Source organism: Odocoileus virginianus, chromosome 19 (genome assembly GCF_023699985.2).
Source record: "Odocoileus virginianus isolate 20LAN1187 ecotype Illinois chromosome 19, Ovbor_1.2, whole genome shotgun sequence".
NCBI lineage: Eukaryota > Metazoa > Chordata > Mammalia > Artiodactyla > Cervidae > Odocoileus > Odocoileus virginianus.
The window spans coordinates 43,962,824-44,034,912 of record NC_069692.1 but is presented as its reverse complement, the minus strand read 5'-3'; the positions used below and the strand labels follow the sequence as shown (position 1 = coordinate 44,034,912).

The 72,089-nt window shown below is 40.8% G+C and overlaps 1 protein-coding gene across 1 annotated transcript; it reads left to right on the top strand.

Annotated features, from left to right (window-relative positions):
• Positions 1-43,658: 43,658 nt before the first annotated feature.
• SPACA1 (sperm acrosome associated 1) lies at positions 43,659-66,546 on the top strand. The gene is made up of 7 exons (XM_020879148.2): positions 43,659-43,983; positions 49,032-49,088; positions 56,027-56,128; positions 56,866-56,972; positions 58,591-58,726; positions 64,451-64,571; positions 66,307-66,546. The coding sequence occupies exons 1-7, from the start codon at positions 43,764-43,766 to the stop codon at positions 66,461-66,463; spliced, it is 900 nt and encodes a 299-aa protein (XP_020734807.2). The 5' UTR covers positions 43,659-43,763; the 3' UTR covers positions 66,464-66,546.
• Positions 66,547-72,089: the final 5,543 nt, after the last annotated feature.

Below are 72,089 nucleotides of genomic sequence, written 5' to 3'. Positions count from 1 at the left end.
CACTCTGGCAGAATTGAATCTGCTAATTTGATTCTTAGATTTCTAGGTGGTAGAACAAGACCAGATGCCTCACCAAATATTAGCATCCCTGTTTCTCGGCTCCTCATCACATCCTGTTCACTCCTCTTTGGGGAGCTTCATATTAAATTAGATGCAGCTGCTGGGTGAAAGATTTCTTTCATGTTCCTATTTAGTACGAAAACAATAGCAAAAATAAACATTCGATTTCCTAACTTTTAGGAATTCTTCCTTTGGTTTTGACATTTTTTTTTTTCTGATGTTAGAGTGGCAGTTTGATCAGGGTACTGTTTTAGAGAACATTTGACTGAAGGAAGACAAAAATTCCCAGGCGACCTATTCACCGCCTCCACCCCTCTGGCAAAACTCAATGTGCCTGAGGTAGTACTTTTAGCAAATAATTTGTCTTCTTTCAAATATTACATAGAAGTACGTTGTTTTCTCCAACTCAGATAATTTTGCACCCCATGTTTAGCCATTCAGTGCATTTTAGTGAACTGGACATTAATTCTAAATTTAACTTACTTTCCATTGCTCAAGGAAGGGTTCAGTTCAGTTCAGTTCAGTCACTCAGTCATGTCTGACTCTTTGTGACCCCATGGACTGCGGCACGCCAGGCCTCCCTGTCCATCACCAACTCCTGGAGTTTGCTCAAACTCATGTTCATTGAGTTGGTGATGCCATCCAACCATCTCATCCTCTGTCGTCCCCTTCTCTTCCCACCTTCAATCTTTCCCAGCATCAGGGTCTTTGCAAATGAGTCAGTTCTTTGCATCAGGTGGCCAAAGTATTGGAGTTTCAGCTTCAACATCAGTCCTTCCAATGAATATTCAGGACTGATTTCCTTTAGGATGGACTGGTTGGATCTCCTTGCAGTTCAAGGGACTCTCAAGAGTCTTCTCCAACACCACAGTTCAAAAGCAACAATTCTTCAGCACTCAGCTTTCTTTATAGTCCAACTCTCACATCCATACATGACTACTGGAAAAACCATAGCCTTCACTAGATGGACCTTTGTTGGCAAAGTACTAGGTTTCAAAAGAGAAGACACAACACTTGAGAAAAATGGAGGTATCATCTCTGGTTTGTATTACAGTTTCTGGCATATTTTTCGATGCCAACAAGTAGTGTCAGAGTAACAGCTGTTAAAATGATCCTTATTAAACACCCATAAAAGAACCAAGCTTTCCATGGACAGCTTTGTGTGCAGATTTGTTTGATACAGAATTTGGTTCTCTTTTCTCTTTCTCCTCTTCCCCGAGTTCTGTTTTCTTTGCCATGGCTTTGCAAGTGGCAAAGAGTTGTTGTTTTTCAGTTCACTGCAGTGGGATAACAGGCAGAAGAAATGTACCCTGTCAACAAATCAACTAGATGATCATCTTTGATCCCCCCATGGTTGGGTGGAGCAGATGTTGGAAAGGATGCCCTGCTCTCTTTATGTTCTCAGACCTGTGCTCAGATGGCCCAGAGTCTGGGATAACTTAACTTAGAGTCTGTTTCCCATGTTATATTTGCCTGTGGATACAAAGTACTCTGGGCTTCCCTGGTGGCTCAGATGGTAAAGAATCTGCCTGCAACGCAGGAGACCCGGATTCAATCCCTGGGTCAGGAAGATCCCCTAGACAAGGGAATGGCAACTCACGCCTGTGTTCTTGCCTGGAGAATCCTATGCACAGAGGAACCTGGCAGGGTCCATGAGGTTGCAAAGAGTTAGACATGACTGAATGACTAAGCATGCATGCAAACCTGGAAGGCAGAGCCTGTTTGGGAACTTTTACATCTCTAGGTCATAAATACTTTATTGATGACTTGCGGCATAAGAAATGTTTGGGGAGGCTGGTTCTAGCAAAAAGTTTCTTCTCCCTTCAGATAGGTCTCTGTGGAGCTGCCATTTCCTGCTGACTCCTAGAGACAAGACAGAGTGCCAGGTTGTCATTTAGCTTAACTCCATGGAGGTGAAGCAGGGGAATCTGACCATGAGTGAACCTTCGTAACAGGCAAAAGAACACAGGCCAATCAAGGGAGCCTGCGGCTGTCCTAGGAGGACGGACTGTTGCTGGGTTTGCAAGATGTGCAAGGCAGGCAGAGAAGGAGGACAGAGGAGCACGGAAATGATAAAAACTCTTGCAATTCATTCATTCAGGCTTTTCTTTCGGCCAGCATTGAAGCAGTTCCTTGAAGGAGGCTGCCCTAAAGACTGCTGTGGCTAGCTTTCATCAGGAAAAGGTTAATAGGAAAACCAACCGGCCAGTTGCAGGAATGACTGCAACTCTCCAGAGAGGACTAGCTCAATTGACTCTTCCAGCTGCTCTCCTTTCCTGATTTCTGTGTGGGTGTTGTACGCACACATGCACACACCTCCATCCCCATCGATATTGCAATTCTCCTTCTAAGCCTCATACAGGACTTAGAGGAAAAGAACAAACTAGCATCTAAATAATCACTCTCTGTCTCTCTCTTCCTAATCCCCTTCCCTACCTCTCTCTAGTTAATTCTTAAATTGCTTAGTTTGAATGAACTTATTTAAAAAGGTAAATTTATTTTGAATAATAACAGCAGCCTTTTTTTTTCTTTGTAAAATATCTTCTCAAGTTCATTATGAAAGCACATTTTATGAGTCAGTCTTCAGAGAGATGTCAGAATTTTCCTGGGCTAACAGAACACATTTTTGTTGGTCTTCTCACGTCTCCTCTAGTATGAGTAACCTGTGTCACAGTGCAGACCGATCACCGGTGCACCAGCCCTGAAGGCACAGAATGTGGTTCTGCTTTGCTCTCGTGAGCCGTATTTTACATTTCCAGAAATCGTCTTGCTCACAGTCCAATTTCTATTAAGCACCAATTTAATTTCTTTCAGGTCTCAGGCCTGTGGCTTCATGCTAATTAGCCAGGCTGCTGGTGTTGTATTGATTAAGTAGTTATATTCTTAAGGACTTTTCAATTAATAGCAAATGTATACTTATTAGTTGGCTCAATGGGGTAGGAACACTCAGCGTGTTGCCCAGGATTCAGTTTAGCACTTCATTTTGGAAACGCTTGTGCGCTGCTGTTTTTAGAAATGATTTCTCACAACAGTCTTGGGAGATGGGTTAAGGCTGTTGGCCAGAAGCTGTCTAGGTTTTAGGAAGGGTACATGATGTGTTGCAAGACAGAGGGGTCGCCGAGATGAGAATTCACGGTTCCTGGGGCTCAGGCAGCCAAGCCTTGTCACCTGTCTGATGTGTCCACCCTCTTCCTTTAATTATGCTAAATTTTGGTGCTATTGCAGAGTCGCACATTAGGATAAAAATCACCCAATCTAAACAGAAATGGAGGCTGGTCTGAAAAGGCAGACTTCAGCTCTCAGCAGCCTGAGTGGTGCCTCGCGGGGGTGGATGCTCCTACCGCTTTACGGCTCCCCGGAGGCCACTTCCAGTCTGCTTCTGAGTCTGACTGTTCAAACTGGAAAATCATCTAGTTCCGCCCCTTGTTGTGCAGAGAAGGAAAGTCAGGTCTGCTTGTGCTGTGTGTGTGCTAAGTCGCCTCAGTCATGTCCAACTCTTTGAGACCGTATGGATTGTGGCCCGCCAGGGTCCTCTGTCCATGGGGATTCTCCAGGCAAGAATACTGGAGTGACTTGCTATGCCCTCCTCCAGGGGATCTTCCTGACCCAGGGATCAAACCTGCATCTCACTCTTACATCTCCTGCATTGGCAGGCAGGTTCCTTACTACTAGTGACACCTGGGAAGCCCAGGTCAAGTGTAAGGAGACTCTAGGACAAAATCAGACCTTAGGACAAAAATTTGCCGGGGACCTTAGAACAAAATCAGGCCAGGATCAGGAGAAGAACCCAGGTCTCTTGGTGCTGGCTTCAGGACTCCACCCCTTAGAGTCCCTTGTTTCTCAAGAATGGCTCCCAAGCCACTGTCCCTGGAGTCAGAAAGTGAGCAGAGGTACCAGTCAGTGTACTTTGGGGTGTTTTCTGGTTCAAAAGAAGCCCAGAGGTGGACATAACTTGTGGGTGAGATTAAAGTCAAAGAGCTGGGGAGTAATGTTCTCTATTTCCCCATGTAATATTCCTTGTTGCATAACTACAGCTAGGTCTACAAAACTCAGAATAAGAGGGAGACCTCAGATTGTTACCATAGAGAGCCAAGTCACACGAATTATCCTGACTTCTGATGTAATTTTGTGGTCTGAATGTGAAGGATAATAATTTTCTTTCTAAGTAAATTCTGTTTCTTCATATTGTTAATACATAAAAATGTTGAGTGAGAAGACCCAAGTTAGAAAAAATAAGCTCACAGAATATATATTTTGAAAATATATTCTGGGAGCCAGGACTTCCCACTTTCAGTTATTCACATAGAACCATCCCCATTTTTTTTTATATACCTCTGTGCTTCCATTAAACTGATCGTTTAAATATAAATGAATGAAAAGAGGAAAACTTTATAAAATTATAAAAATTGGTAAACCAGTATCATTTGCCATAAAAATAAATTTGTGATTATAAAATTGCTTGAAGTTTTCCTGTGTCATTAGAACTGTCTCATGTATGATCAACAGTGTGTCTTGGGAAAACACTGATCTAGGTCAGCAGGTATCAATTTTTGGGGGGATGGGAGGGGAGACTCAGGAGCCATTTATACTAACCACCTAAAAACTAATTTGAACACTTAAAGAGATCTTATTTATGTGGGTTACATGTATAAATATTTGGTATCTTAGAAATTGAAGCTACAAGGTGTTTTAAAATATATCTTTATTGATTCACTTAAAAATAATAATAAACCCATCATGCAGTAACATAAATATCACAGTTGTTATTAAAAACAACTATGTTTTCCAAGCAAAAAAAGTATATTAAGAATAGTGGTGATGTTTTGAATTTTTATAAATTAATATCTTGCTTAATGGAAGACAGTGGGTTCTCACACCTGTGTCTGCAATTACTGTTGTGATATGTTGTTTGGGTTGAAGTACATGAAGAATATGACTTCACACAGATATGTAGTTAGAAAAGAGAAGTGTGTTTTAATAGTCTTTTCACATAAGGGTAGATATTCTTCTTTGATACTACACCAAAGCTCAACAAGGTACAGAATCTGAAAACAAATCAAGAAATTTTTACTTTAAAATCTACTGGTTTATCTTCTACTTTGTTTTTCTTATTTTATTTTTTTAAAGTCTTTATCAGATTTATTACAATATTGTTTCTGTTTTTTATGTTTTGGTTTTTTGGCTGCAAGGCATGTGGGATCTTAGCTCCCTGACCAGGGACCAAACCTGCACCCTGCATTGATAGGTGAAGTCAATCGCTGGACCGCCAGGAAAGTCCCTACCTTCTTCTTTGAATGAATTTTTCACCCATGTTTGATTTTGAACTGGTTATTCATTGGTCATTTGGAAAATATTATTTCACTGAGTTATGCAGATCTTCCAAATTTGGGCATGTTTCCTTATATAATATTTTAAAAATCATATTTTAAAATATCACCTCCACCAGTCACATTAGGAAACTCATCACTGGAAAGCTGTTAAACTCAGGATGGCAGGTATGAATTTCCAAAATTTCAATTTTCCGCTGATAGTTCCAATTTTATTGGATAAATACTGAAAAACATAGTTTTCCCTCACCTTGAAGTGAGAGAGCCACTGTTCATTTTCAAGAAAAGTGTCATCAGATACCAATGTCCCAATATCCATTGTTTGCCTGCAAGTCAAACTTCATCAAATCAAAGTTGGCAAGTGTGTAAGCTGGTGTTCCGTGAAAATTGCCGCTAGGTCAGCTCAACATCTCACTGCACAAGACACCCATTGTACTTGAGTATGAACCATATACACTTTACGAGTGTGTATCCCATTTCATCACACAAAATATTAAAATTACATGTATGCAAGCATTAAGATTTAACAAAATTAAATATTGAACAAAAAAATAACACTTCATCAAGGACATTCTTAGGTGAGAATGACAGTTGTTTTTACCATGAACGCCTGTGCTGAAAAATACACTGACTTCCAGCGACGCTTGACGCCGCTGCCTTGACCAGTGCTAAGGGGCTGATGGTTTTCACCTACCCTTGCTTTAACACCATCAGTGCCAAAGATGAACCCTGAAGGGGCTTCCCTAGCGGCCCAGTGGCTGGCAGTCCACCTTGCAATGCAGGGGACGTGCATTTGATCCATGGTGAGGAAACTGGGACCTCATATGCCGTGGGGCAGCTAAGCCTAAGTGCAGAGACTACTGAGGCCAGGCACCACAACCAGCGAGCCCATGTGCCGCAGTGAAGCTCCCGAGGGCTGTAACCAGGCCCTGACACAGCCAAGGAAACAAATATCTCAAAAAGGCAAATCATGTCTGCCTTAGTATTACGGTGGGAGAAAAAAAAAGGTTTGAGTCTCACAAATGCCCTTGAAAGAAGCTTACTAAACTTCAGGATCTGTGGGCACATTTTGAGATCTGTTAGTCTAGAACAATCCTTAATCTGTCAAGTGTTGAGAAGGAATCTGATATTTAGTAAGTACCTTAGAGACACTTACAGACACCAGGAGCTTCCCTGATGGCTAAGCTGGTAAAGAATCCGCCCGCAATGCAGGAGACCTGGATTCGATCCCTGGGTTGGGAAGATCTCCTGGAGACGGGAATGGCTACCCACTCCAGTATTGTGGCCTGGAGAATCCCATGGACAGAGGAGCCTGGCAGGCTGCAGTCCAAGGAGTCTCAAAGGGTCAGACACACCTGAAAGACTTTTACTCACTCTTACAGACACTGTGTTATGGGCCAAACAATCCCCACCCCCTCAGTTCCTAAGGTGAAGTTCCAATTCCCAAAATGCATTTAGAGATAAGGTTTTAAAAGGTAATTAAGTTAAAATGCTTTTCAGGTGACATTAGTGGTAAAGAACCCTCCTGCCAATATAGGATACGTAAGAGATGCAAGTTCGGTCCCTGGGTTGGGAAGATCCCCTGGAGGAGGGCAAGGCACCCCACTCCAGCATTCTTGCCTGGAGAATCCCACGGACAGAGGAGCCTGGCGGGCTACAGTCTGTGGGGTTGCCAAGAGTCAGACATGAGCGACTTAGCATGCATGTGTAAGTTAAGATGAGGCCACTGAGGTGGGCGCCCTAATCCAGTATGACTTACTGCTGCTTTGTCGCTAAGTCGTGTCCGACTCTACTGTGAGCCCATGGACTGTAGTCAGCCAGGCTCCTCCGTCCATCGAATTCTCCAGGCAAGAGAATGGAGTGAGTGCCATTCCCTTCTCTAGCGGATCTTCGCAACCCAGGGATCAGACCCATGTCTCCTGATTGGGATGTGGGTTCTTTGACACTGAGCCACCAGTGACGCTCCTTAATCAATAGGGCTAGTGTCCCTATACGAGGCGGAAGAGACCGTGGTGAGCCACCTGTGCCCGGGGAGTGACCTTGCCACGGGGCAGCAAGAGGACAGCCACCTGCACACCCAAGAGGGGTCTCGGAGGAGCCCGACCCGTTAACACCTTGTCGTGGCCTCCCACCTCTGCAGCCGTGAGCACTCTACTGTCCAAGCCACGCGGCCTGCAGACTTTTGTTAGTCCTGGAAAACTGATGTGCCTCGTTATTTAGTCGCCATAGGATCTTCAGTGTGTGTGTTGTCATCCTCATTTCGCGGAGGAAGCAGCAGAGCCTCAGAGAAGACGGGTAATTCCCCGAGCGCGAGCAGCTGAGAGAGAAGTGAGCCGAAATCTGAGTGCGGGTGTGACCATGAAGTCAGCGGTTACAGAGCCAGTGCGTGAGTGAGTCTGTGAAGGACGCTGGGTCCAGGGTTCTGTCGACGACAGCGGGCGGCCCTGTAACCGTGAGGATGTTATTTCCTATTAATCCTAACAAACAGGAAACCTGAAATGTAATAAACAATTTCTATTACTAGTGCAATGTCAATATTGCCCGAATGGTGACTACAGCCATGAAGTTAAAAGATGCTTACTCCTTGGAAGAAAAGTTATGACAAACCTAGACAATGTATTCAAAAGCAGAGACATTACTTTGCCGACAAAGATCCTTATAGTCAAACCTATGGTTTTTCTGGTAGTCATGAGTGGATGTGAGAGTTGGACCATAAAGAAGGCTGAATGCCAAAGAATTGATGCTTTTGAGCTATGGTATTAGAGAAGGCTCTTGGTAGTCCCTTGGAATGCAAAGAGATCAAACCAGTCAATCCTAAAGGAAATCAATCCTGAATATTCATTAGAAGGGCTGATAGTGAAGTTGAAGCTCCAATACTTTGGTCACCTGATGCAAAGGGCCAACTCATTTGAAAAGACCCTGATGCTGGGAAAGACTGAGGGCAGGAGGAGGAGGGGACGACAGAGGATGAGATGGTTGGATGGCATCACTGACTCGACATAGATGAGTTTGAGTGAGCTCCAGGAGATGGTGAAGGACAGGGAGGCCTGGTGTGCTGCAGTCTATGGGGCCACAAAGAGTCGGACATGACTGAGTGTCTAAACAAAATGAGTTTGCAAAATTTTCTTTGCTCTATGGAAACTGTTGTTTTTATTTATTTTTATTTTTTTATTGTAAAACTTTACTCAAATTTTGAATGCGACACAGTTTTTTTTTTTTTTTAGTTATCATAAATAGATAGAGAGGAATGTGACTCAAACACAGGCTGTTACTACAACTAAGAACTGCAAAACCAACCACAACCTACTTCCTCTAAGAAACATATCTGTAGGAGCTAATACTGACAACCCAAAGAAATAAACGACCTAACACCTCCTCCTTAAAACTGTGTCCTCTTCCTGCCTTTTCCTGTGATGTACTATTGGTTGGAGATTTGGAAGGGATGCTGGTTCAGTTGCCTGGTGTCTGTGGGAGGATGACTTCTCTCCCCAGCTTGGTGTCTCTGTTGGCCCTCAGGAGGTGTGGCTGATAATTCAGCATCAAATGGCTTTTAGCATTTAGGTTTCATCCTAGTATCTCCCTCAACCCTCTCAGTAAAGGAGCAATTGCATGCCCTGCCGTAATGAATCTGAGTCAAAGTAAAGCCAATGCTCCCTACTTTCCAGTGAGCACAGAGTGCGCTGGGTTTGGATGGGTGAGGAAGCTTTTGTGCAGAGCCCTAGTCGGAGGAAGCCTGTGCTTTCCCTGTGCTGACTGTCATTTGCATTAGAATTTTGATTGCCAAGGATTTTAAGCTTTGTCTGTGAATTTCTAATCCTTCCTTTCAAAGTTGCTGCTTCAGTTAGTGTCTTATTTCTTATGCATTTTGAATTAATTCAACAACGGTTAAAGGAAAAAAAATGTGCACACCTACTAAGTACCAAGTCTAAATTAAGGTAAAATGACTGTGCACACCTACTAAGTATTGAGTCTAAATCAGGTAAGTAAATACCCTTACATTAGACTCCAGGGGTCTTAGAAAAAACAGGACATGAGCTTTTGCTCTCAAAGAACTTCTATTTTTTTTTCCCCGAGATTTTCTTTGTTGCGGGCCATTTTTAAAATCTTTATTGAATTTGTTACAGTAGTGTTTCTGCTTTATGTTCTGGTTTTTCTGGCCATGAGGCATGTGGGATCTTAGCTCCCCAACCAGGGACTGGACCTGCATTCCCTGCCTTGGAAGGTGATGCCTTAACCACCGAACATCAAGGAAGTCCCCATCTTTATTGTTATTTTTAAGGTTCTTTTAATTCAAAATACCATTGCATTTCCTTATTACTCTATTTTATACTATTTATGAGTATAAGTATGTATGTATATATATATATATGTATTTATGTATTTATATACTTATTGTCCATTTCCCCAACCAAAGTGAAGCTCCATGGAGGCATGGATCTAGTTGCATTGCTCACCACTGTGTTACCAGACTTGAAATAGTGCCTGACACCATGTAGGCATCCATAAAGAATGAGTAATCTAGAGTTAACAACCACTGGTACACTGCACTGAAAGGTCTGAGAACATTACATCTTTTCCTCTAAGGCTAGTAGTTTAATGATGGAGTTAAAAAGAATGGACACAAGCTCACCTGTATTTTTTAACTTTCTTAGAAGAGATTTTGGAATATCTGTTGAAACCCATCTGAAGCTGCAATGGTTTAATGGTTGGAGCAATTTCCACAAATTCTTAGTAGAGTAAATGCTTTCCCAAGAATACCTCTGACTTAGTTTATTTGGATTCCTCCCACAGAATACCACAGACTGGGTGGCTTAAACAACAAATGTTTATTTGTCATAGTTCTGGAGGTTTGGAGTCCAAGATTAATGTGTCTGCAGATTCTGAGTTGGCCGAGAACCCACTACCTGGTTCACAGGTTCTTTTTATTTTTCTAACAGCATCTTTTAAAAGCTTTTAATTTTGTATTGCCGTGTAGCTGATTCACAGTTTGTGACCGTTTCAGGCGAATAGTAAAGGGGTTTGGGATACAGACACGTGTGTCCATTTCCCTGAGTTCTCATGGTGGGAGGAGCAAACGAGGTCTCCGGGGCCTCTTCTATAAGGGCGCTAATCCTAATCACGAGGGCTCCACCCTCACGACCGAATCACCTCCCACAGGCCCTGCCTCACATCACCCCAAGTCACACTGGGATTTAGCTTTCAACCTGTAAACTTTTGAGAGACACAAACAGTTAGTCAATTTTACCATCTGTACCACCTCCTTGAGTTGAAAAAGTAGAAACGTTTTCCCGTGGGTTCTGTCCCAACGCTTTATAACCCGGAGTCCAGAACATCTGCTGCAACTCTCTTGCTTTGAATGGCACAGAATCTAATTTAAACGAGAGGAAAGCCTCTGTAAAGAGTTATCTTTACCACTTTGAGAAACTTTACAATCAGAATTGGCCTCCACCTTGCATATGACTTCCAAAGTAAAAAATATTGTGTCTCCTGAGGCCCTGTTTCTTCACCCTCTGAGGAGGCTTCATCTCCCCATGATTCATGGCATTGGAGTAAGAAAAACATCTGCTGTTGAGTGATATGATTACACAGTTCTGGACCTTTGATGCATAGTACTGAACTCACCCAGAACGTGCATGTGCATATCTATGTGCATGCCTGCCTTGTGTAGGTGAGTGGAGGACTGGGGGCTGACTGCAGAATTTGAAACTGCGCTGTAGTTTTCCTGTGTTTGACTGGCCCAAATGGTAAGAATACCTCGCATTCATGATAGCTTTCACTGTTGAGAATGTTATCAGTTCAATTCAGTTGCTCAGTTGTGTCTGACTCTTTGTGACCCCATGAACCTCAGCACGCCAGGCCTCCCTGTCCATCACCAACTCCCAGAGTCCACCCAAACCCATGTCCTTTAAGTCGATGATGCCATCCAACCATCTTATCCTCTGTCATCCCCTTCTCCTCCTGCCTTCAATCTTTCCCAGCATTAGGGTCTTTTCAAATGAGTCAGCTCTTCCCATCAGGTGGCCAAAGTATTGGAGTTTCAGCTCCAACATCAGTCCTTCCAAGACTGATCTCCTTTGGGATGGACTGGTTGGATCTCCTTGCAGTCCAAGGGACTCTCAAGAGTCTTCTCCAACACCACAGTTCAAAAGCATCAATTCTTCGGCACTCAGCTTTCTTCACAGTCCAACTCTCACATCCATACATGACTACTGGAAAAACCATAGCCTTGACTAGACGGACCTTTGTGGATAAAGTAATGTCTCTTCTTTTTAATATGCTGTCTAGGTTGGTCATAACTTTCCTTCCAAGGACTAAGTGTCTTTAATTTCATGGCTGCAGTCACCATCTGCAGTGATTTTGGAGCCCCAAAAAATAAAGTCAGCCACTGTTTCCACATCTATTTGCCATGAGTGATGGGACCGGATGTCATGATCTTAGTTTTCTGAATGTTGAGCTTTAAGCCAACTTTTTCACTCTCCTCTTTCACTTTCATCAAGAGGCTCTTTAGTTCCTCTTCACTTTCTGCCATAAGGGTGGTGTCATCTGCATATCTGAGGTTATTGATATTTCTCCTGACAATCTTAATTCCAGCTTGTGCTTCATCCAGCCCAGCATTTCTCATGATGTACTCTGCATAGAAGTTAAATAAGCAGGGTGACAATATACAGCCTTGACATACTCCTTTTCCTATCTGGAATCAGTCTGTTGTTCCATGTCCAGTTCTAACTGTTACTTCCTGACCTGCATACAGGTTTCTCAAAAGGCAGGTCAGGAGGTCTGATATTCCCATCTCCTTCAGAATTTTCCACAATTTATTGTGATTCACACAGTCAAAGGCTTTGGCATAGTCAATAAAGCAGAAATAGATGTTTTTCTGAAACTCTCTTGCTTTTTTGATGATCCATCAGATGTTGGCAATTTGATCTCTGGTTCCTCTGCCTTTTCTAAAACCAGCTTGAACATCTGGAAGTTCACGATTCACATATTGCTGAATGCTGGCTTGAAGAATTTTGAGCATTACTTTACTAGTGTGTGAGATGAGTTCAATTGTGTGGTAGTTTGAGTATTCTTTGGCATTGCATTGTTTGGGACTGGAATGAAAACTGACCTTTTCCAGTCCTGTGGCATTGCTGAGTTTTCCAAATTTGCTGGCATATTGAGTGCAGCACTTTCACAGCATCATCTTTCAGGATTTGAAATAGCTCAACTGGAATTCCATCACCTCCACTAACTTTGTTCATAGTGATGCTTCCTAAGGCCCACTTGACTTCACATTCCAGGATGTCTGGCTCTAGGTGAGTGTGAGTGATCACACCATCATGATTATCTGGGTCGTGAAGATCTTTTTTGTATGGTTTTTCTGTGTATTCTTGCCACTTCTTCTTAATATCTTCTGCTTCTGTTAGGTCCATACCATTTCTGTCCTTTATTGAGCTCATCTTTGCATGAAATATTCCCTTGGTAGCTCTAATTTTCTTGACGAGATCTCTAGTCTTTCTTATTCTATTGTTTTCCTCTATTTCTTTGCATTGATTGCTGAGGAAGACTTTCTTATATATAGTTGCATTTTATTAACTATGCCCTCTTCTTAGACTGTTAAATGTGTTCAATGTTGTTAAGAGGCACTCAAAGAAACTTTTTTAAGGTCTCTGAATAGAGGGTGGTTCCTTAGCATGCCATATAAAAATTTACCCAAGTTTCAAGGTTGACAGATGGTGCTGCTCTGCAATATAAACAGCAATGTCCTCATGAGACTATTGATTTTGTTTGTGAAATATAAATCCCTAAACAGTGACTGATGGGCTGGTGAGAAGTGCTTCTTTAATAATTCAATGATTTCATTAAAAGATCTGGTCCTAAGTGAAACAGGAGTGGTGGGTGACAGGCCTGACCGTGGACTGCATTTAAGCCTTGTATAAAAAACAAGACCGTGGGTTTATTCATGTTTGTCTATGTTGTTTGCTTCAAGATAAAGTCTTTCGGTGTATGAACTCTAAGAAAAGCACAAATGACATCAGTCCTTCAATGTGTCTCAGAGAAGTCATTTTAAGCTCAATCTGTCCAATTTCAAGGCAATGGCTTGGTTTACTTGCTTACTAGGTAGACTCAAACATTGATCTATTCTGCCTGCTGCAATTTAGCTTTCTTTTTTCTTGGCAGGCTCTCATTTCAATAGCGAATGGACTGCTTATTGGGAATAGAAGGAAAGATTATTCCAACACAGAACTTCATTACAGCCAAGAATGACATATTGTCTTCCTTTGATGTGGCAGAAGCAACAACCAACAGAAAGTCTAGGAAACAAGTTAAGAACTTGTAAGTAAAGAGCTTCTTGATGAGAGTGAAAGAGGAGAGTGAAAAAGCTGGTTTAAAACTCAGTACTCAAAAAACAAAATCATGGCATCCGGTCCCATCACTTCATGGCAAACATATGCAGAAACAGTGGAAACAGTGACAGATTTTATTTTCTTGGGCTCCAAAATCACTGCAGACAGTGACTGCAGCCATGAAATTAAAAGATGCTTGCTCCTTGGAAGAAAAGCTATGACAAACCTAGACAGCATATTAAAAAGCAGAGACATTACTTTGCCAACAAAGGTCCATAGTAGTCAAAGTTATGGTTTTTCGAGTAGTCATGTAAGGATGTGTGATTTGGACCATAAAGAAAGCTGAGCACTGAAGAACTGATGTTTTCAAACCGTGGTGCTGGGGAAGACTCTTGAGAATCTCTTGGACAGCAAGGAGATCCAACCAGTCAATCTTAAAGCAAATCAACCCTGAATATTCACTGGAATGACTAATGCTGAAGCTGAAGCTCCAGTCCTGTGGCCACCTGATATGCGTAGAGCTGACTCACTGGAAAAGACCCTGATGCTGAGAAAGACTGAGGGTGGGAGGAGAAGGGAGAGACAGAGGATGAGATGGTTGGATGGCATCACTTACTCAGTGGACATGAGTTTGAGCAAGCTCCGGGAGACACAACTAACACTAACCCTAGTGTACCTTCCTGCATTTTTATATTTCTTGTTCAAGCAAGACAAAGTCCTGTAGAATCAAATTGACTTATTTTACCTTGATTTACTTCAGAAGAGATTTAAACCATCAGCAAATCCATGTATTATGCTTTTTACATATATTTACAATATTTATATATTTACAGAATAGTTATATACCTATGTTTTGCACACTTTGTTGTCTTCTTAGGGACTCCTAGGTCATCAAACAGATATAACACCTCTTAAAGTAACACAATTTAGGGTCACAGAGTAAACACATGTACAATTTATTCTTTTCAGTAGATCTCAGAAAAAAATTTTTTGATATGCTAGTGAACTCTAATGGGCAAGTAGCTGTTAATTAAATAAATAACCCATGAGACTGAGTAGCAAAATGTCAACATAAGGCAGTCTACTAACACTACTGAAAAATGGTAATTAATTTATGGTCTTTAGCAGTGGCATAGATATTTGTATTTCATGTTGTAGATATTTGTGTCAGCTTATACCAAATTAATTAAATTAAACGAGAAATTATGTAGTAAATCTCTACAGTTTACACAGTGCTGGACTAAAAATTAGGAATAAAACAAAAAAGTGGAAGACATGCCTGGATTCTCAGAGAAACTATAGTGTGGTTTGGAGAAGTAAGACATAAGGAAATTTGAAATATAGCAGCTATGTGTGTCAATATATCAGGAATGTTGTAAGGTATCACATCATCTGTTATTTACCACTTTTATCAGCATCATCATGACTTACTATCGTTTGTTGAGGAATACTAGGTAAGGAAAAATAGTGCTAGAATAAGGCCTGGGGATACCAAGAAGGTGTAAATTCTGGCCTCTACACAGTCAACCAATGATTTAGCCTGGTAGATTGGTTGCTAAATGAAATCTTTGCCAAAGCAGAAAGTCCCTTGAATAGGAAAGGGAGAGAGAGAGAACTGAAGGCTAGGATGTTCTGACAAGTTTTATGGAGGAGGAGAACTCAAACTTGAAGTCCAGGTAGATTCTGGCTAAACAAAGGATGGGGAGGTGATAACTCGGGTGGGGATGAAGGCTGGAGCTAGTATCCTCACAGGGCATTGAGGGTGAGTCTGGAGAAGAGATTCATGTAACCAGGACCATACTGTATAGGTTCCGAGGGTTGGAGAGCCTGGACTCGGCTGTCCTGGGGAGAGTAACAGCTGATCAGGAAGCCAGATCAGACAGAAGAGCAACAGGTGGACTATGGTAGGGTGCAGCGGTGTGGGGAAGACAGACTGGTGGGAGGCTCTCGTGAGGGGCTCAGACACCAGCATGCCTCCCTGGACTACATCACAGACTTCATCAGGGACAGGACAGCACCTCGCTTTTTCTTTGCTTCCTTGTTGCTTTTCCTGAATCCATGCAGTCCATAACGTTTATGCTTAGTTGCTCAGGCATGTCCAACTCTGTGAGTTCATGGGCTATAGCCCTCCAGGTTCCTCTGTCCATGGAATTCTATGGACAAGAATACTGGAATGGGTAGCTATTTCCTTCTCCAGGAGATCTTTCAAATCCAGGGATCGAACCCAGGTCTCCTGCATTGCGAGTGGATTCTTTATTCTCTGAGCCACCAGGGAAGCCCCCATAATGTATAAAGCAGCATATTAATCCCTGTAGGACTTATGAGCCATCTAAAAACAGGTGCTGTCTTATTGCCACTGATAACTGTATCTGACCTCTTGGAAAAAGAGTGCCTTGTGAATAAGACAAGTTAGAGAAATCTAAGGAGGTTCATTCAGAGGTCATTTGCTGGTCAGCTGATAAACTCTGTGACTATTGAGCCTAGTCACAAGCAATCATTATTGAATTACCTGCTAACAACAACTGGTGGGGAGAACAAAATGAGCAGTCTAAGCATAATGCAAATGCAAATTACTAGCTTCCTGGAGAGCCCATCAAAGAAAACTTAGGTTTTAATTAAACTGTGACCATGTTAATTGAAAGTTACTGTATTGTGTGACAGATAATTATCTACTAGAACAGTATTTATTTTGCTGCAGTATCTTGACTTTATCTCCTTTTCCTTTTCTGAAAATGTACTAGTCCTTTTAGCCTTTTAGTTAACAGTCCTAGGCCAAAAAATTATGTTAGCCAAGTATATTAAACATTCATTTAATTCAAGCACAATCAGGGAAGCTTGAATTTTTCTTTTTTCTCTATTTTAAATTCTCGAGAGAAGTTTTACTGTGGCACATCTATTTTATTCCCATGAGTTTTCTTCTTTTTATTTTTTTTTAAATAAAATGTGGTAATAATGGTAACTAATGATAGTAACAATAATAATGAGAGCTGTCATTTCTCTCCCTCATCTCAGGATCATTTTGTGCTGAGTGTTCACAACTGAGTCATAACTGTCTAAGTTAAAGGATTGTTCCTGGGTTTTATCTTGTTCAGCAAATAAAGAAGCCTTTTAATTCAATTGGGTTCTTGGCTGATACGTCTCTCAGTGTGATTAATCAATGGGAACTAGAGGCCCAATTCACATTTTCACTTAAGTCGATAGTAATATTGAGTGCGGGTGTGGTTGTTGAGAAGGGGGCATTAAAATGGGGTCACTGACTTAAAGATCATTTCTTCCCGATTTTGTCCCTTAACTTTATTTTCCCCAGCAAGCCTTCTGGTAACTGATTCTCCTGGTTGTGAAAGCCTACAGAGACCAGAGAGGCAGGCAGCAATTTCTCTTTAGTGGACAGTTCCCACTAATTTCCTTATTTCTCATCAACTGTTGATGTACACCAGGAGGTGATCTGAGTAAAGGTAAATGATCAGCAATTTGTTTCACTTCATATCCAATACTTTTTCAAAAGCACTTGTGATCAGTATCTAACAGAATCTTAATAGACATCTCAAGTGGGAAGAACATGTGGGGACTATGCTGTCCCCCCCGGCCCCGTTTCCCCTCCCATCCCTATCTAACATTAGACACGACGGTCCCTTCTCTCCTTCAAGGTGTCGGAGCTGGAAGATCCTGCGATAGCCTCTAGGAAATCCATTCCGACACTAATATCCCTCATGGCCAAGAGAAGTCATTCGGTTCACAATATAATCTGGTTCCTCCTCCTCGTGTTGAAAGCCCTGAATGGCCCCGTGTATTCCCCGAGCAGGACTGAGGGTGTTCTGTCAAGATGCCGTGATGGATGATACACTGGGTGACCTTCCGGGACTCTTCTCAAGGCGGAGAAAGCAGAATGAGCGGATGGGAGCAGGCAGAGGCATACAAGGCTGCGCAGGGAGGAGGGTTCAGCGGGGAGATGCCGAGCGGGACCCCGCCCTCCGGCCGCCCTCCTGCTTCCCCTTCCGGTCCCCGCGGCCCGTCCCTTCCGGTCCGGTCCCCGCGGTCCGTCCCTCCCGGAAGTGGTGGCCAACCCTGTGATGGGGGCAGCGCCCTTAGCAAGGGACTGCATCCGCCTACCCTCCCCTTTGAAGTATGAACAGAAGGAGAATCCTCTAGGGAAAGAAGGAAAATCTCTCTCCTCCTCTGTGCTTAGGAGTTGCTGTTTTCAGGACTCTGACCTCATTCTTGTCCGTCGCCTGGGGTGCCTCTTCTGACGCAGACATGATACAAATTAGAGTATGCCTCGTGTTAAATAACTTGTGGGCATTTCCCCCTCATTTTAGTGTTTTCCAACAAAAGTTAAAGGGAAAAAAAGAAAGAAAGAAAAGGCACTCGCTAGATTTAAAGGAACTCGTAAGACGCTGTGACCACTGAGTCAAGTCCTGGCTCACTTGAAAAGTGCGGGGCAGATTCTGGCCACCGGAAAGGAGTCTCGCCGAAGCCACCCCACTGCGAAGGCTACTGTCCCGTTGCCCAGAAGCGACCTCAGAAGAGCCAGGGCCCAGTTTGGATTTGCAGCATATGTATTTGCAAGAAACAGCACCACTGTCCAATCACGAAACAATGTATTTTAAATTATTATAAAGTGGTTCAGCTTCCATGTCTGTGCTGTCCTATACTGGCGTTCTTGCCTGTGAGGCACCCTAACTACAATGTACTCTGGGTTCCGTCTTCCCTTCTAGGCTGAGAGCCGGTTCAGGCCAGTCCTCACCTGACAGGTTATGTGAAAATGATGAGGCACTGCTTAAACAATTGAGGAAGGGGTTAGCAGAGAAACTGCTTCTTTCTAGTAGGTTTACCTAGAAAGACTAGTTGATCTTTTGAGTTTAAAAAAATTTTTTTTCCTTTAAAGTGTCTTTATTTAGACTACATGGGGTGGCTTGTGGGAGCTAGGTCCCCCTGGGTGAGTGACTGATAGTAGTTCAGACATGTCGGAGTCTTTGCGACCCCATGGACTGTAGCCTGCCAGGCTCCTCTGTTTATAGGACTTCCCAGGCAGGAATACTGGAGTGGGTTGCCATTTCCTTCTCCAGGGCATCTTCCTGACACAGGGATAGTACACAGGTCTGGTGCATTGCAGGTGGATTCTTAACCCATGAGCCGCCAGAGAAGTCTTTGTTTCCCCTACCAGGGATCAAACCCAAGTCCACTGCAGTAGAAACGCCGAACTGAAACCACTGAACCAGCAGGGAAATGCCTAGTTGAGCCTTCTTTTAAGAGTTTTACTCTTGTAAAAAAAAAAAAAAAAAGGAAAAGGTATAGGTTTCATTGAAGACTATTTCTAATGATGGCCAGAGCAATTTCTGGACTGAGAAAGGCAAGAAGGCAGGATGAGAAATTTCCCATAAGGAAAAGAACATAATGAACCCCTCTGGGTTTTCAGGAGCTTTTTTACAGATTGGTTTCTGTTGGGCGCTTGTGAGCCAGTGTTTGGGTGTGTTGCTGAGTGGGTCTAGAAAAAAAGCTCATTTCACTGCATAGTGTGCAGGAAGCTAGGGATGTGAGGTACAAAGTCAAAATGGGGGGAAAATGCAAATGATAATCACGTTTCCTTGAATACATTCTATAAGCACTTCATTTCTCTGGCCAGCTTAGACGTATGGCAGTTTTCTCTCTGGACCAATATGTCATTTATTTTATTCTACTAAGTCACACACCACTGGAAAGTGATTGGTATTCTTACCAACCGAGAACCATCTGCTTTTTACTAGACAAGAGTGATTCTGTTCCATCTCTCTCCACCTCCTGCTTCTTTCCATTTTCTCATATATTTTCAATTGTATGCATTCTTTTCTCTGTGAATAGGAGACAGTGAACACCAGAGGAATTATCCCTTTGGATACTTTTTTTTCCTCAGGCATTGGAATTTTAAATTGTTGTTTGTTCCCTTTCAGAGTTTTGATCGTCTATATGTAAAATGACAAGCTTATCTGTAACATTGGCAGAGGCAAATGCATCTTCTGGAAGCCGCTCTATATTCCTTAGATAAACCATGAGTCACTTTTTAGCTGCTGACCATTTTATGTCGTAATATTTTCCTTATTCCTCAAAAAATCAGGTTAAAAAATGGTAAATAGTTTCCAGAGAAGGTGACCGGTAACAGATGAGGGAAACAAAACAGTTTTAATGTAAACTTACTGCCTCTCTGCTCTGAGACCCCAAAGAAAGACTTCACCAGTGAGTTCACGGCGTTTTCAGTTCCAGCTTTGGAGGCCCAAATTCATTCCTGGGCTGCTGGTGTTTCCCTGGTGCTTGTGGCTTTGACACCCATGTTCAAGTTCCATTTCTCATTTATTTGCCCATAAATGAGACATAAATGAAGTTTACAGGAAACTGTGCAGGACTTAAAGTAATGGGGTATGGGTTTGAGTGCACTCCATGGCCAGTTGCAAACATCTATGAACTTGAGTTTCCACATCCATAAGATGCAACTGATACCTGTACAACAAAAGTGTTAGGAAGATTAGCTAGGACAATGTATGGGATACCTTGAAATCAGCTGCTGTTCAATAAATGTCAGTTGAAATTTAATCTGCAGTTACCAAAGCGAAGACAATAAATGAGATCACAATCTGGGTAATTCATCCTCGTGCATCAATTTGGATTCCTTGCATAAAAAGAAAATCTCAGGATGCAATAATCTAACGATTCAATTCTGCTCTGTACCTTCTAAACAACCTTAACATTTAACAGGCAATCACATTCTTTCTGTAGTTAATTACTTGCAGAGAAAAAATGGTTAATGAATTGTCTTTCCCAGTTCCTCCAAAGATTTTTTCTTTAATGACACCATTAGAAGAGTCAGAATCTAAAGTAACATGTCAACCCCACATCAAAATAAACCTGCTATTATTATCCAAAATTCTCTGGGCTTATTAAGATGTTATGAATTTAATTAGTAGAATTTCCATCACCTCTCACTCTATTTGTAGTGACCAGAGCATAAAACCATTGTTAAAACCATCTATTAATCAATTTGCTCTTCTACTTTTTGGTAATTGAGTTTCCCAGGTAAAAGAGTATATCAACTTTAACCCTTTTCTATTCAATTAAAGCTTTACTTTTCCTAGCCAGGACCATTTATGCCATTTTGAATTAAGACTGTTCATGCTTAGAATGTTAATCATTAAAATAATTTTTAAAAATTTTGAATAGCAGCCTTTAGTTTCCACACTCTTTAAAGTCATTATGCCCTAATAATTCTTGGAATCATCTAAGACCCTCTGTAATCATATAATTGAGCATTTTAATTTTGATATATAGATTTCCTATTAACTTATTAATGACATAAGCATAAATTATAAAAATACCCTCCTCCCCTTCCAATGCCCATAATACATCACCATTATTCTTGGCCTTCAAACAAGTTCCCCTTTGGCCTAATTTCATTACTTCATCAATTTTAGCTATTGTGATCCATTGAATCAATAAAATGTCATATAGGTGCTGTCAAATTTCCTTTAAGATGGCATCTTTTATATAAAAAATTTTAAAAACTATATTTTATATCTTTGCTTTTTCCCACGCTTATTATAAGTATCTCTTGAGGTTCAATATTGTAGTCTTTTGGAGACCCAGTAGAAAAAATAAAAATGCTCAAATGAGGTAATTGGATCAGTAAATGAACTCATAAAAAAGTGTGGGCAGTCTTGAGGGAGATAAAAAGGTATGGGAATGCATTGCAGAGCCAGCCACGATGGGGAGGCAGGAAGGGGCAAGGGGAGGAGGCAGTCACGGGAGCCTGAAGACGGTAGCTGTGCCCAGGAGGTGGGACTGACTGGTCAGATCTAGGTCTTCACTGGAGTCAGTCAGCTCAAGGCGGCCCTGCAGTGAGGCGTTCGGGGAACAGATACGCTAAAGCCATTCCCTCCTGCTCACCGCTCTTCTAGCTCCTATCGGGTGTCCGCCCACCAAGCGCAGCCCAAAGCTCGATGCCAAGAGTGCCTTTCAGGGAAGCTTGGACAAGTCTGCCTTCTGTGGCACAGAGTGAAGCGTGGAGTGGCAGAGCGTGACCCTGAAGGGGCGGAAGGTCAGTACCAGGTACAGGTATGAGACACTTAGGTCTCAAACACTTTTTGCTTGTGATCCTTTAAAATCTAACCATTTTAATGGGAAATGCATTGATGGTCTACTAGATGAATGCCACTCTAGTGGGTTCTGAGGGTATAAAGATAATCAGAAGGACTTCCCTGGTGGTCCCACGGTTAAGAATCTGCCTTCCAATGTAGGGGACATGGGTGTGATCCCTGGTCAGAGAACTAAGATTCCACCTGCCTTGGGGCAACTAAGCCTCAGCACCGCAAGGAAGACCCAGAATAGCATTAAAAAAAAAAAAAGAAAAAAGATTATTAGGGCTGGATAAGGGTGAGACAAGGAAGGCACCTGGGGTCATATGCATGAACTTGAATGGGTGTCTCCTTAGATTTTGCACTGGAGGTGTTTCAATCTAGCCTAAGCCCTGAAGATAAGGCTCCATCCCTGCCTTCAGAAATCTTTCAATCTAGTCAAACAAACACATGTAAAAAGAATTACAACACAGTAGGTTTAACTCCAGGAGCCATGCTTAAAAGATAAGAAGTAATATTATGAAAGCCACGATGCCTGGGCATTAAAATCTCCATTCCAGGGGTCTGGAATGGCTCTTCTGAAGGCAGGTCGTCTACGCCGGGTCTTGAAAGACAAGTAAGATTGTGAGAGATTTAGTTGGTCAACTTGTATTTACTGAATTTCTATTATGCGCTGAGTGGTGCTAAGCGCTGTTTTGCATGGTGGGGGAAGAGCAGAAGCCAAGCAGAGACGCTTCCTGTTCCTGTGGAACTTATGTTCTGGTGGGAACAAAAAACTACGAGAAAGTAACCATGTAAGAGCTGTCGAGGAGAGGCACTGGATACTCAGAGGCAGCTCTCCACGGGGATTGCATGTTCTGCATTTCCTGTGAGCAGAGGTGTATCTGCCCTCCTGTTCTGAACCGTCTTTTCAGGTTTGTACGGCGAACCACCTCAGAGGACAGAGTGCCCTCCTGTGGGGCAGAGGAGATTTGTTTACTGTCCAGGACAAAAGCTCAGGGTTCTCGGGTCCTGCAGCACCCAGGGTGTGCCTGCGGCGTTCACGGGGCCCCTCCCAATGCTCCCACTTGGCGGGAGAGGCAGGTGAAGTGACAGAAGCGCGGAGCTCATGCCCTTTGCTGTGCTGAGAGTGCAGTATTCCCCTGCTATCTGGGGTTTCACTTTCCATGATTTCAGTTGCCTGCGTGTGTAGGTGCTGTATCCCGTCAGTCCTGTCCTATTTTTTGCCATTCTGTGGCCTGGAGCCCTCCAGGCACCTCTGTTCATGGGATTCTCTAGACAAGAATACTGGAGTGGGTTGCCACGTCCTCCTCCAGCAGACCTTCCTGACCCAGGGGGTGAACCTGGGTCTCTTGTGTCTCCTGCATTGGCAGGTGGGTCCTTTTCCACTGGTGCCACCTGGGAAGCCCAAGGTTTCAGTTCCCTGCAGCTAACTGCAGTCCGAAAATATTAGATGGAAAATTTCAGAAATAAACATTTATAAGTTCTAACTTGCATGTCATCCTGTGTAGAGTGATGAAATATTGCCGCACAGCCTGGGACATGCATCATCCCTCTGTCCAGGGCATCTTGCCCTTTAGTCACTGAGTAGCTGTCTGGGTTCTCAGACCCACTGTCAGGGTATCACAGTGCTTGTGGTCAATTGATCTTTGTTTTATTTAATAAGAGCCCAAAGCCCGAGAGTAGTGATGCTGGCAATTCAGATATGCCAAAGAGGAGCCATCAAGCGCTTCCTTGAGGGGAAAAGGTGAAAGCTGTGAAGAAGGAAAAAGCAAAGTCTTGTTAGTTTTGTTGTCGTGCATCAGACTGCAGACGTTGTGACCACAGTCCAGGAGAAGTGTTCGGATGGAAAAGGCACTGAATTGGGACTTGATATTTTGAGAGAAAGAGAGCCCATACACATTTAACTTTTACTTCAGTATATAGTTTTTCTAATAAGTTATTATTGCTAACCTCTTGCTGTGCCTAATTTATAAATTAAACCTTACCATAGGTATGTGTGTGTAAGAAAAAAAACAGTAAATGTAAACAGGGCTGGGTACTCTCTGCAGTTTCAAGTGTCCACTGGGAGGCCAGGACTGCATCCCAGTCCCCATAAAGGGAAACTCCTGTGTTAAGGAGTTCTGTCTCTGAGCCACATGTGTCAGTCCCAGGCTGTTATGAAAAAATACCATTGGCTGAGTGGCTTATAAACAGCAGGAATTTATTTCCTATAGTTCCGGGGGCTGGGGAGTCCAAGACCAAAGCTCCAGAGTATGTGCATCTGGAGAGCTCTTTTTCTTGTTCAGAGATGGTCCTGCAGATGGTTGCTGTGTCCTCCCAGGTCAGAAGGGGAGAGAACTCTGTGGGGCGTGTCTTGTGAGGGTACTAATCCTATTTCTGAGGGGCCTGCGCTCATGACCTCATCACCTCCCAAGGGCCCTTTGTTCGGGATTAGGCGTCAACATAGGAACTTGGTGGAGGGAACACAAACATTCAGTGTGTGACACCTGGAGTCTTGTGTCTTCTGCCAGCATCCCTGTGGTGCGTGTGCATGCACAGTTGTGTCCAACTCTTTGCGACCCACCATGCTCCTCTGTCCATGGAATTTTCCAGGCAGGAATACTGGAGTGGGTTCCCACTTCCTACTCTGGGGATCTGCCTGACCCAGGGATCTAACCCACATCTCTTTAGTCTTCTGCATTGACAGGCAGATTCTTCACCACTATGCCACCTGGGAAGCCTGACACTGTGGTAGGCTACCTTATTAGTTTGTGAGTAGAATAAAGTCTCAGACCTTTCATAGTTCTTGACAGTATTTGGAGAGAGTATAAGATGCTGGAGCTTCCCTGGCAGCTCAGTGGTGAAGAACTCACCAGCCAATGCAGGAGATGTGGGTTCAATCCCTGGGTGGGGAAGATCCCCTGGAAGAGGAAATGGCAACCCACTCCAAAAGTCTCATGGACAGAGGAACCTGGAGGGCTGCGGTCCAGGACAGAACTTTGCAACTGAACATCTACAACAGCATAAGGTGCTGACAGAGACATGGCTTACTGGAAAAGAAAGGAAGAGCACCACACGGGCCAGGTTCAGGAATGTGAGAGGACTCCCTGGATGCCAGTGGCAAATACTCCTATCAAGCTGGGCAGCAGGATGTGTAAGAGTCCCTCACTGCCCCCCGCTGTCCACTGTTAATACAGAGAGTTCTGGCATGGCGTTATTTTAGAGGCTGAGAGAAGAGCGGTAGGAATAAGACGGGCGCCTGTGTGCACTGACCTGACTCTGGGTGAGAAGAAGAAGAAATAGAGTAGCGGAAGGGCAGCAAGTCCTGTGGCCGGAGGCCAGACAGTGTGGCTGTAGCTACTGAGTCAGTGAATCCCTGAAGCTGCAGTGAGTGGTGTCCACAGCGAGAACAGAGTTTTCGGCAGACTAAAGCCGTTACAAGGGAGTTTGGGCAGGCTGCACAGGCGGCTGCTGGCAACCGAAAGTAAATGCAAAGCCTGACGACTGGCGCAGAGTCACTGCCTCCGTCTGCTCTCCCGGGACTCTGTCCTTGTCCCTGAACTCAGCCGCCTTAGAGTGAAAGATGTTTGGGGCTGGGCCAAGCAGCACCTGCCCCAGGGGGGCTGGAGGCCAGATATACCCGTCTGAGTATGCCTGGAAGTTTTGGGGACGGTAGGAGCTCAAAAATTGAAGCTATATTGGCTCTAGGCAACCAAGTCGTTGTCCTTGAAGTTCTAATTGATGGAGTTTGGGTCGAGTATTCAGTGCGGAATGGAAGCTAACACGACCTTGTGGACGGGGCCCTATTCCTATCTTTTGCCCATTTAAAAACTTAACATTTTGCCTTTTTTTTTTTTTAATTGAGTTCTGAGAATTCTTTGGGCTTCCCTGGTGGCTCAAGTAATAAAGAATCTGCCCACAATGCAGGAGACCCAGGTTCGATCCCTGGGCCGGGAAGATCCCCTGGAGAAGGGAAAGGCTACCCACTCCAGTATTCTTTCCTGGAGAATTCCATGGATGGACGAGCCTGGCGGGCTACAGTCCATGGAGCCGACTTCTTTAGATAATCTAGATAAAGGTTCTTTGTCGGGGATGTGCATTGTGAATATGTTCTCCCAGTCCAGCAGCATTTTTTAAATTGTTTTCATTTCAAAAGAGCTCCCCTAATAAATTATGTTTTTTTTAGTTCCAGACTACTGCTGTTTTTTCCAAGGTTATTGTCACATTCCTTTGAGTGGCTTAAAACAGCAGTGCATTTTATGTACCTTCATTTCTGTTTAATGCTCTAGTGTTTACTGATGTCCATCTGCCAAAATTCTTTGTCCAGTCACATACCTGTGGTTCTGAATATTTCTTAAATTTCCTGTGGTTTCAGATCCCTGGCTTGGGAGAAAAATATTTGCTCACCACAATGAGGTGATGGTCACATCAGCTGTTTGTGGCAAGGGCCATCTTAGCCTATCCCAACCTCAGTGTCCCGTTGCTCCTGATTAATCAGAGGAGACAAGGTACTTAGCTATTTCCTGACCTCCTTGCAGCCTGGTGTGGCCTCGTGACCAGTCCTGAAGAATACGCCGTCATCCCCTTGCGGGTCTCCCCGATGGCTCAGCTGGTAAAGAATCTGCCTGCCGTGCAGGAGACCTGGGTTCAATCCCTGGGTCGGGAAGATCCCCTGGAGAAGGAAATGGCGACCCACTCCAGTTTTCTTGCCTGGAGAATTTCATGCACAGAGAGCCTGGATCGCAAAGTGTCGGACACGGCTGAGAGGCCAACTTTCACTTTCACTTTCCTCGTGGGAAACAAGTGGAGAGAAAGAAAAACAGGCACTATTTTGTTGCTGTTGTTGCTGTCAGCATCTTCAGGGTTGAGACAAATGCCAGTGGTCATCTTTTATGTATTTAAAGGTTTACTAGATGGCATGTTTTTGTTCTTTCCCCATCTCTTCACCCTTCTCTCCTCTCATTTCCCCCCTCTCTCTTATTCTTTCTCATCTCTCTTCCCCCTTTGTCCAGAAAAAGAGCTGTATATTTTAGATATAAGTTTATAAGGGATAATTAGACTAGAGGTGGTCAGCTGGTCTTGAGACAGGGTGACGCAGCAGGTTGGTTTCATTTTCATGTCGATGCTTCCTTCAGCTTCCATTCCAGTTCTTTCATACATCCTCTCTGGCACTTAGCTTCGTTTGCTTTTAATAACCTACTCTTCTGTGGTTTTGACTTTCCATTGCCTCCTACACATCTGTTTGGACTGATATTCTGCTGTTCGTCATGCAAGCATGATTTCACTTTGAAAATGATTTCCTGTTGATGGATGTTCTGGTTATTCAGGCAAGCATGGTCTTGTGTTTTCAGCATTCTCTGTTAACTGGTCACGCCACTCCAACCGTCATTCCTCAGGGTCTCAGGCATTCACTCATGCTAGCTCTGGACTTCACTGTAATTAAATGCCCAAACTGTTGTATTCCTTGGATTAATCTTTATCGGGGCTTGGCATAGCTGGGGGGGGGGGGAGCATTTTAGGCCTATGAGCTAAGACTGATTTTTCACATCATTTTTAAGTATTGTAAATGCAAAAAAAAAAAAAAAAAACCCAAACAACAACAAAAAAACCAGCAACAACAATAATGAAGAAGATGTGAGAAATGAAGATATTTCCCATTTGACTCTTCATTAAAAAAAGCTTGCCTATGTCTGAACTATTCCAATCAAATAAGAGTTTCTTTCCGCGTGACACCCACCCTATCATGTGAGAGAAGTACTATGTCCTTTCAATGCTCTTTTGTAAATGATTCGTTTTTAAGTATAAGCTATGACTCCTTGGCAAAGACCCTGATGCTGGGAAAAACTGAGGGCAGAGGAGAAGGGGGTGACAGAGGATGACATGGTTGGATGGCATCATCAACTCAATAGACATGAGTTTGAGCAAGCTCCAGGAAATAGCAAAGGACAGAGAAGCCTGGCGTGCTGCAGTCCGTGGGGCTGCAAAGAGCTGACTTACTGACTGAACAATAGTGATAAGCTGCGGAGACTACATAAAATACACCCGAGGGAGGATCCCAGGAAAGATACCAGGAGAGAGGTAGTGATCTCCCAAGGCAGTGGAAGCTGAGATTCAGTGAGAGGTTGTGTACGCTTGAATGAGACACAGCCGACAAATGATGGCTGAAAAATTGGGAGCCCCAAACTGAAAATAACAAGAAACAATGCCCCAAATTATGTGAAGACTGAGCTGCCCCTCATTTGGCCTTCTCTACAGCAAGCTGCACGGGGAGTTGTAGCACCAAGGGCTTGTTTACCCGATAACAGGCGATAATTCGCCTCGAAACAACTCAGAGAGAGGTCAGCCAGTGTTAAATAACCCTTTCCCTCCTTCATATAAGTCATTAGTCACAATGCTCACTACATAGCAGAAAGGAACAAGACTTGGTTACTTGCCTTAAACAGGATGACAGCTGCAATCAACTTGAACACAATACTGTTATTTTTTAAAAAAACAAAAACCTTTTTATCTTGTACTGGGGTATGGCCAATTAACAATGTTGTGATAGTTTCAAGTCAATAGCGAAGGGACTCAGCCATACATATATTTTTACATTGAAAACCATGGACCCTAGAGTGTCCTAATCTACACATTCAGCAGCTTTTCTCTCTCTACCCACTTTGCCAACTCCCCACCTTATACCACGGGCTCCCTCCTATGCCTCTGCCCAGAGAGGTCTCCATGGGGACTGACCCGCCCCAATTCTGCCTATTAGAATTCTGTTTATCCTTCAAGCACTGGCTCAAACATCTTTACTAGGAAAACTTCCCAGACACCCTCAGTTGGAACTCCTTCCTCTGGGCCCTAGAATTCCAACAGCCCTGGACCAACAGTAAGCTTGTTTCTTGGCCCGAGGCTTCGCCACCATGCAGGTAGCCTAAATCCAAATTGCACACTCAAACTTGAGTTTGATTTCTAGTGACTGCTTTCCAACCCAAAGCCCCAGGAGGACAGCAACCTTCCTCAAGGCTTATTCAGACTAGTGGGGAGTTTTCCTGGCCCCTTTCCCTAAAGCAGGCAGTGCTCAGGGCTCTGACATCCATTTCCAAGTCAGTTAGGTTCCCAGCCTCAGGGGGTCCAGGTTGAACTTCTTGTCTTGGAGTGGGTGGTCCCCAAGATCTCTGTCTCATTTGACCCCTTTGGGCTACGGCTGCATCACACTGACACTGCACACTGCTCTGGCTTTGGTTTCTTTCTTTGGTTCGGTTTCTTACATTTTTACCTTTCTTTTTGTGCTGGGCTTGTACTGGGGTGTTGTCCTATGTTATCCAGCATTTGTTTGGGGAGCTGTATGTAATGACAGGAATGCAGGGAGGCCGTCTGCTCACATCAGCTCATTCTACCATGCTGCCTGACAGTCCCTGAGTAGTATACAGTTGTTTGATTATGGAAGTCGTCATGACTATTCATGCCATTTAATCTGAGCAAATAGAAACATCCTGAATATGCTTCGTATATAACATCTAAGATAATTCTCTAACATCCAGCTCTCTGAGTCCCACACGATACTATTTCTGAAGTTTTCCAACTGAAGAAATAGATCCTGGTGAGGAAAGTTTCAGTGGCCAGAGATGACTGGGAGAAAAGGAGCAGGCCAAGAAAAATTTCAAACTAATGAAAATACAGTCAGTTTTCAATTACTTGGGCAGATGGCAATTTGCCATAATGCAGATAACCAAGAATTCACTTAGTGGCACAGTCCAGTCTATGCCAAATGATGTTTAAATTATAATTTAGCATTCCAAGCCCACACTTGGAGCACTTTTCATGTAACTAAAGTGACTGTCACAACTACTCAAACAAAGAATGATTTGTATTGAAAATAGCTTGCATTTTAAAGGCTGAATCTTATTTTACAGGTCAATAAACTACATGCAATTTCAATCAAGTCCACAATGGGGGAATAATATAGGACTGATGGCTAGAAGCCATATGTAGTGGGACTTGATTTTTATTTCTACATTTAGAGCTATAGAAAATTAAAGCAAGTTGATCAATTACTTCACAATGCTCACTTGATAATGTTTTATATGACATATGTATATATACATATATGTATAAATATATTTAACATTTGAAATAATGTATGTTGTCTCTGAAGTTGGTAGCTTCCAAAGTGAATCCCTGAATTTATTCCTGTAATATGCATGACTGGGGAACGCTGAATTAAATCGTTTTGACAGACAGGTTGTGTTTACTGCCAAGTCTCTGTAAGAACAGATACTTAGTACTGCACTATGTCAGCAGGAACTACAAAAACGGAGCAGCAAACCAGAAGAGGGTAAGGGCATCCGTATCTCACTCTGCTTCATGGAGCCACAGAGTTTAAAGATTATGAAACGCAGCTTCCATCTTTCTGACCCACGGGAAGCCAGCCAGGCTCAGGAGCGGTGAAATGACTTGCTCAGGGTCACACGGCCGGAAGCGGGGCTGGAGCTGGAACCTGGACCTCTTCTTCTCCAGCTCCTCAGAAGCACATTCATTGCTGGGGTAACATGAGGAGCTTTGCGCAACAGCAGTTGAAGATAATGGGCCCTTTTGGAATAAATGTCTACATCTTGGCATAATAAGCACTGCCTGTGTATGTATAGCTTTGTTACAAAGGAAGCAGACACATAACTGGTGTATTTTTTTTAATCTTCTAGCTCTTGATTCTAAACCATCTGAATGTTTCTAAACATGCTGTAATATAAGGAACTGAAACTCACTTCTCATACTTTGTGCAGAGGGTGTGTACTTAGGTGACATTTCTGTGGACAGACTGGCAATGGTGACAGGAAGCTGAAGGTAAAGAGGACAATGGAAAAGAAAGGCATTTAGTTGTCTTAGGTGAACTCTAAACTATAATGTGGCAGATGGCAGAGTGTGCGTTTTGGGGACGGTCGGGACTCCCTGGCACGTTTGGCCTGCGTGTTTCTAGATCAGCAGAACCACAGCTTCTCCACTTGACTTTGTTGTGGTTTTTTTTTTTTTTAGCACCTGGCATAGTTCTCTGCTTGGAAAACATTCATATGACGCCCTGTTGGTTGACTGACATTCTTCACACCACAGAACTAACCGGTCATGAGGAGTGGCTCCAATCTTTATTCTGCAGTTGAGCAGATAAACAAGAGTGAGGTATAGCTTTAGACTCACAAATTGCATAGCGTATCTGAGATACTTTCTGCAGTTCTCCTATTGATCTAGGAGGAGTGTTTTTAAAACATTACTATGGCAACAATTCCTATTCGGTAGGGGAAAGCAATGCATTATCTATGCAAGGGAAGAAGTGAGAAGGGTATTTCAGACGTCCCCTCTTTCCACCCTACCGAGGGCCCCTGACCTCTCAGCATTACTTTTGCTGAGAACAGTGTCTGGAAAATATAATTTGTTGAGAGTTACTCATGGACTCTGGAAGATATTATCAATTCAAGCACTATGTCATAGAAAACAGCATCTCACTGATATAACATTTTCCACAAAATGAATATGTTCATCCTAGTTGAAAACAATCAAGTTATCATGTGAGAACATAATGAGAAAAAAAAAAAAAGAGAGAGAGATAATGTTTCTGGCCAGTATCTGAAAACTGCTGCATGGGATGCCTCACCAAGATACAGCTGTAGGTGTTCGTGTATTTGTTCATGCGGCTTCACTGGAAAACTGTTTACTGAGCATAGTTTACGAGAAAGAAGAGTGTTAGATGTCAATTTCATTAGCAAGACTTACAAGAGTCTACTGATGCTTTTTGAATATTTACAACCAGATTTTGCTTTTATCACCAAACAAGTCAAGCCTCTGCCAAGAATGATCTAACTCTATAACATTTCTTTCTTTTTTCCACAGAATCTAGAAACAGTAGGTATCCCACTGTTTATTATCTTTGTTTCAGAAGTGAGAAAACTAAGGCTACTAGGCTGTCTATAGAGCATAAATTACAGTATAAATTGGGTGTTTCTAAAATGTGCTTGATGGTGATGGCCAAACCTGACTGAACACTTTGAATATGTGTAGGTATGTATGCATATTTGCACATTTATATGCATATGCACCCACATATATGCATATATGTGCACATTTATATACATATTTACCCATAGGTATGCATATGAATCCATAGGCATGCATATGTGTATATTTATATGTGTATGCATCCTGGGCTTCCAGGTGGCACAGCTTAAAGAATCTGCCTGTCAATGCAGTAGATGCAAGAGATTCTAGTTTGATCCCTAGGTTGGGAAGATCCCCTGGAGTAGGAAATGGCAACCCACTCTATCCAATATTCTTGCCTGGAAAACTCCGTGGACAGAGGAGCTTGGTGGGCCCTACTCCATGGGGTCACAAAGAGACTCGACAGGGCAGCTGGGCACACACACACACACACACACACACACATATAAGTACATAAGTTACTGGGATTCACTAAATCAGCAAATTACTCAAGTGCTATATGATCTGTTACTGAACTCTGGTCCTTGGACCAGCAGTACAGGCATCACCCGGGAGCCAGAAACGAAGACCCTGAGGCCCCGCCCTGTATCCACCAAACCAAAGTCTGCCTTGCAACAACATCCCCGGGGATTTATATGCAATTAAATTCTGAAAAGCACTGCTGTAACAGACTGGAACCAGCAAAGTGAGTTATGAGTTGACACAGTTTTATCAAAGGAAAAAAATGTTTCGATTTTCTGTGATTTCTTAAAAAAGTGATTATCTGGGGGGTGAAATGGGGTGGGCTAGAGAAGGGTAAGTTCAGAATATTAAATTATCTGGATAAGTACCTAAATTCTCAAGTTTTTCTGCCAGTGTGGACACTGCCATGATGACTACTCAAGAGTGATCATTCGGGTCTCATTTAAATTCCTACTGAAGTAAAAGGAGCGGAGCACTGCTCATCACGGAAGGGTGAATTATTTATCATACAAACAATGGCAGGAACCGAAAAGTTTAAAAAGGAAATGCTAAATCTTGCCATGTGTCTGTTTAATTTCAGTGCCTTGCCAGGATCTGTATATTCACATATGCTGTTTACATAATTGTATTTGTACACTGATTCCTCTATTCCAAGTCTGCCCAAGGAGCAAGCAGTGGAAAGGTGTGGCGGTTAAAAGGAACGAATGTAATATTTGAGGCTTTTGTATTCATTTTTTTTAGTGTTATGTTGAGCTCATTGTAATCATGATTATTAACAGCAATTTAAACAATAATGAAACTTCCTAATCATGATTTGTAATGGCTGCATCATATCCCATTGAGCTGATGAACAAAGATTATTCAATCATTCTCCTATTATATGGATATTCAGATAGTTTTTGGTTTTCATGTTTTGTTATTATAAATAACATAATAATAAAGATCTTTGTACAATAATTTAATTCATTAAATTCATTTCCATAGCATAAATTACCAAGAATAAATTATTGGATTCAAGTATATGTAATATTATAGGGTTTTGAAAACTTACAGCTATACTGTTTTGAGGAAGGTCTATATCAATTTATTTTGAAACCTGCATTGTTAGAGCATTCCAATTTCACCACATCATGGCAGCAATAGAAATAATTATTTCCAACTTGCTAATTAATCAGTATACAGCTCATGATTTTTCACAAAGAATATAATTAAAACTACCATTAAAATTCACTTTTTCTCTCTTGATTTCTTAAAGCAAAATTTCCCAACAGGTGTTCTGTTGCCTAAGCCATAAATGGGCTGCAGATGTGTTGATTCATTGTGCTCTGTGATGTGAGTAGGTCTGCTGCTGCTGCTAAGTCACTTCAGTCGTGTCCGACTCTGTGTGACCCCATAGACGGCAGCCCACCAGGCTCCCCCGTCCCTGGGACTCTCCAGGCAAGAACACTGCAGTGGGTTGCCCTTTCCTTCTCCAGCACATGAAAGTGAAAAGGGAAAGTGAAGTCGCAGAGTCGTGTCTGATTCTCAGGGACCCCATGGACTGCAGCCCACCAGGCTCCTCTGTCCATGGGATTTTCCAGGCAAGAGTACTGGAGTGGGTGCCATTGCCTTCTCCAGTGAGTAGGGCTGGAGGTAGCTAAAGCCTGGATGGTTACTCCCCACCATGAGTAGGTTGAAAAAAGCTTGGGCAGTATAGCCTTATGCTCACCATTTTCCCTGCTTCAGCTCTCTTTCTTGCTCTTTTTTTAAAAATTAAAACAATGTGTTTTATTTTTTGAGCTGTTTTTGGTTTACAGAAAAACTGAGCAGAAAGGAGAGGGTTCCTGTATGGTAAATGGAAACCTCTGCTCTTTCCCCTGGCCCCAGTTTCCCCATTACTAACAACTTGCATTAGTGTGGTACATTTGTTAAAACAGTTGATGAGCCAGTGTTCAAACATTATTATGAACCAAAGTCCATAGTTTACATTAGGATTCACTCTTTGTATTGTATATTCTGTGGGTTTTGACAAATAATGACACCATCTACTATTACAATACCATATAGAACACATTCCCTGCCCTAAAAATGATCTGTCTTCCACCTACTCATCTTTCCCTACCCTTAACCTCCAGCACCGTTCACTTTTTAACTATCTACATAGTTTTGCCTTTTCCAGAATGTTATGTAGTTGGAATCATACAGTATGTAGCCTTTTCAGATTGGCTTCTTTCACTGAGCCATATGCATTTAAGGATGCTCAATGTCTTTTCATGATTTGATAGCTCATTTCTTTAAAATTGCTGAATAACATTTTGTTGTATAGATGTACCACAATTTATCCATTCATCTCTGTTGCTTCTACGTACTAGCAGTTATGAATAAAGCTGCTATAGATATGTGTGCATGTTTTTGTGTAGTCTTAGGTTTTCAACTCATTCTGAGTAAGCATCAAGGAGCTCAAGTGTTCCTTGTTTCATAAGCTGGTAAAACTATTTTTAGTTTTAGAAATACTTCGAAACCATCTCCTTTGCAATTCCCCTAGCAATGAGTGAGAGCTCATGTCATGAGAGTTATCAAATCCTCACCAGCATTTGATGTTCTGAATTTTAGGTATGTAGTGATGTATCATTGTTTAATTCACAATTCTCTAATGATATTTGGTGTTGAGCAGCTTTTCATATGCTTACTTGCCACCTATTCAAATCTTTTGCCCACTTTAAAAAAGGCTGTCTTATTGTTGAGTTATAAGAATTCTTTGTATGTTTTGGGTACCAATCCATTAACAGATACGTGTTTTGCAAATATTTTCTCCCAGATTGTGGCTAGGCTTTTCATTCTCTTAATGTCTTTCACAAAGCATATGTTTTTAATGAAGTCAACTTATCTTTTTTTTCTTTCATGGATGAGGCTTTTTGAATGGTGTGGTATCTAAGAAATGACTGCCAACCCCAAGGTCCCCTAGATTTTCTATGTTATCTTCTAGTAGTTTTATAGTTTGACTTTACATTTAAATCTAAGTCCAATTTGAATTGATTTTTTGCATGTGATCATCTGTTACTATGAAAGTGAAAGTCATGTCTATTCTTTGTGACCACATGGACTATACAATCCATGGAATTCTCCAGGCCAGGATTCTGGTGTTGGTAGCCTTTCCCTTTTCCAGGGGATCTTCCCAACACAGTTCAGTTCAGTCACTCAATCGTGTCTGACTCTTTGTGACCCCATGAATTGCAGCACACCAGGCCTCCCTGTCCATCACCAACTCCCGGAGTTTATTCAAACCCATGTCCATTGAGTCTGTGATGCCATCCAGCCATCTCATCTTCCATCGTCCCCTTCTCTTCCTGCCCCCAATCGCTCCCAGCATCAGGGTCTTTTCAAATGAGTCACCTCTTCGCATGAGGTGACCAAAGTACTGGAGTTTCAGCTTCAGCATCAGTCCTTCCAATGAACAGCCAGGACTGACCTCCTTTAGGATGCACTGGTTGGATCTCCTAGCAGTCCAAGGGACTCTCAAGAGTCTTCTCCAAACCACAGTTCAAAAGCATCAATTCTTCGGCACTCAGGTTTCTTTACAGTCCAACTCTCACATCCATACATGACCACTGGAAAAACCATAGCGTTGACTAGATGGACCTTTGTTGGCAAAGTAATGTCTCTTCTTTTTAATATGCTATCTTGGTTGGTCATAACTTTCCTTCCAAGGAGTAAGCATCTTTTAATTTCATGGCTTCAGTCACCATCTGCAGTGATGTTGGAGCCCCCCAAAATAAACTAAGTCACAGTTTCCACTGTTTTCCTATCTATTTCCCATGAAGTAATGGGACCAGATGCCATGATCTTAGTTTTCTGAACGTTGAGCTTTAAGCCAACTTTTTCACTCTCCTCTTTCACTTTCATCAAGAGGCTCTTCAGTTCCTCCTCACTTTCTGCCGTAAGGGTGGTGTCATCTGCATATCTGAGGTTATGGATATTTCTCCCAGTAATCTTGATTCCAGCTTGTGCTTCATCCAGTCCAGCATTTCTCATGATATACTCTAAATATAAATTAAATAAGCACAGTGACAATATACAGTCTTGACATACTCCTTTCCTGATTTGGAACCAGTCTGTTGTTCCATGTCCAATTCTAACTGTTGCTTCCTGACCTGCATACAGATTTCTCAGGAGGCAGGTCAGGTGGTCTGGTATTCCCATCTCTTTAAGAATCTTCCACCGTTTGTTGTGATCCACACAGTCACAGTCTTTGGCATAGTCAATAAAGCAGAAGTAGACGTTTTTCTGGAACTCTCTTGCTTTTTCGATGATCCAGCAGATGTTGGCAATTTGATCTCTGGATCCTCTGCCTTTTCTAAATTCAGCTTGAATATCTGGAAGTTCATGGTTCACGTACTGTTGAAGCCTAACTTATAGAATTTTGAGCATTACTTTGCTAGTGTGTGAGAGGAGCGCAATTGTGTGGTAGTATGAGCATTCTTTGGCATTGTGTTTCTTTGGCAGTGGAATGAAAACTGACATTTCCAGTCCTGTGGCCACTGCTGAGTTTTCTAAATTTGCTGGCATATTGAGTGCAGCACTTTCACAGCGTCATCTTTCAGTATTTGAAATAGCTCAATTGGAATTCCATCACCTCCACTAGTTTTGTTCATGTGATGCTTCCTAAGGCCCACTTGACTTTGCATTCCAGGATGTCTGGTTCTAGGTTAGTGATCACACCATTGTGATTATCTGGGTCGTGAAGATCTTTTTTGTATAGTTCTTCTGTGGATTCTTGCCACCTCTTCTTAATATCTTCTGCTTCTGCTAGGTCCATACCATTTCTGTCCTTTAATACAGATTATTACCAAGCGTCAATGGTACATACCAAAATAAACCATATCCTGGGCCACAGAACAAACCTCAACAAATTTAAAAGTAAAATCATACACAGTGTGTTCTCTGACCACAATGGAATCAAATTAGGACTCAATAACAGGGAGATTACAGGAAAATGTTCAAATACACAGAAACTGAATATTATGCTATTAAATAACCCATGAGTCAAAGAGAAAAATCTTAAGGGAAGTAAAAAATAATTTAAATTAAATAAAAATACAATGTATCAAGATTTCTGGGACACACATAAAGCTGAGATGAATATTTATATCACTAAATGTTTACAATAGATAAGAGGGAAATTCTCAAATAAATAACCTAAGATTTCACCTCAACAACCTAGAAAAAGAAGTCTTATCAAGACCTGGTTTGATTTCCCTAGAGTAGTGGGCTGGGGAGGGAAGGGGGGACATTCAAGTGGGAGGGGACATAGGTAAACCTATGACAGACTGGCTCCAAATAGGAAAAGGAGTACGTCAAGGTTGTATATTGTCACCCTGCTTATTTAACTTATATGCAGAGTACATCATGAGAAACGCTGGGCTGGATGAAGCACAAGCTGGGATTAAGATTGCCAGAAGAAATACCAATAACCTCAGATGCAGATGACACCATCCTTATGGCAGAAAGTGAAAAAGAACTAAAGAGCCTCTTGATGAAAGTGAAAGAGGAGAGTGAAAAAGTTGGTTTAAAGCTCAACATTCAGAACACTAAGATCATGGCATCCAGTCCCATCACTTTATGGCAAACAGATGGGGAAACAGTGGAAACAGTGGCTGACTTTATTTTGGGGGCTCCAAAATCACTGCAGATGGTGACTGAAGCCACGAACTTAAAAGACACATACTCCTTGGAAGGAAAGTTATGACCAACCTAGACAACATATTAAAAAGAAGAGACATTATTTTGTCCACAAAGGTCCATCTAGTCAAGGCTATGGTTTTTCCAATAGTCATGTATGGATGTGAGAGTTGGACTGTAAAGAAACCTGAGTGCCGAAGAATTGATGCTTTTGAACTGTGGTATTGGAGAAGACTCTTGAGAGTCTCTTGGATGGCAAGGAGATCCAACCAGTCCATCCTAAAGGAGGTCAGTCCTGGGTGTTCATTGGAAGGACCGATGTTGAAGCTGATACTCCAATACGTTGGCCACCTGATACAAAGAGTTGACTCATTTGAAAAGACCCTGATGCTGGGAGGGATTGAGGGCAGGAGGAGATGGGGCCGACAGAGGATGAGATGGTTGGATGGCATCACCCACTCAATGGACATGGGTTTGGGTAGACTCCAGTAATTGGTGATGGACAGGGAGGCCTGGCATGCTGCAGTTCGTGGGGTCACAAAGAGTCAGACACGATTGAGCAACTGAACTGAACTGAACCGATGACTGACTCATGTTGATGTTTGGTAGAAATGAATGCAATACTGTAAAGCAAATATCCTTCAATTAAAAAAAAAAAGAATCTAGAAAAAGAAGTGAAAAATAAACCAAAAGCAAGCGGAAGAAAAGAAATAACACATGAATAAAACTCAACGAAATTAAAGATAGAAAACAGGGAAAATTAATGAAACAAAAAGCTCTCTCTTTGAAAAGATCAATAAAATTGACAAAACTCTAGCAAGGAAGACAAAGAAACAAAAGAGAAGACACAAATTATTAATATCAGAAATAAAACAAGGGGTGTCATTACAGACACTTTAGACACCAAAAAGATAAGGGAGTATTACAAAGAACTCTACACCTATAAATCTGACAACTTAGACAAAATGGACCAATTCCTCAAAAAGCACAAATTGCTGAAGCTCCCCCAACATGGAATAGATAATTTGAACAGCCTTACAATTATTAAGAAAATTGATTTTGTAATTAAAAAATTCTCTCAAAAGAAATTAGAGGCCCCAATGTGTTCACTGGAGAATTCTTCCATGTGTTTAAAGAGTTAATAGAAATTCTACACAATCTCTTCCAGAAAATAGAAGGGGAATACTTGCAATTCACTTGGTGAAACCAGTTTTACCTTGATATCCTCCCCAAAACAAAAACTAGTACAGAAAAAGAAAACTAGAGACCAGCATCCCCAAATAATTCAATTTTAAAATATTTAACAAAATAGTAGCAAATAGGAGTTAGCATTATATAAAAAAGAATTATACATTATGATCCAGTAGATTTATTCCAGGGATGCAAAGCTGGTTCAAAGTTCAATGATCAATCAATGTAATCCATCATATAAACAAGCTAAAAAGAAGAAAAATCACATGATCATATCAATTGATGCAGAAAAAGTATTTAACAAAATTAACATCTGTTCATGATATAACTCACAAAAAAATAGGAATAAGGATGACTTCCTCAACTTGTTAAAGAACATCTGCAAAAACCAATAGCTAACTACGCACTTTCCTTCCAAAGCTGAAAAAAAGGCAAAGAGGTCTGTTCTCACCATTTTTATTTAAACTTTTGATGGGAGTTCTGGTAAGTGTAAGAAAACAATAAAAGGAAATAAAAGGCATTCATATTGGAATGGAAGAAATAAAACTGTCCTCTTATTTACATATGACATGATTGTGTGGCAAATTAAAAAGAAAAAAAGTTGCACAAAATCTAGAACTAATAAGTGAATTTAGAAAGTTCACTGGATACAAGATAAACATACAAAAGTCAATTGTATTTATGCATACTTAATTTAAAATACAATACCATTTAAAATCATCCCAAAATAGAAAAATGCTAAGATATAAATCTAACAAAATGTGTAAAACACACATGGTAAAAACTACCACATAAATAAATAATAATTGGAAAAAAATCATGACCATGATTGGCAGATTCACATAGTGAAAATGTCAGTTCTCAAACTGATAGACAGGTTTAACATAATTCCTATCAAAATCATCAATATTTTTTGTAGATATAGATAAATTATTTTAGAATTTATAAGAAAAGGTAAAGGAAGTAGAAAAGCTAAAAAACATCTCTTTTTTTTTGGAGAAGAAAAGGAGTGGTGGAGAACAATCAACCCCACTTCAAGATGTATTATGTAGCTACAGTATTGGGTCTCTGTAGTGTTGACAGAGGGAGACACATAGATCAGTGGAGCAGAACAAAGAACTCAGAAACAGACCTGCAAACATGGGCAATCAATCTTTGACAGAGGAGCCAACGCTGCTCAAAGGAGGAAGAACAGCCTTTTTTAACAGACTAACCTGGAATAACTGGATATCCAAAGGCAAACTCTGCCCTTTCCAAAACCAAACCAAACCAAACCAACAAAAAATCTAAGTCTCAGTACTTATACAAAAATTAACTCAAAATAGGTCATAGACTTAGACATAAACTGTAAAAAAAAAAAACAGGAGAAAATCTTCAGGACAGGGCTAGGCCAAGAGTTCTTAGATTTGACAGCAACAGCCAGATTAATCAATGGAAAACTGTTTAACTGGTCTTCCTTAAAGTTAAAGCTTTCACCCTGTGTAAGACTCCATGAAGAGGTTGAAAAGACAAGCTACATACTCAGAGAAAATATTTTCAAACCACATATCCAATGGAGGACTAGTAGCTAGAACACATAACACACTTATCAAAATAGGTAAAAAAATTTTTTTAAATTGACAATACCTAATGCTGGTGAGGATGCAGAAAAACTGGATCACTCACACATTGCTGGTAGGAATGTAAAATGGTATAGTTACTCATTTGCCCATGAAACAAACATCTTTGTGTCTCAAGATCATGTCTTCTCATTTATAACTTCCCTAATAATCTTGTGAGGTGCTATAATATTTTATGGTATTTTAAATTATGCAAAACATTATCATGGACTCCTTACTAATATCAATTTGAACTTTAATACTAACCATTCTTAGCAGTTCTTGTCTATTTTCAAAACTAGAAGCATTTTTGACAGAAAAATTCAAATAAAATTTTCATTTTTGTTTCAAGTAATCTACTTTTGGTACAAATAAGTGGGGCTGAATATCTTCCTACCAGGTTTCTCAGTTACTTGATTAGCTGTTAGTTTGCTGAGGCTGGATGTATTGCCGTTGTCAGTTGCTCAGTTGTGTCTGACTCTTTGAGACCCCATGGGCTGCAGCACACCAGGCTTCCCTGTCCTTCATTATCTCCTGGAGTTTGCTCAGACTCATGTCCATTGAGTCGATGATGCCTTTCAACCATCTCATCCTCTGTCGTCCCCTTCTCCTCCTGTCCCCAGTCCTTCTCAGCATCAGGGTCTTTTCCAATGAGTCGGCTCCTCACATCAAGTGGCCAAAGTATTGGAGCTTCAGCATCAGTCCTTCCAGTGAATATTCAGGACTGATTTCCTTTAGCATTTATTGGTTCAATCTTCTTGCTGTCCAAAGGAATCTCAAGAGTCTCCTCCAGCATCACAGTTCGAAAGCATCAATTCTTCAGCACTCAGCCTTCTTTATGGTCCAGCTCTCACATTTGTACATCTGGTTGTATATATGTTCTAAAAGTCAGTTTATGTCTTAAATTCACTCTGTAGTAGATGTAGTAGATTACTCTTCAGTCCATGTGTCTCGGCAATTTAGAGATTAACTCTCAAGGTAGTAGATAACATCACACAGAAACATAACCAAAAGAGCTTTGTTTCCAATCCCAGACAGAAATCTGTCTGTTCATCAATACTTCTTAATACCACACTGTATCCACTAGATCAAACCAAATGTGGAATAATGAATTTAACAAGATCAAAAAAAAATTTAACCCTAATTTGTTTTCAGTGCTTGAACTCTTGGACTACCCCACTGACTGTTTGTTTATTGTTAATTTTAAATTATATAAAATCACTAAGCATTGAATGAGCATTCAAGAAATGTAGTATGAGGCTCTGCATTGCAAATAATTCTCTGGATCATCTTGGATAAGTCATTAATCTCTTCACCTAAAAATGTGGAACTTGGACTGATTCTTTCTAAGCTTCTTTTTGACTCAAAAAGTCATTGAATCTCTTAAAGAAGTCTTAATTAGAGCTGATTTCTTTAAATTAAATCATCAGTTGAAGGAACCTAGCCAATTTCATTTCTTTCTATGACAAAACTGGACACACTGATACTAAATACCATCAGGAGGGTAGTGGGGAAGTTACACCTCTAATGTTTCTACTGATTCAAGTGGGAATGCCAAGGTATTCTTGCTTCCAGTCCAATTCAGTCTTAGTAAAAGACACGACTCCTTGGGTTAAATCAACACGCAGATTAGTGGATCACTGTCAGAGACTGACTTCTTCAGTTCAGTTCAGTACAGTCGCTCAGTCCTGTCTGACTCTTTGTGATCCCATGAACCATAGCATGCCAGCCCTCCCTGTCCATCACCAACTGCCAGAGTCCACCCAAACCCACGTCCATTGAGTTGGTGATGCCATCCAACCATCTCATCCTCTGTTGTCCCCTTGTCCTCCTGCCCTTAATGTTTCCCAGCATCAGGGTCTTTTCAAATGAGTCAGCTCTTCACATCAGGTGGCCAAAGTATTGAAGTTTCAGCTTCAGCATCAGTCCCTCCAATGAATATTCAGGACTGACTTCCTTTAGGATGGACTGGTTGGATCTCCTTGCCGTCCAAGGGACTCTCAAGAGTCTTCTCCAACACCACAGCTCAAAAACATCAATTCTTCCACACTCAGCTTTCTTTATAGTCCAACTCTCACATCCATACATGACCACTGGAAAAACCATAACCTTGACTAGATGGGCCTTTGTTGACAAAGAAATGTCTCTGCCTTTCAATATAGTGCTCTATTATTAGCCTGTTTCCCTTTTTAAACATTTTCGTTACTGATCTGAAGGAAACATTGTCCAAATCAAACTTGGGATAAATATATTAAGATAACAAAATCAGCTCCTAAAAGAATCTCAACGAGATTTTAAAAATAGGCCAAAAGCACAAAGATAAACATTCACAAGGAACAAAGGTTAAGTCCTATATTTGGCTCCAAAAACATCAGCTCTCCAAATATAGAATGGAGATAACTAGTTTGACAATGGTTGCATCCTCCCCTCCTTTCCCACGGCACCTGGTATTCTAGCTCAGAGAAGTCCCATGTGGAGCTGACAGCACTGTACAAAATCTTAAAACGTTGAGTACATGCTTGAGGTGCATTAACAACAGTGTTCGGATCAGAGTGTAAAAGTGAAGCCCCTATATCCTCTACAAATCAAGCCTCGCCTGCAGATAGGGATGAAATTTGGGGCAACCTACTTGACAAAGCTTAAGTCATTCTTGATACCCACTGAATAGGACACTGAACATAAGGAATCCGAAGCCAAGTCACAGGGAGCATACTCAAGGGTTCTAGTGAGTCTGGTTTAGAGAGGAGACATCACATGGTGAGTAAGAAATCTCACCCAGGGCGCCGGGCGACGCTTGCCAACTGAGGAAGAATGAGGGCGTGGCCCCGCCCAAAGCGCCGGCTCGTCCCGGATCTCCGGAAGGGGTGGGGCGTGGCCCGAGCGCCATCGGAAGTGGCCCGCGGGGCGCCATGCTGGCGGCCTTGGGCGAGTTCTATGGGCTGCGCGAGATGGTGACGACCCGTGACGCCCCAATGGTTGCCGGGGCACGGTGCAGGCGTTCGGAGTCTGGCGGCTCCTCTCTTTTACGCACCTTTCGTCAGGAGCGGGCGGCTGCGACTGCGCCTTGGGCAGCCGTCCGGGCCTAGAACCATGAGATCCGGGGGCGCGGGCTGCTCTGCTAGGCTGCTGCTGACGGTTGGCTGGCTGCTCCTGACGGGCCTCCAGTTAACGTGCGGGATCAATGTCACCGCGATCCAGGATCCCAGCTTGGCCCGCGAAGGCGAGGGCGAGCCAGAGGGTGACGAGGAGCCCGAGAACGACAGCGAGACAGAGAGCGAGCCCGAGGCTGAGGCCGAGGATGATCGTGAGGGTGAGAGGCTCGTTGGCGGGGACCCGGAGGCCTGTTGAAGGCGAAGCCTTCCCTGCTTTTTGAGGAAGATGAGAATTACCCCAGTTAACGTCTGTTAACTCTCTCGAAAGCTTTCTGGAAAGCAGCCCCGAATGTGTACATTATTGCAAACTTAATGGCCCTGCAAAAAAGGATGCGCTAATTCTCCAAAACCTCAGCAAGATAAACAACCATATGTATAGAAATTGCTACAGAAATATTGCTAAATATTGCTCTGGACAAGGGAATAGATGCTTAATTTTCTAAGGGTAGGAGTCACAAAGTTACCTTCCACCCACTTGCAATTATGATTTTTCTTTCCCGTTGTGTGTGTGTGTATTTGTTGCTTAGTCGTGTCCAACTCTTTGAGACTCCATGGACTGTAGCCCACCTGACTCCTCTGTCCATGGAATTCTCCAGGCAGGAGTATTGGAGTAGGTTGTCATTTCCTTCTCCAGGGTATCGTCTTGCTCTAGGGATGGAACTCACGTCTCCTGCATTACAGGCGGAGTCTTTGCCATCTGATCACCAGGGACTTTCCCTCTGTAGCTACTTTTTTTTTTTTTTTTTTTTAGTGCAGATTGCCTGAAGTCTTCCTTTTCATATTTGCCCTTTGGATTGGAACTCAAGGGAATTCCAAATTCCCTTCACTGTCACACATCTAGATAGACCAAGATACTGACAGAATAGCCCAGAAAACCTCTTAGTTTCGTGCAGCCTCTCTGCAGTGTGATGGTGTTTTAAGTTCAGCTTGGAATCACAAAGGAAGGATGGCAGTAGAAACACCTATCAAGGGATCAAACTAGAGGCTTTGTTAAGTGATATACATTTTAAGGAAAGAAGACTAGCTCATATTTGGTACATAAACTTGCCTTATTCGCCTGGCTAATTAAGCAATAAAACTTGACAAGCTGGGATATTGATTAGTTAGCTCACATGCTAGTAGATAAAAGGTCAGTTGCAGGTTTGCAGTCATCTAAAGGAGAATGATTCTCTTCCCTCTATAAATGACCCAGTTGAGCTTCTTTTTAATATCCTTGGCAGTCTCCTGTCTCCTATGCATATCAAGTAGGTGATGTATTTATCAGTCATTCTTTTATAGCCTGATGATAGTGACCCTCAGTGACATAAAGAAATTGACTATCTGAGGTTAATGGTGTAATTGAGGTTTGTGCTACCTTGATAGCATTACATGTAAGAGCTTGGAGAGGTCTTCTACTTTGGAAATGTGAAAAGAGGACTAGGGTAGAAAAGACCATTCTGAAGCATAGTTGTTTTTGTTTTGAAAGTAATTGAATTAACAATATTAAACTGGTTAAGGGATAGTTGTAAAATGCTAGAGTGTAGGCATGTGATGGAGTTATAATGCCTTAGATTCCAGTTCAAATGTAGGCAAGTTATTCTCAGTTTCTCTGGTTCGTCCTCTGAACTTCAGGGAGCCCTTGTATCATTTAATATACAGTTCTATGTGCAGCTGTTTTTTTTTTTTTTTCCCCTGGGGAGAATGAGAATCCAGAACTTAATCCAAGATATCTGAGATCTAAAAATTTTCAGAATCATTAATTAAGATTTGGCAAAGTCCCTTTTAACCCTCAGTGGAACAGTAAAAGCAGTTATCATCATTTATGTATATATATAAAGCTTAAGGTATTTACAAATAACTTGCAAACGTAAGAGTAAAGGGATAGTGAAAACAACTTATTTGAGATTATAAATTGTTTGTAATAATAAGAATTTAAACCTGGAAAGCTCCAAATTTTTATTGTATATTTCTTGGTTTTGAAGAAATACATACCCTAATTGGGCAAAGTACTCTGAATGCAGCTGAATGCTCATCAGCTGTTATGCATGAATCTGGAATGTATCCATTTTGTAAATACTGATTCCAGATTTCAAGTACTTCCCTAACAGATTCTAGTTTATCATTACTTTGGTTTCTTTCTGCACTGGTATTGTCAAAACAGAGAACTTTTGAAATCTATGAAGGCACATGTTTTGTTTAAAAGAAGGCTGCCATCGTGTTTGTTCCATAGTTTCAAAGATACGGAGAGTATTCTTTCCCAACATTTACTTAATAAGACTTGTAAATGAACAAATCATGATGGCAGGTGTGTATATAAAGGTGACCAAAGTAAATAGATTACATAGAAATGAATAAAATTCATTGGACCGATCATTCTAATTGGCATTTATAAATCTTAAAAGAATACTCTCCATTTCCTTTTTGACAAAATAATATGGTCTGGCTTTTTTCCCAAAATATTTTAGGATCAAGTTCTTCCTGTTGAAAGCCCAACTAGATGAGAATAGCATATATCCTTCTCATCCTTCAAAATACAATACTTATTCACTGGTTCTCGAGTGAAGGGAAAATTCATCTAGAATATTTATTTAAGGTACCATCTCTCATTTTGCTTATGGAGTCAACGTCACTGTTAGCATCTAAAGTGTTGCTATCTCTCTGCGTTTATCTTCTAATTCATCCAATAACTGTGAAAGGTATTCCTCTGTCACTTTTCTTCTCTGCCATTATAGACAAACAAGAAAAATTCAAAAATCTCAACTCTGTCCAATGAAAGCTGAAAATAGACTATGAGGAAGGTGCCTTTAGACTTCTTTTGTATCTTCCTGAGAGATAATACAGTACATTGGACAAAATAGCAAGAAAACAAAAGATGATGTAATAGCTGTGATTTATTTCACAGTTATGTCATCTTTCCCAGATAGCCCCACCATTCTTCCATTTTATTTAGTCTTTTCTTTTTAAATACAGTTGGAAATAATTGATGAGCAATAATGAAATCCATTATTATAGATGATAAAATAACAAAATGTTTCAAAATATAGAAAAACTAAAAACAACTATGAGAAAGTTGCCTCAAAAATTAAAATTGATTTTTGATGGTATATACCAACAGTTAAAGTGTGCTGTCCAGAATTGAAGAGAACATTTTAGGATCTAGCCGGAACAAAAAAGATCAGGATCATTATCTGCATCATTGCGGATGCCCAGCTTTTATCTGCATGGTCAAAGACTCAGTAGGTTTTTAGGAAAGCTTTATCACACTCTTGACTCCTGGTGAAGTCTTCACCCATTTTCACCTGTTCTGTCAAATTAAGATAGCCTGTACAGTATTTTGGGAACAGTTGACTTTTCAGCTGTATGTGCAGAACTTTTTAATCCTCTGACATTTCCTTTTGTTAGATTTGCCCATTATTCCACCCTGTCAGTTTTAAATCCAGATTTATTTTCAAAATTTTTTTTTGTCCTTCCTAGTTTTGCATGGCCCCCAGATTCAGTCAGTGTGGTATCAGTATTTTCCAAATCATTCATAAAAATGTTGACCAGGACAGAGTTCTCTGACAGATCACTGATAACACGCGACACCAACCAATCAATTAGCTTCAGCGGATCTTACTGTTTAACAGTTACAAGTGAAGCTTAACTGACCGTACTTTTTATTCACAGGTGTATGATGGGAAATTTTGACAAATACCACGCAAGTCAAGATACATAAAATTTCCCAGACCCACTGCTATAGGATTTCCATCAAAAAAGAAAGTCATTGAATGCCCTACTGGACATTCAATAAACAAAGGCAAAAGGAACTTTAGAAACTATTAGACTGAATCTCATTTTTTTCTAAAGTTAGGAGAACTGAAAGTATTAGCAACTTTCCTAAAGAGCATAGCAGAGCTGATTAATTAATTTTTTGGAAAGAAGTTATATTTAAGGGTAGTCTAGTACTCATTTGCATACTCTTGTTTTCTGTTTTTAAGATTTGGCTTTAATTTGTATTTCCTAATGTACCGGGAGAATGTATCCAAACATTTAAGCAAAAATGTCAATTCAGAATTGATCATCGTGCTAGTCCAATTTCACAAAGTCAATATTAATTTACTTGTATATTCATCAAGTATAAATTTGTTTACTGTATATTCAAGGCACAGTATTTGGTGCCTATAAGTATAGAAGTGTTTATGAAAAATTATAATCTAAATAGGAAAAAAATCCTAGACTTACATGAAATTAGTAATTACAAAATGAATGAATGAAGTGTGAGTGAGGGTATATCTTAGGCATGTTTAGAAGGCTAAACGACATACAGAATGCTTGCATATACATTATCACATTTAATTCTTAAAATAATATCAGCGAGATAGGTTCTCCTTTCCAAGTTTTACAGAGGGGTTAATTAGGCCTGACTCAGTTTAAGGAAGTTGTTCAAACTCAGAATAGCTAATTAGTGGTAGAAGTAGCAATTTGGACTCCAATTTTGATGCATTGTCCCATGTAATAAATGTTGTTGCCTCACAATATCATGCCTTTTAAAAATTACCTTCTAGCACCTCATTTAATTTTTTTGAGATTGTAGTCCTCATCTGAGTTAGCAAGAATTGATTATATACAGCTAGTAGAATTCATGTCAAATTGCAGAACAATTTGAAAAAGAGAAACATGATATTTCAAACCAATAATTTTTAACTACTCAAATACTTATATATTCCTTGATCACCCTGCTAAATAAAATGTTGAAATAAATTCTTAGGAGTAACTTACCATCTTAACCTGAGAATGAGTAGAACCAATTTATAACATAATTTTAATGAATACTTAACATGAAGGCTTCTGTTTGGATAGAAATAATACATTCAAAATTTTTTGGAAAGTAGAGAATAGAAAAAATTGGGCCTTATAATTGGCAGGCTTTTTTTTTTTTCTTCTGACCTTCTATACAGCTTTTAACTCAGCATATATTAAACTGATGAAAAGCATTATTTTAAAAATTATGTACAGGTTTAAATATAAATCTTTGTAAGTTATTTCCTAATTTAATTCTTTAAAGATTTAGCTTTCTTTCTATTTAAACATTAATATAAGATATACTAGTAATGGCTTGCTTTTATGATTTAATATAATTTTTTAAATGTCTGATTCCCATATCAGTGCTTATATCCTCCAAGTAAGAGTTTTTCACTTAGAAAAGTTTCCCTATGATTGAATAATGTATTTTTGCATTTATTTTTAGTTTCAAATAGCACGATAGTCAAAGAAGTAGAATTTGGGATGTGCACCGTTACATGTGGTAAGTAACATAGAGCAGATAAATAATATTGTAGCGGGGGGTGGGGGGACAAAGTGTACTATCATGCATCTCTCTCTGATTTCTGTTTGTAGTTGTGATTTACACACAAAACTCAAACTGATTGCTTTCTAAGGAGGATATTTTCAGTTCATATCCTCTAAGTCTTATTTTAAGCCAGCTCTGTAATATATACATATTATTATTTTGTGGGGGGGGCACATAAACTGCTTTCACAAGAGTAAAACTTTATCTCAGAGGTTTGGAAGATTAAAGATCTTCTGCTGCATCTCAGAGATGTCTTCCACATATCAAAAGATTTGCTTTTTTAAATAGTCTATTCTAAATTCTACAGTTTTCCATTTTATATGTCATGTCTTAGAAAAAAGAGGTATTGACTTTGTGGGGAAAATAGTATTCAAAGACTATGATTTATTTTCATCTTTCTTTGGATAGAAATTGGACATAAAATATCTTATATGAGTATTGAATTAAGACTACATGTGCTGTAATAAGACTGTGAGTGCTTCATTGTGTTGGACTCTTTTGTGACCCAGTGTACTATAGCCCACCAGGCTCCTCCGTCCGTGGGATTTCTGAGGCACGAATACTGGAGTGGGTTGCCATTTCCTTCTCCAGGGGATCTTCCCAAACCAGGGATCGAACCTGCATCTCCTACCTCTCCTGCATAGGCTGGTGAATTCTTTACCATTGCACCACCTCAAACTTAAACGTGTTCACCGTAAGTGCCTGAGGGGCTTGTTAAAACATGGATTGTGAATCCTCCTTCAAAATTTCTGACTCACTTAGGCCTTCAATGAGGTCTAAGAATTTATATTTCTAAAGTAAGTTCGCAAATGAAGCTGATGCTGCTTTTTCAAAGACCATCTTTTGAGAACCACTATAGAGACATTACTTTGCCAACAAAGGTCCATCTAGTCAAGGCTGTGGTTTTTCCGTTGGTCATGTATGGATGTGAGAGTTGGACTGTGAAGAAAGCTGAGCACAGAAGAATTTGATGCTTTTGAACTGTGGTGTTGGAGAAGACTCTTGAGAGTCCCTTGGACTGCAAGGAGATCCAACCAGTCCATCCTAAAGGAGATCAGTCCTGGGTGTTCATTGGAAGGACTGATGCTGAAGCTGAAACTCCAATACTTTGGCCACTCATGCGAAGAGTTGACTCATTTGAAAAGACCCTGATGCTGGGAGGGATTGGAGGCGGGAGGAGGAGAGGACGACAGAGGATGACATGGCTGGATAGCATCACCGACTCGATGGGCATGAGTTTGAGTAAACTCCGGGAGTTGATGATAGACAGGGAGGCCTGGCATGCTGCGATTCATGGGGTCGCAAAGAGTCGGACACGACTGAGCGACTGAACAGAACTGAACTGATAGACTAATATGCTAAGAAGACAGTAGATAATTCACAATGTAATTAAGTTTATTCTAAATAGAGTCTGCCTTGGAAAAAAATAGTGATAGAAGGGAAGAACAAAAACCAGAGGGGAAGAAATCATAGTCCATGCAGATACAGATCAAAACAATATGTATGTTTTTTATCTTTTGGTCAAAAATTACAGCTAAATTGTTTTTATTTGAGATAAAGTTTTAAAAATGATGCTAAAATAGACTTAACAAAATTTAAGCTTTTAACCATTTTTTAAATGTGCATTTTAATGAGATTAAGCACATTCATATTGTCATGCGATTATTATTGCAATCCACTCCCAACTTTTTTGTCATCCCAAACTGAAACCTCTGTACCAGTTAAACACTAATTTCCCAGTTACCGCAATCCCTTGCAGCAATTATTCTACTTCCTGTCTCTCGAGATAGTTTTAAGCCTGTTTTTTACCTTAATTTCTTGGTCAGTCAGAGTCAGAGATGAGAGGAATCTTTGTAATAATTTTGTATTTATTCATTTGCAATTTATATTTTTATTCTGCTGCTTGTGAAATCCTCACAGAGAATGATTTTTATGACAATTCTAATAATTGGTATTGTCCTACTCTTTAAAGTCGTGCCTCAGAAATTGTATATCTTTATTCAATAAATTTGGGCTTCCCTAGTGGCTCAGATGGTAAAGGATCCGTCAGCAGTGTGGGAGACCCACGTTGGATCTCTGGGTCGGGAAGATCCCTTGGAGGAGGGCATGGCAACCCACTCCAGTATTCTTGCCTGGAGAATCCCATGGACAGAGGAGCCTGGCGGGCTGCAGTCCTGGGATTGCAAAGAGTCGGACACAACTGAGTGACTAACACACATTCAACAAATTAGTTTTAAAGTTTTTGCCTACTATGTGCACAACAAAGCAGTGGAAACTCTCTGCCTTTAAGGAATATATTTTCTAGTAGGATCAAAGAGATACATAATGTAAAACATGTAATATGTCAGATGGTGGTAAGTTCTAAAACCATAAAAGGCAATATTTCACATCTATAATATTTTAACTATTAAAAGTATTTTCAATCTGTAAAAATTATTTAAAAGAAAAAAATGCTTTAGTGAAAATTCTGTTGAACTCTCAAAACTATTTTAGCATTCAAAAAGTTTCCTTTTCTTGGAACATACAAGCATGTTTTTAAGTATTGACTTATGTGTCACATCTACACACATCATTGCAATGCAATCTATTTGGCTGAATAAGTAAATACATAAAATACCTGCTTGAAAAATATTTCAAGATATAATAATAAGAGTATCCCCCTAGAGAAGTACTATTCATAAATTTAAGTGGAGCCATTCTACAGCCATTCTTAAGAATCTCGTTTAATCAAAAAAGACCTTTCCCCATCCAGCCTTCCCTCTCCTTATTTTGTATGGAGGACTCTATTGTTTGCCTCTTGAAATTTGGTCCACAGGCTAGCTGTATCAGCAGAGCCTGAGAGCTTGTGAGAAATCCAGAACTTGAGGACCTGCTGCAGGTACTTACTGCATCATAGTTTGCACGTTAGTACATCTCCGGTGTTGTGCATGCTCTCTGAAAATTGAAACACACTCTTATAAGCCATCTCTTATATTATAAATCAAGAGATTATAAGCCATCTCTTGTATTATAAGCCAAGCTCTATACAGTCAGCCAAAACAAGACTGGGATCTGACTGTGGCTCAGATCATGAACTCTTATTGCAAAATTCAGGCTTAAATTGAAGAAAGTAGGGAAAACCACTAGACCATTCAGGTATGACCTAAATGAAGTCCCTTACAATTATATAGTGGAAGTGACAGACAGATTCAGGGGATTAGATCTGATAAAGTGCCTGTGGATGGAGGTTCATGACATTGTCCAGGAGACTGTGATCAAAACCATCCCCAAGAAAAAGAAACAAAAGGGCAAAATGGTTGTTTGAGGAGGCCTTAAAAATAGCTGAGAAAAGAAGAGAAGCGAAAGGCAAAGGAAAAAAGGAAAGATACACCCATCTGAATGCAAAGTTCCAAAGAACAGAAAGAAGAGATAAGAAAACCTTCCTCAGTGATCAGTGCAAAGAAATAAGAGGAAAATGACAGAACAGGAAAGACTAGATATCTCTTCAAGAGACTTAAAGATGCCAAGGGAACATTTCATGCAAAGATGGGCATAATAAAGGACAGAAACAATGTGGACCTAACAGAAGCAGAAGATATTAAGAAGAGGTAGAAAGAATACACAGAAGAACTATACAAAAAAGATCTTCATGACGCAGATAACCACAATGGTGTGATCACTCAGCTAGAGCCAAACATCCTGTATTGCAAAGTCAAATGGACCTTAGGAAGCATCACTATGAACAAAGCTAGTGGAGGTGATGGAAATCCAACTGAGCTGCTTCAAATCCTAAAAGCTGATGCTGTGAAAGTGCTGTACTCAATATGCCAGCAAATTTAGAAAACTCAGCAATGCCACAGGACTGGAAAAGGTCAGTTTTCATTCCAATTACAAAGAAACGCAATGTCAAAGAATGTTCAAACTACTGCACCATTGCACTTCTCTCACACATTTCTTGAGCAAAGAAATGCTCAAGATTCTCCAAGCTAGGCTTCAGCAGTACGTGAACCGAGAACTTCCAGATGTTCAAGTTGGATTTAGAAAAGGCAGAGGAACCAGAGATCAAATTGCCAACATCTGTTGGATCATAGATAAAGCAAGAGAATTCCAGAAAAACATCTACTTCTGCTTCATTAACTATGCCAAAGGCTTTGACTGTGTTGGAAAATTCTTAAAAGAGATTGAGAGATCCCTGATGATTTTGAGCAGCTTTTCATGGGCTTATTTTTATTAGGCAGTATCCTGCAACTGTTTTGTTTCATCATTGATGAAACAACGAGAGAGGGAAAAAAAGGAATACCTCCAAATTCACTAACAACTGCACCAAACTAGTCTGTACAATGGACACAATCAGTAAGAGTCAGGTCAGAATTAAAGAGTAAAGCGATGATAGGGAAGAAAGAGTAAATTGTTAACTAGGTGCCTTCAGAAGCATCACGTAACTGCAGACAAAGCAAAGCGAGCTGAATGAAGAAGCACATGTAAAAAAAAAAAAAGAGATTGGAATACCAGACCACCTTACCTGCCTCCTGAGAAACCTGTGTGCAACTCAAAAGCAACAGTTAGACCCAGACATGAAACAAAGGGATGGCTCCAAATTGGGAAAGCAGTACGTCAAGACTGTATATTGTCACCCTGCTTATTTAACTTATATGCAGAATCTATCATGCAAAATGCTGGGCTGGATGAATCATAAGCTGGAATCAGGATTGCAGGGAGAAGTATCAGTAACTTCAGATATGCAGATGACACCACAGTAATGGCTGAAAGCAAGGAACTAAAGACTTGCTTCTTAGTGAAAGAGGAGAATGAAAAAGCTGGCTTAAAACTCAACGTTCGAAAAACTAAGATCATGGCATAGGGTCCCGTCACTTCATGGCAAATATATGGGGAAACAATGGAAAGAGTGACAGGCTTTATTTTCTTGGACTCCAAAATTAGTACACATGACTGCAGCCATGAAATTAAAAGACGCTTGCTCCTTGGAAGAAAAGCTATGACCAACGTAGAGAGTGAAAGTGAAAGTTGCTCAGTCATGTCTGACTCTTTGCAGTCGCATGGACTATGCAGTCGACGGAATTACCCAGGCCAGAATACTGAAGTGGGTAACCTTTCCCCTCTTGAGGGGATCTTCCCAACCCATGGATCAAACCCAGGTCTCCCGCCTTGCAGGCTGATTCTTTACCAGCTGAGCCACAAGGGAACCCCAACTATGACCAACCTAGATAGTATATTAAAAAGCAGAGACATGACTTTGCTGTCAAAGGTCCATCTAGTCAAAGCTATGGTTTTTCCAGTATTTATGTTTAGATGTGAAAGTTGGACCATAAAGAAAGCTGAGTGCCAAAGAATTGATGCTTTTGAACTGTGGGGGTGAAGACTCTTGAGAGCCCCTTGAACTTCAAGGAGATCAAACCTGTCAGTCCTAAAGGAGATCAGTCCTGAATATTCATTGGAAGGACTGATGCTGAAGCTGAAGCTCCAATACTTTGGCCACCTGATGCGAAGCGCTGACTCATTTGAAAAGACTCTGATGCTGGGAAAGATTGAAGGCAGGAGGAGAAGGGGATGACAGAGGATGAGATGGTTGGATGGCATTACCAACTCAATGGAGATGAGTTTGAGCAAGCTCCTGGAGTTGGTGATGGGCAGCGAAGCCTGGTGTGCTGCAGTTCATGGGGTCGCAGAGAGTCGGAAGTGACTGAGTGACTGAGCTGAACTGAAGCCATCTCTAGACTTCAGCTTACCCTTGTCTTGAGAATGGGTTGTATGATTAACATCTTACAGGGACTGAAAGAAGGAACTTGGTAGGAAGAATATCAAGATGGACTACTCCTTAGCCTGTGACAGCACAGTCTTATCACAGGACGTGTTTGGCATGTCACTGAACCAGCTTTTAACCAGATTTTATCATCTCTTTCACTTCTGGTGTTGGTAGGGCCAACTCAGTGGACATTTGAAATGGGTCAGTAAAGACTTGATTTCTTATGAAATGTATGGCTGTTCTAACAAGAGTTATTACTTTGGAAATGGAGGTTTGGTCATTAAGTCTATCTTGATAAATTTAATACAGAGCTTTTTACCAGTCTAGATATTAAAAGCATCATTTATGTTACAATGTAATTTTTGTAATTTCCTCTGCAAGCTCCAACTCCCCCCATTCCAGAGTCACGTGGTCAAATAAATCTGGACGATCCTGTGTGTTACTGCTTTCCTACTGTTTCAGTAGTAGACTTTACTAGTTGTAATAAGCACATTTTATACATCTCTGAAAATGAAAAATACTGTCATTCTTGACATGCTGTCAATTCTAAAATACTTTCTGATCTCAAAAATGTTAGAATGTAAAAGTTTTGCATCTTTGATCAATGAAAGTTTACACATAATAGCACATTCATTTACTAGCATATTAAAAGGTCCTCTAAAATTCTAAGGAGATTCATTTCATTTCATTTTAATTTAATGTATAATTTCCAAGTGTAAATAATCATGGAATCTTTTTTCTTTTGTTATCAACCAGAGGAACTAGTGTTTCATGTGACTCATTTTGGAAAACGCTGTTTTATGAAATAATTCAAACTGCCTGTGCTCATGCTCCGCCACTTCAGTTGTATCCCACTCTTTTGACCTCATGAACTGGAGCCCACCAGGCTCCTCTCCAGGCAGGAATACCAGAGTGGGCACCACTCCCTTCTCCAGGGGATCTTTCTGACTCAGGGATTGAACCCAGGTCTCCTGCATTACAGGTTGATTCTTTACCTGCTGAGCCATCACTTAACTGTTCTTACCCTGAATTTAGGAATTTAATTTCTGAAATTAGGAGAAAAGTTTCAAAATGACCTAGGTGGAAAAATAAAATAACCCTGGAATTCTTTTTTTTTTTTTTTAACATTTGCCAATTTCTTTTATCAAAGGTATCGGTATTAGAGAAGTTATATTGACAAGCGGATGCCCTGGTGGTGAATCCAAGTGTATCGTACGAGTGGAAGAATGTCGTGGACCAGTAGATTGTGGCTGTGAGTTGGACTTTATACTGGAGGGAGACAGAGGGGGCAGTGTTTACCCTGGGGAGATATCCTTAACCTCAGTTTGCCTTGAGTGGAGGGAGATGATCCAAATGATACACTGAAAGGAAATTATAAGAAAACTTAAAATCCCTCTTCTCCAGACAGTTATAGGTCTTTCTACTTTTCTTTACGTTTCTTCAGTCGTGTCTAAATTTAACACACATCCTCTCCAGTACGCTGGAACCTTTGCGCTCAGGTTCTGGTTGCAGCTCTCCTTCAAAGAAATGCTTTTAACCTTTTGGTTGTGACAGTCTATCAGTAGATTGGTAAACTCTACACTGGGAACTTTGAGAGCCTTTCTGTATCAAGTGTCACTAGTCTGAGGCTTCATTATCTCTGAGCCAGAAAGAGGTGGACAGGAGAGGGTTGTCCCTAACTGGAAAGCTGGCAGCCGCTGGTAAGTGTATCTCAGAGTTTAATAGATCCCCGGGTCGTTTGCCCTTACTGCCTCATCTCTGTGGTTTATTTTGCCAAAGGAACAGACAGGCTTGGTTCACTTGCCTCTTCAGTGACTTTATCGTTGCATCCATGCCGACTCTGCTCCTCTACAGGGAGACTTCCAGGAATGTGTCTGCTAACTTCCAGCATGTAATTTCTTTTAAACTTGGAGGTGACCTTTAAAAGTAGTATTGTGTATAAAGCAGTTCACAAGGCCCCTTGGTTTATATATATGTAATTTTTTTCAGGGGGTAGACCAATTTCAGAAAGCCTTGAACGTGTAAGGCTTGCATGTGTTCATACATCTCCTGAAAACCGTTTCAAATATATTTGGAGACTTCTAAGGCCAGACCAGGTGAGTAATGAATGTATGTAATTTGGTGCTTTCCAGTGAGTGATAAGATTTGTTTCCCAGTGCTTGATGACTCTCAGAGCACTTTCTTTTCAAAAGCAGTTTGCAAAAATGAAGTAGAAATCATGCAACTTTGTTATTATTGGGATTTAAATTTATTTTCATTTCTTAGTAGGTCTAAAATTTTATATATGTCTTAGGGCCAGCTATTATGAGAACTTAGAAGCATCTATTTTATATAAAGTGTTCTATTTTGGAAGCAAGGTTTTCATTTGTATATATAATACTTGTATAATGATGACAGTAGCTAACATTAGTTGAGGGCTTGTTAAATGCCAGATATACACCAACTGCTAGAGTTTCTTTTACTCATATAACAATCTATGAGGTAATTCCCATCATTATACCCATTTTGCAGATAAGTACAATTGTTGCTCAGTATCCTCAGGGAATTGATTCCAGGACCCCTTCAGATACCAGAATCAGAGATGCTCAATTTTCTTTTATAGCATGGTGTAGTATTTGCATATAACAGATGCTTCCTTCCATATACTTTAAATCATCTCTAGTTTATTTATAATGTAAATGCTATATAAGTATTTGTAAATACAATATAAATGCCAAGTAAAGAATTCAGTTCAGTTCAGTCGCTCAGTCGTGTCTGACTCTTTGCGACCCCATGAATCGCAGCATGCCAGGCCTTCCTGTCAAACTCTTGGAGTTTACTCAAACTCATGCCCATCGAGTCGGTGATGCCATCCAGCCATGTCATCCTCTGTCATCCCCTTCTCCTCCTGCCCCCAATCCCTCCCAGCATCAGGGTCTTTTCCAATGAGTCAGCTGTTCGCATGAGTGGCCAAAGTATTGGAGTTTCAGCTTCAGCATCAGTCCTTCCAATGAACACCCAGGACTGATCTCCTTTAGGATGGACTGGTTGGATCTCCTTGCAGTCCGAGGGACTCTCAAGAGTCTTCTCCAACACCACAGTTCAAAAGCATCAATTCTTCTGTGCTCAACTTTCTTCACAGTCCAACTCTCACATGCATACATGACCACTGGAAAAACCATAGCCTTGACTAGATGGACCTTTGTGGACAAAGTAATGTCTCTGCTTTTTAATATGCTATTTAGGTTGGTTATAACTTTCCTCCCAAGGAGCAAGCGTCTTTTAATTTCATGGCTGCAGTCACCATCTGCAGTGATTTTGGAGCCCAAAAAAATAAAGTCTGACACTGTTTCCACTGTTTCCCCATCTATTTGCCATGAAGTGATGGGACCAGATGCCATGATCTTAGTGCAACCAATTCAAGTTTTGCTTTTTGGAACTTTCTGGAAATTTTTTTTTTCTGAGTATCTTTAATCTGTGGTTTGTTGAATCTGCTCATGAGGAGCCCAAAGATATAGTGGACCAGCTGTAGCTGAGACGCAGAGAGTAACTCGTTCTGATTTACACAGTCAGGAAGTTGGTACTTGTTCTGTCTGACTTTAAAATACGTGTGCATAATGAATTATTGTCCTCGACTGAGTGAAAGTGGCTCTTATTTTGTTACAAGAAATAAATTATTTTCTGATCTTAGGTTTTCATGAAGAATATTGATATCCTTTTTTTCTCTTAAAATAGCAAGCCATTATACTTGCAAATGATTCAGCAATCCTGGAAGTTCAGAGGGATACTCACCCCAAGGCTTTTGAGTGTGAAACATTGGATAATAATGAAATAGTAGCATCTATTAGATTCACAATCTATACAACGACTGGTAAGTACCCAGCAACATTTTGACTTGCTTATATCTCAGACTTCAGAGAGCATCAGGATAATGTGGTGGTCTTGTGGAGACACAGATCACTAGCCCAGAGCCCCTAGTTTCTTCATCTGTAGATCTTGAGTGAGGCTGGCACAAGAATTTCCATTTCTGACAAGTTCCTAGTTGCTGCTGGTCCAGAGATCACATTTTGGGAGCCACTAGTTTATGCCAGTAAGACTTTTCTACAAGGTAGTGTGAGTTTCCCTGGTGGCTCAGATGATAAAGACTGCCTGCAATGCAGGAGACCCAGCTTTGACCCCTGGGTTGAGAAGATCCCCTGGAGAAGGAAATGGCTACCCACTCCAGTGTCCTTGCCTGGAGAATTCCTTGGACAGAGGAGCCTGGTGGGCTGCAGTCCATGGGGCCGCAAAGAGCTGGGCACGACTGAGCGACTACCATGTCATTGCCCTTCCTTATTTTCATTTTCACAAAGTAGAGTCAGATGTACCTCACTTTGGGAAACTGGTGTATTCCTGAAGAATTCCCAAAGGACAGTCCTTTAATTTGAATTATATTCTTACTTTTATGGGCTACAGTCCATAGGATCACAGTTGGACAGGACTGAAGCGACTTAGCACAGCGCACGAAATAAATTAAGAAATACTATGTGAATGTATCTTTTAAAAGATTATTCATTTGAAGAAATTTTTTATAAAACAGTAGTGCAGTCCTCAATAAATGTCACAAAAGGCAAATCTTAACCTGAACATAATTTTACGTGTTTGAAACTGTGCTTCCTTTGCAAAAAGGGTCCATGTGCATGTCTTCTCAATTTAAACTATGATGTCTTCTATATCCAAATTATTATTTCCTTTTGTTGAGTTGCTCTTAACCATTTTTATTGTTGGGGGTGTGGGAGGTTTGGTCACAAGTTCTTTTGAGGCTCCAGTCAAGGCTCAGGAGACTTTCCCCAGAAAAATACCCACATATACAAATAGGGCAAAAGTTACCTGTAATTTTACAAGATTTTGTGGATTTCTTGAGTCCCAAGTAAAGAACTTAAGCTGCAGTCTAGAGATACCATGAAATGTGACGCCCTTTATTTAACTGGAAACAAGCTGAGGTATTTTCAAGGTGATTTAAAAAAAAAAAACTGTAAACTTTCTTTGATGTAATTGTTCAGTGTCCTTAAAAAAATGTTTACAGTGAAAGCTAACAACCATAGTCCTATATTGGGATATACTAGGTGTTATTAAAAGAATAATGTCAATAAAAGGCAAAAAAGGACCGAACATCATCAACTAAAAAAGATCTCAGTGAGTCACAGTTCAGGCTATTAAAGGTTCTGAGAGCCTTTCTCAGTTCGTGTCCCGCAGCTTGGTCCTTGTTAGGACTGCTTAGTAGTGGCTAGCTCTTCCTGTGATTCAAAGGCAACAGGTGTAAGCTAAGGACTGGGGCACAGTCCCCAAGATCAGCAAGAGAGACTAGCTGGCTTCTCTGTCTCGTAGCTTTCCAGAACTGGTGGGGCGGCTCTGCAGTCTCAGCACATGCACTGGTTAGGTGGCAAAACGTTCTCAGAAAATGTTGGTGTCTATCAGTTGCTTTTGAAAAAGACAATTGGGTATCCTGCTGTGACAGACCCTTTGGCTGTTTTAGACGTCAGACAAATGTTTTGGCTCTAAATGTCCTCACAGTATGGTACTGGCTCGAAACAAATACATGATTGAAATATTTCCAGAGTAGATACGGTTTAATTAATGAAAATGCCCCATCCATTCCCTCATATGACAGATTTTTCACTTCTACAATAATTGTCTTTTATAGTTAGGCATTATTTTGATTGAATCATGTCCCCCTAAAAAGGTATTTTCAATTCCAAACTCCTGGAACTTAAGAGTGTGATGGTGTCTGGAAATAGGGTTGTTGCAGATGTAATTAATTCAGTTAAGACACGATCTTACATACTAGAGAAGAGTGGGCTTTTAATCCAGTTTAACTGGTGTCCTCATGAGAAGAGGGAAATCTGGACACAGGTGAGAGAGGAGAATAGGTGGAGACTCAGAGACACATGGGGAGAAGACCGCCATGTGAAGACGGACACGGAGACTGGACTTACGCTGTCACAAACTGAGGGGCATCTATCTGGGGCTCCCGGAGCCTGGAGAGTAAAGGAGGGATCCTTTCCAGAGCCACTGGCGAGAGCATGGCCGTACCAGTGCCTGGTGTTCAAACGTTCACCCTCCAAGACCGTGAGGCGGCAGATATTTCTGTTGTTTTTAAGTCCCCTAGTTAGTGGTACTTTGTTATGGCGGCCCTCAGAAGCTAATACAGACATGAGCTTAGTTTTTCTAAAATGTAAGAGCATCAAAATTTCTGTTTTTCATTAAAAAAATTTAAACAGAAATGGAAACTATTCTTTATTAGACATAAAAGTACTCTAAAGGACACTTGCAGGAGGATTACCATTAAAATGAAGCAGAATCTTGATACCGCCCATTTTCCACCCCTCTCGACTAGTATTTCAGGGTAGTGGATAAATGGAAAGAAATTTTGCATTTCTTCCCCTCAGGTTTTAATCCTAAAAGTTTTCTTTTTTTTATTTGAGCTTAAAAATTCCACTGCTTCTATAAGTAAAATTATCAAAAGTTAAAAACTTTTTAAATTTAACAATGTTAGAATATAAATATGATATAAATTGGCTTCCCTGGTGGTCAGTCGGTAAAGAGTCTGCCTGCAACACAGGAGACCTGGGTTCGATCCCTGGGTTGGGAAGATCCCCTGAAGAGAATGGCAGCCCACTCCAGTACTCTTGCCTGGAGAGTTCTATGGACAGAGGAGCCTGGTGGGCTACAGTCCTTGGTGTCACAAGGAGTCGGACACAACTGAGTGACTGACTTTAACTTTTTTAAATTGTTTGTCATACTTGGAAGTATTTAGTGAGATTACTAAATTGAGTTTATAGCTCTTGAACTACTGAGAAAAATGGAAAATTATTCTTCACGGTGTTTAAATAATAGAAAGAAAACCAAGATGAATAAGCAGTTGAGGCTGCCTGACTATGAGACCACGTCTGTGTTGTGTGTGTGCAGTCAGTCATGTCCAGCTCCTCATGACCCCATGGACTGTAGCCCACCAGGCTCCTCTGTCCATATGGTAGACTTGTTTTGTCTCCTTAATAAGGAAGAGCAGACAGATATGGGAGAGAATGCTGATTTAAAAGTAGTGTTTGGATAGTGAGACATATACAAAAATTAGAGATGTGTTACAGTCCTAAATGTATTAATAAAAGCTAAAATCATCAAGCTTAAAAAAGAAAACATAAAAGACTATCTGTATGATTCAGGAGTAGGCAAGGCTTCCCCTTTAGATATGACAAAAACCAGTCACCATAAAAGGAAATATTGATAAATTAGACTTCATAAAATTTAAAACTTCATATTCCAAAAATGGTATTGGGAAAATTTTACAGCCACATGCAAAAGAATGAAAGAAGGTCACTATCTTACATTGTACACAGAAATAAACTCAAAATGAATTAAAGAGTTGAATGTAAGACCTAAAATCATAAAATGCCTAGAAAAAAAACATAGGCATATATAGGTTGATGTGGGTCTTAGCCATGTCTTTGTAGATTTAACTGCAGAGACAAGGGGAACAAGCAAAAATAAACAGTGGGACTACTTCAAACTAAACAGCTTCTGCACAGCGAAGGAAACCGTCTTCAGGACAAAGAGACAGCTTATGGAATGGAGGAGACATTCACACATGGTATCTCTGATGAGGGGTTAATAGGCCAGGATGTATAAGGAACTCACAGTAATCAACTTAAAAAAAAAAGCCTGATAAAAATCAGGCAGAGGATCTGAATAGACGTTTTTTCCAAAGAAGACATAGAGATGGTCAGCAGATGCATAAAAATGCGTCAGCACCACTAGTTGGGGAAAGCAAATCAAAACCACAGATACCACCTTATACCTGCTAGAATGGTTGTTATCAAAAAGACAAAAAATAACAAATGTTGGAGAGGATGTGGAGAAAAGGGAACCCTTGTACACTGCTGGTGCAGCCACTATGAAAAGCAGTATGGAGAGTCTTCAAAAAATTAAGAATAATACTGCCATAGGACAGAGCTTTTCTGCTTCTGTATACTTATCCAAAGAATATAACACTAATTCAAAAAGACATATGCACCTCTGTGTTCTCTGAAGCATTATTTATAATAGCCAAGATATAGAAGCCACCTAACTGTCCGTTGATGGACAAATGGATAGAGAAGATGTTTTATGTATATATGTACACACATATATGTGTGTGTGTGTATACTCACACATACACAAAACAGAGTACTGCTCAGCCAGAAAATGAATGAAATCCTGACATTTGCAACAACATGGATGGACCTTAAAGGTGTTATTGCTAAGTGAAGTCAAGTCGGGTGGAGAAAGACAGATACAAAGACTTCACTCATATGTTGAATTTAAAAAAATTAAGACAGAAACACACTCATGGATACAGAGAACCAGATTGTTGGTTCCCCAGGGTAGGCGAAATGGATGACGGGGGAGAGGCCGCTTTATGGGGTGGATGGTAACTAGACTTGTGGTGGGAGTCACTGTATATGCAGATACCAAATCATAATACGTACACCTGAAACTTACATTGAAACATTCAAAACTCCAGTTCTTTAAAAGGAGTCACTAGAAAAATGAAGAGATAAAACCCGGGAAAACAATTTAATAAACCATGTGTAACAAGTATGATCAGTATGGGAAAAGATCCTGTAATCTCTTAGAAAACCAAGCATACCTCTGCCCTGTGACGCAGCAGTTCCACTCATAGGTATTTATCCAAGAGAAGTGGAAGTGTGTGTTCACAGAATGACTTGTATAAGAATGTTCACAGCAGTTTGTTTATAATAACCCCAAACTGAAACAGTGTGGGTGTCCATCAGGACACTGAATATTTGAGGCGCACTGCCCAGTAATAAAAAAGAAGAAACTATTGATACATGGAACAATTATAACTATTGATACATGGAACAATTACGCTTGAATCTCTAAAACATTATACTGAGTTAAGAAGCTTTACACAAAAGAGTATAACAAATGTTTCCATTCCTGTGAAATTCTAGATCAGGCAGAACCAATCTATGTGAAAAACAAAATCAGGACAGTGGCTGTGCCTGAAGGTTTGGGCAGGGATTAGCTGGGAGGGGCTAAGGAAACTTTCTGGAGTGGAGTAATATTCTGTGTTTTTAGGGATCTGAATTACATATGTGTGTTTGCATTTGCCATAACTAAATAAATAACATATTTAAGATGGTTGTTCAATTCAGGGTCCATACATTTTACCTCAAAAGAAAAAATATAAACAAATATTGAACTCTAGTTAATGATATTCTCTTGAATTCTTAAGAAGTGTGCAGGCGTTAGCAAATTATCTTGAAATGCGTCCAAAAAATGAGGTGGATCAGTGGATTGATAGAAGCATGAATAGAAGGATAGCTAAAATGTTGGTGGTAGAAATGCAGGATGTTTATTGTCAGATTCTTTGAACCTTTCTGCATGTTTGTAAAGAACATTTCTAGCGTGCAGAGAAAGTTCATTAACACTTTTCCACTAATTCCTCCTGTGTATTCCTAGAGTTTTTCCCCAGATATAAAGTTCCCATTTAGATGTTCATTTCCTTTTTTTTTTGCCAGTAGTAATAATCGTCACTATGTATTTTTTTCTCTAGAATTACAGATGAAAAGAGCAAGCCGACCAGACACTGATGCAGTCCTAGTTTTTGTGCTGACAATAGGAGTTATTATCTGCATATTTGTGATCTTTGTACTGATCTTCATAATCATAAACTGGTAGGTGAAGAACTGCAACTAAACCATCATCCTTGATAAAAAATCTGCTTGTCTGCCCCTCCCTGTCCAGTGAATCTAAGGCCCTGTCCATTATGCTTCTCATGCAGGTTTCAAGACTGTCCAACTCTCTTCACCCCTCCTGAGACAATCCTGGTTCAAGTTACCTGATCTCATGACTTGATCCCCAGCCATGAGAGAATTTTTAAATGCAGTTTTCTATAGTAGTTGTTAAAGCAAAAATTTTATATAGTAGTTGTTAAAGCAAAAATTTTATTGAGTTAACATTTGTGTTGTCTAGTTGAAAATCAGTTGAGTCGCTCAGTCGTGTCTGACTCTTTGCGACCCCATGAACCACAGCATGCTGTTGCCTCCCTGTCCATCACCAACTCCCGGAGTCCACCCAGACCCATGTCCATGGAGTCGGTGATGTCATCCAGCCATCTCATCCTCTGTTGTCCCCTTCTCCTCCTGCCCCCAATCCTTCCCAGCATCAGGGTCTTTTCATATGAGTCAGCTCTTCGCATCAGGTGGCCAAAGTATTGGAGTTTCAGCTTCAACATCAGTCCTTCCAATGAATATTCAGGACTGATCTCCTTTAGGATGGACTGGTTGGATCTCCTTGCAGTCCAAGGGGCTCTCAAGAGTCTTCTCCAACACCACAGTTCAAAAGCATCAATTCTTCGGTGCTCAGCTTGCTTTATAGTCCAGCTCTCATATCCATACATGACCACTAGAAAAACCATAACCTTGACTAGATGGACCTTTGTTGGCAAAGTAATGTCTCTGCTTTTTAATATGTTGTCTAGGTTGGTCATAACTTTCCTTCCAAGGAGCAAGCATCTTTTAATTTCATGGCTGCAGTCACCATCTGTAGTGATTTTGGAGCCCAGAAAAACAAAGTCAGCCACTGTTTCCACTGTTTCCCCATCTATTTGCCATGAAGTGATGGGACTGGATACTGTGATCTTAGTTTTCTGAATGTTGAACTTTAAGCCAACTTTTTCACCCTCCTCTTTCACTTTCATCAAGAGGCTCTTTAGTTTTTCATTTTCTGCCATAAGGGTGGTGTCATCTGTATATCTGAGGTTATCGATATTTCTCCCGGCAATCTTGATTCCAGCTTGTGCTTCCTCCAGCCCAGCGTTTCTCATGATGTACTCTGTATATAAGTTAAATAAGCAGGGTGACAATATACAGCCTTGACATACTCCTTTTCCTATTTGGAACCAGTCTGTTGTTCCATGACCAGTTCTAACTGTTGCTTCCTGACCTGCATACTACCTGAAAATAATCACAACTTTAAAGCGTGGCTGTTATAAACAACTAGTTCATGTAATACCTAATACCTACATGAGTATCACCCCCGGTAGCTCAGAGGGCTCATCTACTATCACAATGCAGGTGATGCACTGCAAAATAGAAATAAATCCTGACCAAGGAGGCACTTCTGTGGGTTTCCCTGGTGGCTTAGCAGTAAAGAATTCATCTGCCAATGCAGGCGACCTGGGTTCAACGCCTGGGTGGGGAAGTTCCCTCTGAGAAGGAGATGACATGCCATTCCAGTCTTCTTACCAGGGTTACCCCATGGACAGAGGAGCCTGGCAGGCTACAGTCCAGGGGGTTGTGGAGTCAGACACGACTTAGCGACTGAACAACAACAAGGAGGCGCTTGTTGTTAGAAAACTAAAGTTTCAGTTTTCATTTCAAAAAATATTAAAAAATTTTTTTCTTCCAGGACGGCAGTCAAAGATTTCTGGGGGGCAAAGGCCTCGACAACTGAGATACAGTCTGAGCTGAGTTCAATGAGATACAAAGATTCAACTTCTCTTGACCAGTCACCAACAGATATACCTGGACATGAAGATGATGCTTTAAGTGAATGGAATGAATGATGCATGCATGATGCATAACAAACCAAAGGAGACTAGAGCATATCAGATTCATTATTATAAAAATATATAGTTAAATACTTTAACAGTATTGTAAGTGATTTGTTATAGTCTGAACGTAATACAATATGAGAAGGGGATTTTTTAATCAGTGCATCTTGGTGGTGCAGTTATCAAAATTTTTAAAATTTGTTCTCAACATTTACCATTTCAGATAATCACTTTATCTAGAGGTACATACACAAAGTCTTTTAAATACATTTTTAATCACTTTGATCACTTCTAAGGTGATTTGCCTGTTCTGTCCTCAATAAGAGAAAAAACCATAGAGAAGATACCTTGCATATTAGACCTTCTCCTCACTGGGAGCACTGGATTGAACTTGCTTAAAGCAAATCAAATTTTCGCATCCCTGAAGGGCAGGAGACATGCAAAGTGTCACTTTTAAGACATAAAATAATAATAATAATTATGAAAACAACTGACACTTAGTAGCTACTATGTGCCAAGCGTTGCTCAAAGCATTTTACATGCATTAAGCCATTTAACTATGATTCCATATAGAAAGAGTATATAGCGAAGAGCTGGGAAGGAACTTTGGGATGGCTGAGTAAATGACAAGAATCTAATGTTCTGTAATTTATAGAAACAGTGAATTCAGGAGTTTTGCATGGCTACTGATAAGGGCCTTCACTGTGTTTGGCGTGCAGGTGGGAACATCTCAAAACTTACCTCAGTGCCATGGCTGCCTTCTTGTCATTAACCACTGCTGTGTCGTTAACTGATACAGCTGTGATCAACTATCAGCCAAGATACTAAGACATTAGATAATTTGATTTGGTAGACTTCATCAGAAATTAATTTTCAGAGGCTATGATAGTAAGTACAAAATACACTTAATTTTTTGTCTAGATGAATTGTATGCCAGCTTTATTGGAATTATTTGATTTGTTAACTCTGCACATCTATGAAGAAGACATTGTGAGTGGACATTTATGGTATACCTCCCTCTGATAGCTTAAATATAGGCTGTGTGGTGGAATTTTCCATGCTTTCTGTTATAACGCATTTGTATTTGAGAGAAGCAGTGAAGAATTGGCTGGGAAATGATTTTGTTATCTGTTGTAGGAATTCCACTAGAGACTAAGTGAAAAGAAATTGTTTTCATAAAATCTTCCAAAAGAATTGTTTTGTGTGTGTGGTGTGTGAGAGACATTCCTCTTTCCCCCAGATAAGTATGAAAAAAAATAAGCCTTCCTATTTCTTATTCCTAAGTATGGTCATGTAACTTTAGCATAGATGCTAAACATTCTTCAATAGTAATTACTTTCAGTTCTTATTTTCAAAGCCATGAACAGCAGTCATCTCCAGCTGTACTTCAGTGACTATTAGTGTTCGGTCAGGAGGTGTAGTTGTCAGTGGTATTTAGTGCACATTTTTGACTATCTGTTTTCCAGCCATGTGTGAGGGCAGGGTCTCCTCAGACCCTTGAGACTGGGTGGGGTCACATGACCAGTTCTGGTCCACGAGTTATGAGCCCAAATTCCGAATGTCATTCTCAGCCTAGAACATTTCACTGTGGAAACATCCAGAGCTCACTTTTCTCTGCTGGAACAACCAGAAATGCTTACAAGGTGGCTTCTCTGACACCTTGGATCCCAGAGTGAAGCCATGCAGTGCAGGATCTGTGGTCAATGAACAGTAAATGTGTAGTGTGAAAGAGAAATAAATCATGTTATTTTTAAGCCACTAAGGGTTAGAGGCTGTTTGATATAGCAGCCTTAGTAAGACTATCCTGAGGGACATGTGTTTTCTGAAAAATAGGTTTTCATGGTTGAATGAGTTGAAGACTTTCGTGCAAGACTCCCCATCGACATGCTGTATGTACACTGTGACTCCCCGAAGCAGAGATGTGGGTGTGACACCACTATAGACAGGACCCGTCACTTTCCTCTTGAGGCCTCTTCTTGTCCTCATCTACTCCTAAGTTCCAGGCATCTGTTACTTCTGGTCACCAGAATAACACAGACACACACACACACAATGTCTTGAAGTTTGCATCTGGGTCCAGGAGGTAGAAGCCAAGCAGTTCCACACCAAAAGGAGGACTTCCTCTTGGACCCCAAAGCATTGGTCTGCATGTGCAGCAGCTGGATTTCGTGCAGCAGTCAAATGACACCCTACTCACCAAGAGACTCCTTCGTCTGTCCTGTCAGTTAACTGGCATTCATTGGGCCACTCCTGTGGGCCAAATACTGTACCAGGCACTAGGAATACAGACTGTGCGCCCCGCAGAAGGTAAGATCCTTCTCTGAGTTGGTCAGTTACCCAAGACAGCCACTAAAACTAACTACAGACTGACTAAAACTGAGATGAATGTATGGAAAGAAAGCTGCAAGTTTCTGTGAAGCTGTAGTAAGAGAAATGACATTTAAAGGAGACATAAAGCCTGCATAGGAGCTGCCCTGTTTAATGCAGAAGGAAGCCTAGGCAGAGGGAACAGTATTTGTGAAGCCTCTGAGTCAGAAAGTAACATGCCACGTCCTGAAGAAGGGTTAACCGAGCTGAAGTGTATAGAAAGAGAAAACGAGTAGTAGGAGATGAGACTGGAGACGTATGCAGGAAGAGGTGATTGTGTGTATACAATACATAGGAAAAAACGTAGCTCAGTGGCCTAAGTACACATATAAAGGGAATCCATGTTGAAATTGGCACTACTGATTTTTTTTCTGCTTTATCACATTTGCTCATGCCTTCCTGGAATTCATTTGTTATTGGCCTTCTGACAATGACTTTGATGCTTTCCTAGATAGGGTAGTTTCATTACTAATCTGCATTCTTTTGAGTCCTACTGAAATGCAAGATCTCATTAATCAGGCCTTAATTCTTGTCCATAATAGTTCCTAACTCACTCTCATGCAGCTAAGAGCTACCAAGGACTGAGTTCACACCAATGACAAGGACTGTTGGGCATACTTTGGGGCCAGCAGCAAATGATAAGGTGATTGATAGACAGAGTAGGTTGTAGTTTTTCTACATTCTTGAATATGTCATGGAATTACTCATCCTGTTTAAATGCATTTCAATTTTATTCAGTTAACATAGGTGTAATGTTTCAACTCAAAATGGTTTTTTTTCCCCAGAATGACTCTAATATAATCCATATAGTCTCTGTTTCTGTCTTCTTGATCTCTTGAAAATTGATGTGCTTTTGTTGTTGTTGTTGTTCCACTTTATATTTTACATCTTCTTCAGTCATTTTTGGTTATATTCTGGAAGACAATCTTTTTGGAATTCATAACCCATCACTGTTGTGATCCACCATCTGTCTCAAAAAAAACATAGAACCCATTTACATGGTTATTTAGACTTGGAGTTTTGTGCAGTTTTATTATCTGTGATCAAGTCATTTGTGTGATGGAAAACAGTTTGCCTTTGACAGCTTTCTGATTCTTGTTGAAAAAGGAACTAGGATGTTGAATATCAAGCATTTTTCTTTACCATTTAAAGGAAATAAATTGCAAAAGGGAACACATCTTTCTTTGATATTCAACTTCTACATTTTGTGAAAATACCCCATGTGTGCATTTGAATAAATGGTAGGTATTCAAGTTTTTTTTCTTGTTAGGAAGAAAATTTAGGACTGAGTAACAATTATTTCAATCGTGTTCTTAGAGACATGTGTACTAGTTTATTATTTTTTTGTACCTGTCCATGTATTTATAAATATAGATCTTATTTGAAATAATAAGAGTCCCTACACTCTGTAGTGAGTATTTTCACCAAAAACAAAGTACATTACTATCTCTGCTAAGTGAAACTTGCACGAGTAAAAGTCCAAAGGTAGTAATACAAACATTTGCTTTATATGATGACAGTAGATATGTCCTTGAGGAGTGTTTCCATCACTTAGAGGAATTACGCTGAGCTACCAACTATGCCCACTGAGCTTCTTTTTCACTTGGATACTTTTTTTTTTTTTGGCATGCATTATTTGTTGATGACAATAGGAGCATCACAGCTTCCTTTCTGTATATTAATCTTCTCCCTTTTCTGACAGATAGGGTTTTAGGTATTCCTGAGATAAAACTCAAGGTGATTTTGGACCAACTGGTTGGGCATTGTGAGATTTGTATTATTTATGCAGTACCCCCAGGTAACACCAATAAAGTGCTTTACAAGGAAAAGAAATCATCTGACAGTAATGAAATCATGTTCTTCCAGAACAAACAATATACGACGCTAGAGGTAGTGGGGACAGAAAACAGCACAGTACAAGCAATAGTCTTTTGTATCCTCCAGGGAAAAGCAGCGCGCAGCGCACAGTTATTAGAGCGAGCAAGCTTCAGAAAGGGAGCGGATGTGCTGGCTGGCCTTGCAGCAGGAACAGGAGCTGCGTCGACGTGCACAAGTGGGGCGCTCTGTGTGGGAGGACGACGGAGGGTGTTGGCTGAAGTTCCCAGCACCTGAATCTGCTGCCTCAAGATGCCAGAGGAGCCGGCAGGGCCAGGGGAAGGAGTCGGGTGGGGTGCGGGCCAGGGGCTGCAGGAAGGGTGAGAGAGAGCTGTAAGCAGGTGCAGAGTTGTGGGGTGCTGGAAGGTGAAGAGGCGCCAGAGAAGAGCGGGAGAAACAGAGTGAACAGCAGGAAAGGAAGACGGCCTTGGCAGTCGCCATTGGCAGAGACCGGAGTAGGGAACTGACGAGAAAGGGGCCAATGAGAAGGAGTTTGTGTAAATCAAGGCAGGATGTGATGCGTGTCTTGGCAGCAGAGAAAAATTAAAAAGAACAGACTTTAGGGGAAAAAAGATTTTAAGTAAAGCTAGATATGAGGATATACAGGAAAAGAGAACGTGAATCCAGAATCCAAGTTTAATTTCTTTGTTGTTACCTTCCGTGTCAGCTACTCTGTCAGGCAGCCCCCTCCCCTCTTTTTCATCAAAAATCTCCTTTGACTTCAGCAGCCCTGCTTTCCCTCCACCTCCCTGCCATCCTCTTTCTTAGGGCGTAATCCCTTAGTCTTCCTCATCTTTCTTTTGGATTCCTCTAATTATATATCTCCAACCTGAACAGATCCCCAAAGCTTTAATTCTGTATTTCTGCTGGTATGTTTGGATATTTCTTCATGGATGCACTGCTATTATCTTCAGAAACTAAAGCTTTCTTTATATGCATATTTTTGAAGTACCTCCTGGGTGATATTGCTGTCTTCCAGTCATGCAGCCTCAAAACCTCACCTCTACGTATCCAAATAGCCTCCAAGGCCAGCAAGTGTCTCCCTAGAATCAGTTCTTCCTTTTCGTCCAAGTTCAGATCCATCTTTTCTTGACTCCCCTAGGTGAATATCTCTCCCAGCTGCCTCTGGCCAGTCAGTGCCCTTCAGACAGATTTTCTAATAAAATACTGATCCCTTTTTCCATGTGAAGAATTTCACTTTACTTATTAAAGTGCTTCCACAGTTTGACCCCAAACAAAACTTAAATTCTGTCTTTTATTCCTCCTGTATGTGCATATTTAGCTTCAACAAGATCAATCCATAAACCCCTCTCCAAGCATGTCAATATCCACATCTTTGTTCTTATTTTTCTGCTTCAAGGGGGGAATTCTTATTTTCTTTCTTCCTCCCATCTCT

Excerpts from the sequence above, each read along its gene's own strand:
- SPACA1 (XM_020879148.2), top strand. The coding sequence starts at position 43,764 with ATGAGATCCGGGGGCGCGGGCTGCTCTGCTAGGCTGCTGCTGACGGTT. Across the intron at positions 43,984-49,031 it reads GGCCGAGGATGATCGTGAGG|TTTCAAATAGCACGATAGTC; the intron begins GTGAGAGGCTCG and ends ATTTATTTTTAG. Across the intron at positions 56,129-56,865 it reads TGGACCAGTAGATTGTGGCT|GGGGTAGACCAATTTCAGAA; the intron begins GTGAGTTGGACT and ends AATTTTTTTCAG.